Source organism: Nipponia nippon, unplaced genomic scaffold (assembly GCF_047370975.1).
Source record: "Nipponia nippon isolate SJK-2023a ecotype South Korea unplaced genomic scaffold, ASM4737097v1 scaffold_12, whole genome shotgun sequence".
Classification (NCBI taxonomy): Eukaryota; Metazoa; Chordata; class Aves; order Pelecaniformes; family Threskiornithidae; genus Nipponia; species Nipponia nippon.
This window is the reverse complement of record NW_028262313.1, coordinates 10,027,973-10,100,061: the sequence shown is the minus strand read 5'-3', so window position 1 is coordinate 10,100,061 and position 72,089 is coordinate 10,027,973. Positions and strand designations below refer to the sequence as shown.

The following is a 72,089-nucleotide window of genomic DNA, read 5'->3' as shown; positions in this document are numbered from 1 at the left end:
AAGACTAAATATATAAACACAGAAATGCAGATTTCATATCAGCAAGTTATTCTGCAGAGATTAGGAACCATTTGCATGAGCAGGGACAGTTAGCTTGATTGTATCTTAATATTGAACAGTCCCTAAATTGCTGGTTAAATAAAGCCAGACAAGATACAGATAGATTGGGTTTTATTTATATAATGTATATAATTAAGATAATACAGAATCTGAAGGAGCTGTAAGAACGCAAATCTATGTAAATAAAGAAATCAGATCTATGCAAATAATTGACTTAGGGCATGATAAAAGGAGTTTCTGGTTAAATTAAATGAACCGTTTGACCTGACAGATCTTGTTTTGGAGGGTTTTAACACTTCCTTAAACTTTCATGTATGAAACAACTTTTTTAAACAAAATACAAAACCCAAAACTTTATCGATCTGCCAATATTTTCATCCAAAACTCTTTCAAGTTAATTTGAATTCTAATTTTCCTTTTCTTCCTCCTTAAATACCATTTATTTGCTCTGGCACCTAACTTATTTACTGGAAAATAACTTGCTGCAGGAATGAGAGGTGGAATATTGTGAGCTCAGTGCCTCTCACTCTAACCAAAAAGACCGAGGACTTGCACTGTAATATGCACGTGAACCGGGAGTCAGTGCAGAAAGAGCAGGGCAGGGAAGATGTGATTCAGTCCCAAACAGAAGTCTAGCTGACATGGACACACAGTATTTGGAGGATGGCAAGTGTTGTCTTACCTGACCCTCAGTGACAGTTGCAGAACAGCCTTGTGATATCTTCCAGAGTCTAAAACCTGACCAAGTGCAGTTGATGTATGCTGAGCAAAAGAGAATGGTTTCAAAAGTGACACATCGTGCTACACACCTCACCTGGGTCTCAAGAACCTTCTGTTTGCTCAATGCCCAAGAGCAAGCATGAGACTTATTTAGTCAGTTACATGAAAACTTGGACTTTAGGCCTCAGTCTAGCAACACTTCTACAATTGTTGAACTCTATTCCTGTGGCTAATTATCTTGATTGTTTTGGGATTGCTCACGGTTGTAAAGTCAAGGATGTGTTTGCAGAACTGAAGCTCAACAATGCACAAGCTGCATTGGCAGGAAAGGAAGAAATGAAGCCTGATCTTTTTACCTATGAAACTACTCAGAAATCATGTATGCTTGATGGAATATGTGGTACTTAAAATGCAAGTGCTGTATTGAACTCTGTTTCTCTGGAGGAAAATAACTTCTCAGTCAGAGAGACTTGCCATGTGAATAGCTGCTACTTACAGAATCTCTCCTCCTTTTCTACTTTGTCCTTTTGCCGAAGTGGTGACTTACAACAGAGGTAGACAACTCAAATTTCTTGATCTGAGAGTGTTCCAGCTTTGATATATCCACATATACCGGGGATATGAGACAGTCGTCATGAGGAAAGTTAATAAAATTTATTAGTCCATCTTTTAGGAAGCCCTAAGGAACGGTTAGTATGCGAAAGCCTGTCTGCTATTTCTGATTTAACAGTTGATTACCTGCATTTGGAAACTTTCAAAGGTTTGCTGTCATAATAGGCTACATCTAGTTGTTGGTTTTCCATACCCTTAAAAGCAGAACTCATGGTGCAATTATTTGGCTTGAGTTGGTCCGGTAATAAGTAGAAGTGGTAATAACCACTAACCAATACAGCCCACCCCCAGCATTGCACCTCTGCTGTTCTGATGTCTGACTTTGCACTGTGCTACTTGATCTCTCACCAAGGTTGTGGAGCACAATGCCTTGCCCTTAGTGGAAACTCAAACTGGGAAACTGAGCTAACCTTGTCACTGAAACTTTTTGTAGTAGTGCTGCAGTCCTTTAGAAACCTGGAGAATCATGCTAACAAAATCCAGTCTGACTAGTAAATGTTTGGGATGGGACTAGATTTTCATTCTACACAAAGTCTTTTCCTGGTGCTCCAGAAACAGGCTGGTCGCACAGGGAGCCAGAAGCAAGAAACATCCTTCCTCTACCTCCACCATGATAGCTAGATGGCTTATGGGGTAGAGGTCTGCACCTATCATTGCTGAAGGAACAGCAAGAGACTTACTGAATGCAGTATATATCTTAGTATGATTAACACTCTGTTCCTAACAAGCATGTAGAAAGGAATAAAACACTGAACAGCTCATCCTATCTGCCACAGCCCCCCCAGACCAAACGTTTCCACAGGTGAAGGAGTAGTTGCTTATGAGCACGTAGAGCAGCTGAAACAAGTTGTGTGGTTTCTGTTAATGAAAGCTATCTCTGAAGAGAAGCAATGGTTGAAACACTATATACTAAAGAAGTGCAAAATATTTCTCATTCTATACAGGTAGTCCACAAAAAACATGATAGTATTTTTCAGTGAAAGAAGAGATAGTGGATTAAGAAAAAGAATAGAAGATGAGGAATGAAAGAAGTAAATAATAAAATTACAATATTGACCTTTTGTAGACAAAGATAAGCATCTAAAGGTTTTCAGTGATACGTATTTTCTATGGGCTGTTTTAAAAATGCTAAATGCAGAGTCTTTTGTGTTTATTCCAATGTTTGGGAGAAGCACAAGGTATTGTTTTACAATGAATCATGATCAGAAAATAACTGAATCTGAGAGGCTTGTAAACATTGCTGTTTGAGATATAAAGAAACACTGATACATTTTCCCCAGACTATATCAGCTTTATTGCAGAAGTGATGAACTTGCAACGGAGCAAAGGGAGATATTTCATTCCTAGAAAATAAAGCATCTTTAATTTATAGCAGTGTTTCTCAAAAAAGGTCACAGATTTTTCCCAGGGTAAAATCCACGTGCTTCCATGGCAATTCTTCAGCGCTTCTGTGGGTCTTGTATGTGACTGTTTACAATTATGTTCACACTTCTGCTTTTTTGAGAGGCCAGTAATCATCAACCTAGACTTATTAATACTCGCTTGCATTCATTCTGTTTTCAGGGTATCTTTTTCCTACTTCCACAACCACCCTGTCTGAATTCTGCTATGCAACAATGCTTTTTACTTTGGCAGGAGGATCACTGAGGCCCAAAATGAAAAATCAGAGCGTTGGGTGATATGGATTCCCTTATCTGTCATTCCTGTTCTAACAATCTTGTTTCCTGTGCTATTTAATTGCTTCTCTGTGGTGTTCTGCACCAATCAAACTTCCTATAGAACTAATTTCAAAGTACATGACGCTGATCCCTGAATTGAGCTCCTATTACACCAATGAATCATGCACTACATTGATTTATACAAGCTGACTTAGCTCTGTTTGGGATTGGGGGAGGGAAAAGCAAACAAGCAATGTATCTCATCCTAGCTAGGAGCCTGAATCTAGATTGCTCCATGTATGAAGGCTAATTCCATATAGTGATTTTTCTGAATGTGCCCATTACTAGTTCTTTCACATAACAGAAAAGGAGAGGAAAGATCATATGGTGATGATCATTAGCTCTTCTCAAAGTAAAATGTCTGTATGAAAGGCGTTTGTGGAGGTGTTGCCATCTGTAGCTAAAAAATGCAGGTAGCTAGGGTTCCAGGTAATGTGAAGTTCAGGCATGGCAAAATGCTGTAGTAGACTGAGAAACTGGATTTCAAGCTAGAAACTAATAGTTTCTGTTGTAATGCTTCCTAATGCACAAAGTTATAGTCCAAAGCAGCATGCATTTGAAACCATAAAGGAAATGTCACACTAGAAGCAGTGTCCAACAGAATTATTTGGAGAAAACAAGGACTAGGATCTGGGGTAAAATGAGATATATAGTGTAATGCCTTCAAGGGGACCCAGGCTCAACTGAAGATAGATCATGGAAAAAGATAATTGATTCTTAAAAGCCATGAGTTTGTCTTACAGGAAAGATGCATTTTGTTGCTTTTGCAAGCTGTTTGCCATTCCAGCGGTGTTTGTCTTAATAATACCTTTTTAATAAATCTGATGTTGCATAGTAAAAGTAAAACCCATTGTCAAAAAAAAAAAAAAAAGAAAAAAAAAGGCAGATCTTGCTGGACATTTAACTCCTGAAGCATTTAAAAAAACAAGGAAATTATTTTCTCCCATTAAAGTACATTGCAGAGAGTTACAACAGGCACTCAAAATCCAGAAAGTTTAAAGCCTAAGAAGAACATATGAGTTTGAGAGGTTACAGATAATACCTCCCTAAACAAAACCCGCTTTTCAGCCTAAATGCTGAAACTTTGTTTGACTGCTCAATGTGCCTCTGATTTGCAGGGAGAAGAGCAAACCTGATTTGTATTGTGCTGGCTACCTGAGCTTCTGTTTACACATCAGACCTGCACATAGCAGAAATAATTGGAAGGTTCTTAGTGGGGTTGTATTCGCTTTGTTGCTACTTCTCAGTTCACAGGTAAAGCACTACAGACACTAAGACTTGCGCTTTGATACCCCAGGCTACATCCACATGTACATCAACCACTTCAAGTCCTTGCCCTAACCAAGGCTCTTCTGTACGAGTCTTGTTTAGTCTTGTTCTTATCTTCCAGGTTGCTCGATCAAGGCCTGTTATGATAGTCTATCTTTTTCCCATAGCTTCTCTTAGCTTCCTACCAGCTTTCAAAAGTGGTCATCAAAATGTCACCTGATTGTCAGCCTTTAAAAGCCTCAACTGGGCCGAGGTGGGCAGCCATAGCTGCAGGTTGGGTCATCCTTTCTCTGACAGAAAGGTCTCTCCAAACTCCAGGTGGGCTACTGCATGATTATTTTATTTCCACCCTGTGATCAGTGTTGGTTTTCATCGTACTCTTATTTACTGGGTACATTATCTCTGCTGAGAAAGATGACTCCTTATTTTTAGTGTGAATGTCTGTTTTCATTAAAAATGAAGTGAAAGTGTACTAACATGTATAAAATTTCTCAGTACTATTTTAGTGGTTATGCAAGTAACAAGACTTTTCAGTATGTGCTGATAGCTACACATCATACACTGGAAATGATAAAAGCACAGAGCTAACACAGTGCACGGACTAGCTTGCTCTGTAGTGACGAACCTATAACCTAGGACAGGGAAAAGACAGTTTGAAAGGTTAGGCACTGGTTGCACAACACGGGTTAAATTCTGCTTGTTGCCTCAGAGTTGCTCTTTCACATTCCCCACCTACAGATGCTCTTTAGCTTACCTATGTTGAGAATTTAGATTCAAAACTTGATGGTATCAGGTAGATTCAGATTAATTTAGCTTTTTCTTGACAAACAGTAAATATATTGAAATTGAGCAACCTGATCTCAGGTTTGCCTGGTCTCAGTTTGCCCTGAGCAGCATGGCCTGACCTTACAACTGACCCTGCTTTGAGCAAGAGGTTGGACTAGATGAGTTCCAGAGATCCCTTCCAACCTGAAATACCTTGTGATCCTGTGATACTGGGTTTTGAGGGATCGAAATTATTTATGAATTCCAATTAAACTTGGTAAATAATTCTGCCTGGAAAATAGACAAAAGCATTTTCCAGTTTATGTTAGTATCACATTTTCAAAATTATTTATTTGAACAACTTAAGTTGCTTCACTCTTGCATTTTCTAAATGAAAGTGTTCATTACAAAACATGGTTTTTCATTTAAAACTGAACCTAAATTAGGGGAAGATACTAGGGGAAGAATCTGGAAGTTAAGAAGCCCTGAAGAGCATTGGACAGAACCAAATATAGATATATATATAATGAATTCCCAAGAATATTTGAATTTTCAGAATAATTTTGCCACATTTGTCCTTTTTGTTAGTTTGAATTGTGTAACTATGTATATATAATAAATTTTAACTGCCAGCAAGGCAGACTTATTATTGCGAGTCATAAATAGTGAACTATAAACAAAGGCCTTTGCCACAATTACGGTTCCTGTAAGCTTTGCTGCCAACTTGCTCAGGGCTCCTTCCAGACCCCCAACCTCCTCCTTTAGCCTGGCTGTGCCATGGGAAGCCATCAGCAATTGCCCCTGAGGAACAGGTTCTTCACTGCAGTGGGTCTCTGGACTCTCACTGCTGGAGCCAGGTTTGCAAATTGCTGCAGAAAGAGCTTCAGCAGCTTGATAATGAAAGCTTTGTCTCTGCTAGAGAAAGAAATTTACAGCCAAGGATGAGATTTTCAAAAAATACTAGTGTTTCATCCAAGTTAGATTCCTGAGTGTGTTTTAAGATATCTTGATATTAGTTTTATGTGTGCAGACCTCTGAAGCAGGTGCTGAGAAAGGTAAAGTACCATGCGAACCTGACTTGGAGGTGGACTATCAGTTCACACGTGGCTTTTCTGCTTTCAAGCTGAGACGTTATACCTACCCAGCAATACGCTACATTGCATGGACTAACAAATTCAGGCCAATGCGAGTTTAGGATCTCTGTCCTGTATTCAAAGATTCCCAGATCCTGCTGGTTTTCCTTCTTCCAACTTCAATGTGTCTACTGGTTAGTTCTGACTCTTTTTATTTTAACTTCTTATATGATTTAATAATGCTTTTCAATTGCCAATGTGCATCTTGGTGCACTCTCAGAGCTATAGATTTTTCTTTTTTTCCCTATTTGCATGTTTTTCTTTTTCTCAGTGAAGTTGAGGAATTTCTTCAGGATCTTGCTCTGTTGGTTTGAGTAAGATATTTACTTGTTGCCACAGTAGCAGCCTGTAACCAGCAGCTTTTCTCTCTCAGGCTGCTGAGGAAGAACGTAAAAGAAGCCCTTGTGACATGATAGAAGCAGCAAAATATTATTTTCTGTTTAAAATCTCAGGAAATGTTACTGATCATGCTTTGAACGAAGCATAGATTTCTCTTCCTAACTTCAAAAAGCAATTCTTAACTACATGTAAACCCTGGAACTTCTTTTTCCTCAGTCAGTCTGAGGTTAGCAGCAAATAAAAAAAAAAGAGTGACAGTTGTATAAAGTCTTATATAACCTCATTTCCTTATAACTACAAAACTTGCTTTCCGTTTTGTTGTTCCAAAGTATCTAAATTACTTTTTTGAAGCTTCTAATGAATTCACCCTGGACATTGAAAGTTCAGCCTCAAATGGTAAGATTTTAAGAAAACAAGAAGGATTCAAGTGACAGAATAGACTAAGCCTTTACTGCAGATTTCTTGAAGCAAAAAATATAGTTCCCAATTCGACAGAGCTCTTCAGCTTTGAGCATGAGTACACTCATGACTGGCACATATACAAAAAAAGATAAATATTATCATTGATATATCTACTCAGGGGTTTAATGTCCATAGCTACTTGCATCTTTTCCTTAATAATGGGAGGGAAACCTGTAAGTTATACAGATATTCTTAGATACTTTTTGGTGCTTTGAAGATGTAAAGTGTCATATGAATTGTTACTGTGTCTTACTGCTTATGAATTATCACAAGAACAGAAGACGACTGTAGGTTATTTGGAAAAAGATGGGAAAATACTTCAAATAATGTCCTAAATAGGTACCATCAAAGCTAGCTTTTGGCTTTCTATCTTGTGAAGCTGGATGCTAATCACACAAGCAGGTGTAAATCTTTAGTAACTTCTCTGAAATCTGATAAAACTATTTATCCTGGTATGATTTAGAAAAGACTGTTTCTTGAAGTATGTATTTTTCTTTCTTTCACCTGAGGAAGTTTTTCACCTACACGTAGAAAGGTGCTACTTTATTCTGGAAAGAAAAATCTATTTTTTATTTGAAGATTTCTTTGGCAGAAGAGAAACTCACTTGTAGTTGCTCTGAGGATCCTGTGGGAAATAAAGGAACAGAGTATGCTGAAAGGGGGGGGAAAAAAAAAGGAAAGGAAATGTCTTCCAATATGTGTCACTATATTATTCTGATCTATAGAGGCCTTTCAGAGTGTAATGCAATACAATTTATTTTAGGTGGGATAGCACCCCCATGAGGCCCAATTTTGAACTGAGAGATGTCAAAATTGGGGCGGGGGGGAAGCGTAAAGAGCACAGGCGGGAACCGCTGCTTGCTGCTGCCACGTGTTTATATAAAAATCAATTTGCTGTGAATAACAGTGGCAGAGTAGGGAGAAGTGTGCGATAAAAGACAAAACTGTGCGGTGATTTTGGGTGCTCTCTTCACACATCTATGTGTGTAGTCATGTTAGGAGATTACAACTCATGTAAATAACTGTTGTAATGAATATAAGGATTAATGCTATTAAACTAAGTCTTTCTGAATTCTAGGGGTGTCTGAATACCAAAGCCTACTGGTATTAGAAAGGGAATTAGGAAGAAGTTCTTTTCAATGATCACCTAGCCCTTTACTGAATAATCAGTAAGAAGCAATACAGTGTTTAAAATTAATAGCTTTAGCTCTCTTTCCTTGGAGAAGACTAAAACCAGCAGGAAATTCAGGAGGATATGCAATTTGTATGCATAAAGCCATGGACATAAAGGCTGGATAAATGTCCTTAGCTTGGATCACCCTGAAGTCCACAATGCCCCTACTGCCTTGGAAAACAGAGCTGCATGGTTGTTACACGTGGCGTGGAAGTCAGTGTCGTGGTTTAACCCCAGTCAGCAACTGAGCACCACACAGCCGTTGGCTCACCCTCCCCAGCCCCTGGTGGGATGGGGGAGAGAACTGGGAAAAAAAAAGTAAAACCCATGGGTTGAGATAACGACAGTTTAATAGGACAGCAGAGGAAGAGGGAAAAAAAAAAAGTAATAATAGCAACAACAACAACAATAAGAAAAATGATAAAAGAATATACAAAAGAAGTGATGCACAATGAAATTGCTCACCGCCCGCTGACTGATGCCCAGCCCATCCCCAAGCAGCAATCACTGCCCCCCAGCCAACTCCCCCCAGTTTCCATACTGGGCATGATGCCATACGGTATGGAATAGCCCTGTGGCCAGTCTGGGGCAGCCCCCCTGGCTGTGTCCTCTCCCGGCTTCTTGTGCACCTGGCAGAGCATGGGAAGCTGAAAAGTCCTTGGCTGGTGTAAGCACTACTTAGCAACAACTAAAACATCAGTGTGTTACCAACATTATTGTCATACTAAATCCAAAACACAGCACTATACCAGCTACTAGGAAGAAAATTAACCTTATCCCAGCTGGAACTGGGACAGTCAGTCAGTAAGATCTATTTAACTTTATACTTCTGAATACATTGTTACTTTCTACCTTCTAGGACACGCTCAACGTTTCATGCAGTAGAAGATATTTTGGATTTGCAGATAAGCAAGCCATTTAGTGCCTGAAACGTCTCTGCATTATAGGTCAATAGGAGCTCTTTAGTCAGCTTTTTCCCTTCTCTGTGTACAGATAAAATTTAAAAACATGTCACTCAGCCCAAGAAACAAGCTGATGCTCTGACTAGTTATTTTTAAATTTGGGTCTTCAGAAACAGAATATCTAAGACTTCTTAATTTGTTATGCCACTCACTGGCTTCAAATCTATAGCACCATTTAGCAAAAAGGCCAGTTTTGCTGTCACTCTTGCTACCTGCTATGTTGTACTACTCCACTACCTGCAACCTGCAGTACTTGATGACAGCCTGTATGTTTTAACTAGAACCAGCTTCAATTATAGTTTAAGCAAACTCAGTGGTATAGTGGATTAGCATGTTTTCAGTGCATGCATTTTGCTACCTACTGCATATGAGCTGAGGAGTTCTTAGTTTTTATATCGCTCTAATTTGATGCCACACAAACATGAAGTCCTACATCTCTAATATGGGGGGAAAGGTCTTACATCTACATGGTGCAATGGTAACAGTAGACGAGTTCTAGCCCTCACTTTCCAGTATATTTCTTGGGTTACCTGTGAGAAATTCTCTATTATGCTCAAAAGGGGCTCCTTCAATCTTGGACTGCTCAAATTAACATGCCTGTACTGTAATCTTTGAGACACTGCCAATAATTATCTGAAGTTGGAGCCTGAGGCTTTGAAAGCACCTTAAAACTTTGACTCCACGTGCCTCAAACTTGGCTTCAGTGTTGGTTGCAAACTTCAAGACACAGATGTTAGCCTACCAATGCTTCTGTCTGCCTATGTCCTTCTGTTCGGAAAACACTGAATACTGTCTTAATGAATGCTGACAACCATGTGGAAAGCATTAAGGTGGTTTGTAGTTTTTGTTGCTTTTCATTTGTCTTTTCTGTTGAAATACCCTGCTTCTACTCAATGATTTTCACAGGTACCATACTCAGCCTCAAGGTCTCTTCACGCATGCCTTGCTGTGTAAAAGACACTATATTCTACAACTGTGAAAAGTGATAAATAAGTTTTCTATTATCTGCCTCCTTTAGCAGCTCTTTTTTTCCACTTTCTATTTAATTTAACAGTCTTACTCAGACCCAGAACTCCTTCTTTTCAAGTTATGGCATAAACTTGATAAATGTTGAAATCATGGAGCTTACATTGCTTATGCCTTATGCCTTTTCTCTAAAACCATTTTGCCTACTCATTTTGTCAATGGTTTGGAGCAAGGACAAACCTGCTACTCTAACTGTACCATGCCAACCAAGTGAGCTCTTACTCTAGGTTGTATCCAATGCAGTAATGCAGCAAATGTAGAAGAGGAAACTGCAGTGAAATTCAGTGAGAAGTTGGTTGCTAGACAACTGAAAGAACAAAAGAGAAAATAAAAGCAATACATTTGCAGGTAAAGTTAAAGAAGTCTGAAATAGATTTCTTTAGAAAAGTAAAAATGGGATGGTAGACCAAAGACAGCAGGAGAAATCAAGAACCTGACAAAGAGATCAAGGGAAGTCAGTATTCTAAACTTGATGCATTTGCTGAAAATTTCATATTCTCGCAGATATTCTAGACTCAGTCCAGTACTGATTATTTCTATTTCTTGGATTCTTTTGATTACTTTATTTATTTGGCTCTTACATTCTTCCTACCAAGCAGGGCTTGTTGTTTTATCATGAGGTCATCTCTCTCTTTTCTAAGCCACTACCTCAACCACGCACTCAGAAAATCAAGTTGGTATCTGGTGCAATAAAATAGATTTTGGCATTACTAGCACAGCAAAGGACCACCACCCATACCATATAATTCTTTTCCAACTCAGTCTCCTGTGTACTTCCCAGGAATGATAGCAGACTCAAGCCTTCAGGTAGGATCAAACAGATCAACCAATACTGCGCTTAAAATAAAAGGATCTCGGATATGGATGCAGTCTGCAAAGTGAAATCTCAAACTTCATGGCACTCAAAAGTACCTGCAATGCAAACTTAGGATAAAAAGGAAGGAATCTTGATTATTTTTTTAATGGCAAAATCTAACCACAAGTAGCCTACAAAAGTTGGACTTTTTCAGTGTACATTAAACCCCAACAATACAGGCTGACTGCAACAATGCTATTAATATAACCATTACTATTAGCACATTTTTACCACAGGAAACAAGATGTTATTGTTTCTAATCTCTAACATATTGAATAATATTTTCAATAAGATAATTCCAAATACATTTCCTCTTGTAGCTATTTTATTACATTTCCTACAGATAATGCTTATAAAATTATCTCACTTATTGTTATTACTATTGCCTCTGGTTCACGAGCCAAACTCTAATAAAAAGAAAAACTGTTTTACATTTTTTAGTCCTAACAGGGATAAAACCTTCCTGTGTTTAGCCTTTATTATCAGCACTCACAGTGGAAAGTGACCAAAAATCCGTAAATTAATCCAACTTCTAAAAAAATCCCCAAACCTCCAAGCATCAATCACCTCTAGCCTATCAAAGGGGACAAAATACCTTCAGCATTGCTTCTAAAGAAGTTATAATTATTCTGTTTCATGTGAGTGAAAGATTAGAAGGCTCATGCCATATTTTAGGGAAAAAAGGAAAAATAAATTGAATAATCACTTGTTAATGACAGGCTTTCACACCAAGATAGGAAAATCAATGTTTTTGCACTATGGTGCATCTGAAACTATGGTATGATAAGGGAAAAAAGGAACTAATGTAAGCTGTTCTGGTTTACAGTATTGAACAAAAAGGAAATTTTCTAGCTGAAAAAGCTTTTCTTTTTAGCTTTTTAGCTTTGTACAAGAATAGCTGGTCAAGTAAGCAGTTCTAGGAGATGGCAAACAACTGTAACAAAATACAAATTTCCCAGAAAACCATTTGATAGTCTTCTGTATAGTAACTAGAGTTAAAAATTAGTACCTATTATTCTTTCATTAAGACTGTCATCTGATAAGCACTCATTTTTCAAGAGACCAAGAATACTGGTTAGGAACCAAGGCTTCCTGTTTTGACAGACACACTGCTGTATTTACTCAGCTTGGATCAAGTCTTAATAGTGATTCATTTGACATGGATCAAGTAAAGTTTTCTGAGAGCTCAGATTTTTATTAACATATATCTTACTAACAATAGCTATTGAAGAACACCATATTGATTTTCTTCTATCTGTATAGATTCAGATCCTAAAAAAAAAAAATTTCCAAAAAAAACCCAACAGGCTAAGTCTTGTTCTTTTATGTGGTAAAGTTTGAGTATTTTTCTGCCTGTTTTCTCGGAGTCTTTCTAGTTTCCATCTAAATCATTGGGAAATTTGCCTTCACGTCTGTGGAAACCAAATAAGATCTTTAATTGCTGAGAGCCTTCAATGGCTTGCATAGCATGTGCTTCAGGCTCTAAGAGAGCTGGGAAATGTCTCTTACTGGTGGACGGACCAAGAAGGATGCTACTCCCCTCACTGTTTACTTAATTTAGACTGGAAACAGACTTGAAAAGAGATACCTCAGTTGTAGTTCCTTATTTGCCTTCCTAAAGCACTAAATAATTTTTATTGAACAGAGATCCTCACTTTTCCCCTCGGAGAATTCTTGCTCTGTTCTGATGTACGGTTTTGTTATCCACAGGGCACATACAGCCTCTGAATCACCTTTTTATCATTAAATAGTATCTCTGAATGACTTATTTTAATCACTCTCTTTCATGTTGGGAAGCTGTCAAAGCTGAAATCAAATCAAGTGAGCACACCAGCAACAGCTAATTACTATATATCCAAGCATTGCTGAGATTTGATAGACCTGTTTCATGCACAGAACATTGTTGGGTCTACTCTGCTCCTATTCAGGTAACAAACAAAACTGTTCTTGACTTTAATAGGAATCATTCTTACTTGATATTTGTCTTACTGGAGTGCTTAATTAACATTGCTGGCCTGTTATGATAGACCTCAGAGATAAAGGAGAAAGATGCTGTGCCACACAGCCTGTCCTCCATCAGGACCACACTCGGTGGCTTTTCCTCCTGTCCTTCCCGACACTCTTGCAGGGCAGAGGGCAGGGAAAGGGTGGAAACAGGCTTTAGGCCGTTACTCTTTTCAGTATGTATCTATCTTAGCTTTTTCAGTTCATACAGCTTCACCACCTGTTGGCTCATAAAGCCGCTTGCTCACCAGTAACAATTGTCTTCATATCCAGGATCATATTTTCATCTGCTTCAGTGACATCTCCTCCTTGGCCATTCATCCGCCTTTCAACTGCACCATTCAGAGCAGGAGTTCTTAATTTTTCTTCCTGTCTTCTCTACAAAACTCTCTTATTATCATTTTGATAATAGAGTCATCTTCCCTAACACTTTAACCCAGAGGCTGAGATTTATTTATACTTTGTCCAATCAATAATAAATAGTTGAGAAATTACCTGATGAGCAATATTGTTTCGTATCCTCTCCTCAAGTAACCACAGTCCTGCTGTTCTTCCTCGGGCTGTTGTAAAAAGCATAATGGGTTTCCAATGGGCCTAAAGCTTTGACTGGCTTTATTTTCTTCTCTTTCATGAGTGACACGAATAAAGCCATTGATAGCCTTTACAGTTTTCTATAGAAACATTTCCATTCATATGAATTGGTACAACAAATTGTGTTTATACCATTTGGAAGCTGCTTTACATGAAACTGCCACACTACTTCATTAAGACAAATTCCTCCAGGGTTTAAGATGCCTATCATCATAATGTCATATAAGAACAATAGGTCTCTTGTGATTCTGACTGATAATGCTTGTCTCTTCCTGGGAAATGTTAGACAGTCACGTCAGAGACATCTTCCTTCTGTTCAGAGATGCTTTTTCTCAGCTGTTGCTTAACTGTGTCTTCTGTTATTTTATCTCTCCGTGTTCACCAGCTACCTTTTGGCAATACCTGACATACCTATAAAGCCTGTGTGGTAGAACCTGTGTCCACATCACAACCTTTCTGTGGTATAGTTTCTAACTCAGAGATCTGCCGCAATGTACTCATAGGAGGTGAGCTTTGACAAGGCACTGAAAGAGTCAATAAAGAAGAAAAATATTGCCTCCTAAGCTTCATTTTTAACAACAGATGTGGCATTTTAATATTTAATGAAAACTGGCCACACGGACATCACTTCTTGTTCCATCAAATAGCATAAATATCTGAATATGCTTGAAATGCAGAATTACTTCACCATGACAGAATCATAGAATAATTTAGGTTGGAAGGCATGTCTGAAGGTCATGCAGTGCAACTTTGTTCGTAGCTGGGCAACTTAGATCCTGAAGACTGAAGTGGTAGATGCCAGGAGGAATCTTGGCCTCACTGAAACCAGTAGCAAAGCTCCTGTACTTCTGTTCAGCAGAGCAGTTCACCAAAACGAGTCTTATCACAGGACCTCAATATTTGTGGTGTGGTTTAGTTTGTGACACAGAGTGAGAAAATAACTTGCAATTCCTAGTGATGACTTTTTGCACGTCACCAACCCAAGCTGTTGTTTTTCATGCAGACTAGGCGATGCCAAGTAGCCTGTGCTTTCAGGCAACCAACAGAAACACAGCCACCTGCAACTGGTGCAGAGGCACAACATCTTTGCAAGAATAACCATGTCTTTCACTGACTGAAATCTGTAACTTTCCTTCCACAGTTGAAATATTTCTTCCACCAACTCCCAGATTCAGCAATGTCTGTTGTTCCAAGAGATTCAGAGAGCACACATAAAATAAATTTACACTTCTTTTTTCCATCTCTTCTGAAAAATGTTACAAGTACAAAAGGAAAAATGATGCACTGAGTGAATGACACCTCTTTAAAATGCAAATCAGTAATCATGTCTGACATCAAAACACTGGAGTTCTGCCAAATCTTTTATAAAGGTATGAATTGCTAATCTAACTTGGTATGGGACTAGATGTTTTGACAATATTGTTAACAAAAGCAGAAGATGTATAAAGTGGGGAGACAAGTGAGTTTTGCTAACACATGTGGTAATCACAAGCTAAAAGACCACAAAATCATTTACTTAAGCTCATGATCTTTTTTTTTTCTTTTTAGGGCAGAGGGTGGTTGGGGGAACAGACACCATGTTGGGTCCATGGCGTTGAATCCCTGTCACACAAGTTGTGATGCAAGAGCCTTTCAAACTGTATTTTCAAAAACAGAACATACACTCGCAGGCTTTTGCCTACAGTAGAATATGTAAATACAGGAACAAATTAGCAAATGAAGTTAATTTATATTTTCTTATTGGTGAATATACCATATAAATTAGGGGCTGAATTCCCTTCAGGTACAATACCATCATTTATAAGGGAAATAATTTTAATTTTATTAAATTATTCTGCTTGTTGTCTGGTATTTTCCACAGTGACAGAGAAAAGATCGGTCAATGGAGTCAAATACTTCATTGATATTTACGCATACAAGAACCTGGCTTCCTACTAACATGATGATACATCTGTGTGAAATTTATGTTAGTCTTTCAGGTGCTTTACTATTGAGGAAGTACTGATTAATAGAGGATAATCTATCTAGATGTATCTTTGTGAAGAAAAGCAGACTGATTATTGTAGTAATGATTTATACAAACTCAAGCTTATTCAAGTCTAAACTCAAAGACATGTCAGCAATATTTTCGTACCCAGATTAAGAGATCTGAGGAAAATGTCCTCTATGACACTTCAGTAAAACTAGTTCATACTGGTTTTAAGAACATCTAAGTGTTGCTTGTGTTGAACATGGGCCTTTGATTGTTACATGAGCTGAAGTGATCATATAACTTGATAGAGAATGGTAGGAATATTCATGATAATTAATTGCCATTTAGCTTGATTATCATTGTAAGTAGAATACCACCTTCTTTTATAGTATCAAAATGTGTCTTACTTTCTGTGGAACTATATTAGGTTGAACCCTCATAAACTATTTGCACTTCTTGTTTTTTCTAGAAAGTAATGGGAAAATGTCCTGGGTTTGTCTGTCTATAAAGCCAGGGCCTTGGCTTTATACCATATACTTTTATAATTGAGATTCACCTCTTCTGTAGTCAAAATTAGACCATTCTAATGGATTACTGAAGCTAATTTTTACACATACATTTATTCAGCTAAGTGTCCTGATTTAAAATTTTCTGAACACTAAGTAGACTATCTTTCTAAAGTTATGACCTTAATTTTTCAGTTGTTTTGTAAAGATAGACTTTTCTAACTTGCCATTAAAAGGTAGTTTAAAGGTTTTGAATAAGTTTCCATTCCTTGTTTGATACTCCCGTATTTTTTTTGAGATTAAATTAGAGGGGATGTTCCTTTAGCAGCCTTCCATTTAATATCATGATGTTTTTGCTGAAAATCTCATTTGATTTGGTTCAGCAATACATCATTGAAGTGGAGGTTTTTAAAGAGTAAAGAGTACAGCACCAAAGTCCTTCCTGTAGAATAAGAACATTTTAGTTGACTTTTCATTACAATCCAAGAGAGCACAACCTCACTCTCCACTTTCAGTACATATGATCTTCTTTGAAAGCCTGTGAAAATGAAAACGAACTCTAAGCTGGAAAGGACAGGACCATTAAAATAGAATAAGTGTAGTCTAGTTAAAGGGTTTATAAGGGGACTGCAGGATTCAACATATGTACTGCATAAGTGTTTCATAGTCTTCTGAGTGGATGAAAGTAATGGAAGAACAATCTAGATCATGGTATACAAGCCAGTTCTCAAAATTAAAATACATTTAGAAATAATAAAAAATAATCCTTTATAAGTGTTTAAATTTACTACTAACAAAAATAATAAGAAAAGGCATTATATGTTCTTAGTGTTTAATTTGGTTCAAATATGGTTCCTGGGTTTCTGTGAAATATTATTAGTCATAACGTAGTCCGTAGTCAGTATTTAAGGAGCTAATATCATGTCTTCTTTCAAAATTACAGTGAAATGTATAAGCTGTCTTAAAGCATAATTAAATATATGGCACACGTCAGTATTCTGAAGACAAATTTCGATCATCTCGTTTTCCACACTACAGGACAAATTGTCTTTGGGGGTCCTCTTGTGGTAAGACTTAATTATTGCACTTAAAATTTTCCAGGCATTCAGGAAATCTTTAAACTGATCTGTCTTCAAACATTATTTTCTGCAGTTTGTGAAGGTATAGAAAATGCAAGTTAATATTAAGCGATTTTTGAAACCCACAGGAAAAAAAAGGTAGAAGTATAGCTATGCCAAATATGTCCAGGATATAAACCTATAAATAGTGTGTCAAAGACTGTTTTTCAAACTAGTAAAGGATAAAATGTTAGCTATTGAGACAAAAATGTCAGCTATGTTAGCTGGAAAACACCAGAAAGCAGGACTAAAAGACTATTATTACAGGCTGATTGCTTCCTTTGCTTTTTATTTTTTTCACGCTATTCACCTGTTGCCACAGCGTAAGATTACAGCATTGTTTTCTGTAACAATTTAGTGGAAAAATACAAATCTTTTAAGTTATATATGCTTGTAATAGGAAGTTAAATATCACAGTCTGTCAGGATTATGACATTTGATATAGTACTTCCATAGCACTCCCCATCAAGGTCAATACAAATAATGTTAAAGCCATATAAATGTACTAGTATATATAGCCTTTGAAATACAGACCTATTGCTGCCCGACATCACTGAGAATTCTGCTATGGATTGGGAAGAGTCATGTGATCTTTTCAGATTAATCTCAGCGAAAACTGCAGTATGTTCAAAAGAGGCAGTAATCAACCTTCATAAATCTCTGTACTAGCTTCAGTATTGACGCATCCTGCTCATATGCACAACAGAATGAATGCACTGCTAAAATCACTACCTGCTGATGGCTCAATTGATTTACCACAAGCACTAGAAAAACATGCTTGCATTCTGTGTTATAGAATTAGATGTGAGCTATTCTAGAAATGTCTATGTATTGTACAAATAACCTTATGTTCTAGGTTGACTAGAAATGTAGACCCTATAAGCTCACGAGTTCCATCTTTGACATTGATGCTGATGAATACTGCCCTTTCACAAATATACAGGAGCTGGTTGAAAACTCAGTAAAGGCTTATAATGTGGGATTCATCTAACTAAGTGTAGATGTCTACAGTGTATCTGTCTTCATCTGAATTGTTATCTAAGGTCCTGCTTATGGCCACTGAAATGTAGGGCTGTACTTGCCTCACTCTCAAGATGGTCAAGTGAATCACAGTCATTTTGACACCAGTAACTTTTGGATATGATTCTTAATTCTATGAACGAAAGCCATCCCTGCTGAGTTAACTCCTAATGCACCAATCTTTTCCTTTCTAAATGGCAACATTAATGCCTAACTCATAAGGATCATAGAAGATCAAGGCTCATAGCTTCCAGAGACATAAACTATTATTTAAGAGCTATATGTTCATACTAAAACTCACTTAACTGAAATGAGGACTACTGTATGGATTGCCATACAGTGTTCATACATAGCCATCCAGCATGCGTATTGTAGGGGAGCATCTGTATCCTTATGGTTACGAATGCTGTCCGACCACATGAAAAGAATAGAATATTTCTCTTGCATTGCATTCTAACCAGCTGTACTCCAAGTTTACTGTAATTTTTTCCTGGTTTAATTCATTCATTTTCAAGTCCCACACAATTCAGGGAATCTTTTCACTTTCATCTCAAATGTGATTTTGTTAATGATTAATAAAAAAAAAAATAGCTGAATAAACTAACATGCAGTTTTATAATATGAATGCAAGTGTCGTCTATTAACATGGACTGTTTACAATACCAATATACTTCTGCAGATGAGATAACACACAGGCTTAATGTACTAATAAATGCATTTGTGGGGTTACAAGAGAAATGGATAGAAACTCATGAGTGGGGAAATAAAACTGAGTAATTAAGCAGCAAAACGCTACATGGTATGTTTTCAAATTCACTACTGATATTCAAAAAGAAGAAAGGAACTGAGAGTTGTAGACCAACAACAGGATATACAGATATTGTTCTGGAAGAATGCAGAAATTACTATTCATTTTAAATGAGACCCATTATTCCAACAAATAACATAACATGGAGCAAATAAGAAAGCGATTACCCACCAAGACAATTATTTCACAGGGGAGCTGAATGACAATGACAGTTGTTTTTTGGATGACCAAACTGAGCTCGAGCTTGATAGTTACTAGGTAGTACTTTAAAAATACATATTTTTAGAAGATTATATTTTTATAAGTTATGAAGTTTAATGACGTTCTGAAGTTTAGGTTCCAGCGTTTACTTCTCTGACTCTTCTCTGTGAAACTGGGAAGCTTCTGCACTGTAGGCACAAAGTAGACTTAAATCCCTCAGGCTTCCTTCCATAATCAGGTCAGGAAGATACACTATACTGTAGAAACTGAAAACCACTAGTGGAAAAATAAAGCTACACTAAAGTAGAATCTGTGAGAAAATGAACCTTAGATGCCTATCTGTTCCGAAATGTACAGAAAACTGTACATTTGGAGGAGGAGAAGGTGGAGTAATGACTTAGAAAAGAAACAGAAACAGTAAAGTTTAATCAAAGGTCAGCTTAAGTCATTATGATAGAAAATCAACAGAGATTAGTTGGCTCTTCTCACTAATATATTTTTACAAGATCAAAGAATATGACCCACCAGTCTAATACATGTCATGATGGATTTTTGGTTTTAATCATTTTACAATATTCAGTTTTGTCCTTTTCTAATGGTTATACTTTCATTGCCTCTCGATGTGAACACTATCTTTTAGAGTATTTTATTGGGACTCCCAGATAAAGTTCACATTACCTATTCAAAGAACTGAATGAACAGGCATAGCATAATCTGATTTCTTGTACACACACAGTAATATTTGCAAATCTTCCCTGGTTTAGTTCACCTTCTCTTCACAAGTTCTGGGAATACCCACTGTTCTACACTCTGATTTGGATATATGTCATTTCTGTGTATCACTTTAGTCAAGGACAATAAAACTGCAACACTTTGATTATATTTTGGCTTGTATCGGGAATAGCGTGGCCAGTAGTACCAGGGAAATGATCATCCCTTTGCACTTGGCACTGGGGAGGCCGCACCTCGAGTACTGTGTTCAGTTTTGGGCCCCTCACCACAAGAAGGACATCGAGGTGCTGGAGGGCAACAAAGGTGGTGAAGGGTTTGGAGCACAAGGCTTATGAGGAGCGGCTGAGGGAGCTGGGGTTGTTTAGCCTGGAGAAGAGGAGGCTGAGGGGAGACCTTATTGCTCTTTACAACTACCTGAAAGGAGGCTGTAGCGAGGTGGGGGTCGGTCTCTTTTCCCCAGTAACAAGTGATAGGATGAGAGGAAATGTCCTCAAGTTGCACCAGGGGAGGTTTAGATTGGGCATTAGGAAAAATTTCTTCACCGAAAGGGTAGTCAGGCACTGGAAGAGGCTGCCCAGGGAAATGGTTGAGTCCCCATCCCTGGAGGTATTTAAAAGACACGTAGATGTGGTGCTTAGGGACATGGTTTAGTGGTGGACTTGGCAGTGATAGGTTAACGGTTGGACTTGATGATCTTAAAGGTCTTTTCCAGCCTAAACAATTCTATGATTCTGTGATATTCAACCTTCAGCTATTATTGATTAATCATAAAGCAACCTTGTCTGAGAAGTTTTTCATCTTTATATCTCTATTGATTGTAACTGCATCTTCCAACTGCTGACCGGGTTATTATAACATCACCATTTCAGTTAGATTACTGGAAAGCACTTTACTGAGACTACATTGTAAACCAAGAAGAAAAGAGCATCTGACCATCTTTAAACTAGTGTGATAGTCTCCTGTCCTCTGAAACTTTTGGCTACAGCTATAAACTGACAAGACAAGAGTCTGAAATGTTTGGTCTAATTGAAATAACTTAAAATCCTATGTATCTCAGATGAATGCAAAGTCTTTTTTTCTCAGTATCAATCAACTACAGTGTCAGAAATAAGATACATATATTGTGTCTACCAGGCTTAGATGGAAATACAGAAGTCTAAATATCACTTGTATGACATGCTGAAAGCCATAATGTAGGGGAAAAAAAAGTCATCCAGGAGAGGCTCCTGTCTGAAGTGATGCACAAGGAAAACCAGCAGATAAAAATCTGAAAGGTTGAATTAAAATCTCTATGAACCTCGGCAAGACTAAGCTGAAGCCCCAAATGGGTGTGTAAATAAGGAGAATTGTATAAAATTCCATTAAGAGACTTTGATAGTTAACTGGATTACCATCTTTTAAAAAGAATGTTTCGTGAGTAACTCTTAATTTGTAGTCCCTGACTGAGCCTTAAGGTAAATAGCACAAGGTGGGAAAAATACTCAGTTGTTCCTGTCACTCGTATCCCAGGGTCTATATGAAGGGTCTGTCACAAATCAATTCATGAGCAATGCATGATGCTGGGAAAGGCTCTGATTACCACTATTGTGCTGAAAGGCTGCATGTTAAATGCTTAACTCCTTCAATGTGCTGGATCAAAGCTAGTGAAGATCAGTAGACAAAGAACTGGAACACCTAAGATACAAATCCTAGGGTAACAGTATTAGCTAAACTGGTACCGATGATGAAGGGTACAGGACTCCGATATGCCCTGAGGAGTGCCATTTACCTTAGCCTTCTGTCCTTCAACTTTCCTAAGGAGGACAAGATGGGAAGACACCTTTTTCTTATATTCTCTACAAACATTTAGTGAAGTATTTGAGTAAATCCATTGGTGAATAAAACACAAAGTTAGGGTTTTTTTAAATTATTTTGATGATGAAAAGAGGTATTCCAAATGCAGAGTACCTGAAATACCTTCCAGTTAGCAGATCAGCCTGCAAACACCAAATAGTGTAGATCTGAGCAAGAAATAGAAGCACTGAGCATCTGTAGGACCAAACCTAAGACTTGAAACAGGTGAGTTGAGATTGTTGGGGACTGTGAAAGAATTTGGGGGGATAGAGGGGCGGGGAATTTTGGTTGAATTATAATCCCATAGCCACAGTATAGTGTAACTGAACACTAGGATTATATAGAAGAAGTGAAGTCTAACATTTGAATGAAATAACATTTTACCTTTAATATAATAATATAATAAAAGACTTTAATGGAGTTACTGAGATGTGTTTTTATAGTGTCACTGCGTTTGAAATACATACACATTTAAAAGGATCTAGTTTACTCTAAGTCTACATAAGAATTAGTTAATTTGTGAACACATTTCAGAAACGATGGACAGATAGGTCTGAAGACAGTTCAAAGTAAGATAGCAAAAACAGTAATTTGGAAAATAAGGGGAAAGGTTAAGAGTCAATCGGCAGAAAAACTAGAGAGTGTGCTCTGGAAATATGTAAATTGTCTCATTAAGGAGACAAGGATTAGAACATTCACTAGTTAGGACAAAATAAAAAATGTTGAATTTAAGCAACGGCAAGGAAAATTTAAGTTAAGCATTAGGGAGGATTATATACAGTACAGCACCTTTCAGCTTAGGGAAAGTGGTGAAATCATCATGGAAGTCAGAGCTAAATTAGACACCTTTATATTCTGTCTGCTCAAAGATAATATGTCTGCGTGACAGCAACCTATTTTATTAACAAGAAAGTAATTATGACAAATAATAAATGCAAAAAAACCTTCAGCTAACTTTGTTTTAGAGCTGGGCATAATCTCTCCTGGCAGACTGTTGAAATTTTGAGTTGAACCATTTATACAGTTTCATTTTTAAAAAAGTCTTTCTAACATGAACAAGTCACAGGAGAAGAGTTTTTTACCTAAATTTCTTTATGGAGACTCTGTAACATCTAATCGCCGATGTGTTTTTGTTCATACACAAATCTTGTGTCATTGCTCCTCATCTTTAAATTTTTCTTCCTTCAGTCCTCTTGGACTCTCTGCCACCCCCAAGCAAGTCAGTCCTGTGGTTGCCTGTTCAATAAGCACAGCAGGCTGTCAAACTGAATCATTAGATTGAACCGACCCTTCATCGTACTCAAGAATTTGTTGAGAAGAGTATCCAAACCTGATGAAAAGAGAATCAAACACCTTCCCTTCAAGGTACATTGCATAGCAACCATACTATTAAATTTACTTCAGTATTGTGGATACATACAATAAACATCACAACAAGCAGGTGAACACATACAGGGATTGCTACAGGCAACTCTCAATCTCTCACACATTAAAAAAATAAAGGGAAAGTTTTAGTGGCTAACAAGAAATACCGTACACCTTTTCATAGCTTAAATGTAAAATGCAGCATACCGAGAAACACTCATTTGCAAGGTTTGAAACACAAAAATGTAAAAAACAAGAGGAAAGATGAAATCACAGGCTTACTGATTTCAAGAGTTTTGAAAACTCATCAGTAGGTGCAGAATTTTACCCCATGACTTATATAAGGAGAGCATCACACACTTGTTCAGAGAAATCACAGCCATGGTAATACACTGTAATCGTGATTTTTGAGGGTAATGGTAGAACTATTTTTTTTCTTCTCTTATTCTTTGTAGTTAGCAGAAAAAACAAACACATAGGAATACCATGTTGATGTTTGTGCGGGTCTAATGAAAGGCTGAACAAGCAGCTTTTGTGCCAGTATACTGTCAGTTGTAAATGCTCCATCACAACTACAGCAGCTCTTTAAAATATTCACCATGAGGTTCTATGGCGAACTGTATGCACAGTTACACTTTGCTGTAAGTTTAGGAGTTGAAATGTCCGTGAGTGTTTAAATGAAGCTAAAATAATGGTGTTACATGGTGAACTTCCTGGTTTGTTGAACAAAGCTTAACTCCCACATGGAGAGATAGAGGGACTACTAGCACATCAGCCTTCCAGGCCGACTGGTCTGTTCATCTTGTATTATACCCCTTGTGAGGTGTTTAGGTCTCCAGCACAACCACAACAGCCAGACCATTCCTTAGTGCCAAACTCATTAAAAACTGCCTCAAGGATTCGCATTTTATTCTTCACTCTTGACCATAACCAGTGAGGCAGAGACGACTGCATAGCTGAACCTACATCCCCTGCCTTGGCAGCCATCTCCCGCAGCCTCCCTCAGGGGTTTCAGCCCAGTCCCCACAGGCCCGGGCATCCTCCTCCTCCTCCTCCTCCTCCTCCTCCTCCTCCTCCTCCTCCTCCTCCTCCTCCTCCTCCTCCTCCTCCTCCTCCTCCTCCTTCCCCTCCCATCCCCATCCCAGCAGCCCCCACGCTCTCTCGGCCCCATCATTCCCATCGCCTCTCCCTGGGCCCCTGCACCATCACCGCTCCCAAGAGCGCTTGCTCGGCCCCGTTTGCCCACGCCGGAGGCCCCGGCACTGCCCCCCGTCCCTCCCTCAGCCCAGGCCGCCCTGAAGACACGAGGGCCCCGCCCCGCCCCCCCCCGGGCCTGGCGGAGCAGGCCGCGCGCCCCGCCCCCCTCCGGTCAGGACGCGCGGTGCAGCACGCCATCCGATTGGCCAGCGGGGCAGTCACTCGGGCGCGCGCCAGGAGGGGAGGCGGGATCTCCATCACCACTGCCGGGTTCGGTCGCCCCTTGCGGCTGCGCGCGCGCGGGTCGGCCGTTAGGCGGTGGGCGAGCGGCGCGTGCTGGCTGGGGCCAGCTCCCCGCCCCGCTGCGGCCCGTCACGTGACGCGGATTTAGCGTTTACATTCGAAACGGGCGCTCCCCCTCCCCTCCCCCCCCACCCCCGCCGCGCGCGCCGCCCGGCGGTGACCGTTTCGCTTTCATTTCCGGGCGGCCGAGGGCGAGGAGCGGCGGCGCGGAGCGTCCCCGCAGCGCCCCCCCGCAGTGCCCCCCCGCGGCCCCACCCCCTCGGGCTCGGCGTGAACCGAGATTCCCCTTCCCCTCCCCCGCCCCGGCACACACACCCCTCCTCCTCCTCCTCCTCCTCTTCCCCCTCCTGCGCCGACAGAGAGAGAAAGGGAAGGGAAGGGAGGAGGCGCCGCCGCCGGGCCTGGGTCTCCGGCACCGAACCGCCGCGGCACAACATGGAGGAGCTGGTGGTGGAGGTGCGGGGCTCCAACGGGGCCTTCTACAAGGTACCGGGTGCTCGCGGCTGGATCGGGCTGGGCCTCAGGGGAGGGAGTGGGGCCTGGGACGGGAGGAGGAGGAGGAGGCGGTGGCGGCTCCTCCTCCCCGCTCTGAGGGAAAGCGGGGGCCCCGTGGCAGGAAGGAGAGGAGGAGGAGGAGTGGGGCAGGAGTGGGGGCCTCGGCGGGGCCCTCTCGGTGTCTGGGGAGAGGGAGCCGGGCCTCTGGGGTGAGAGGAGCCGGGGGCCGCCGCCGCCCCGGGGCTGAGGGAGCTCGAGGCCTGATGAGGAGGGAGAGAGGGCCCCGGCGTCCGAGGAGGCCTTGGGCCTTCCCCCTATTGTGGGAAGGGGAGGCCCTCGCCCTGCCGGTGTGTGAGAGGAGGCGAGGAGAGCCCTGGGCCACCTTCTCCTTGGCGCCGAGGCGAGGATCAGGGCTGGGGATGGGGCATTAATTGCTAAATCCTCAGCTTTTGTCGCTACTTAAGGAAAGTCTTTCTCGCTCTCTAGGTTTCCAGGAGAGCTGCGCTGCTAGTGCACGGCGTTTAAGGCGGGGGAGGAGGGGGAGCCCTTGTTAAATACACGTTCATGATAAAATGCTGTCGTGGATTCCTGTTCTTAATGCCATGGCAGGGGACGCTGCCTACTGATATTAAAGAGAGCATTGCTTGACCAAATATATGTGCTGAGTTGCTAAATACATTTAATTATCAAACGTGCTTCTTACTGAAACTACTTAATGGCATTCCGTGTTTGTTTCCACGGCCTTGTGCTGAATAAAGCCATCACTGAGCCTTGAACATATATGCTGAGTACTTAATATTTTTATTAATACTGTGTAGTATTGCTGTGGCTTTGCATGAGTTGGGGTGTATTAATCAGCATATTAATAGGGTATAATTTGTGGGTTTACCCTATTCACACAAAAATAATTTGGACACAGTGCGTTTGGGCCTACTATGATTGACATGTTATCAACATACCAGAAACAGTCGTGGATTGTTTTCTGCAAGTTTACCATCATTTAAATGCTACTAGTACTTTAAAAATTGGGCCTAGTTATTGTGCAGCATCCAATATTTATGTCAGCAATGAAGGAACAGGTAGAATTTCACACTCTGATGTTAGTGTGGTAGGGCAGGTTGGTATCCAAATGATACAGTTCCAATATCTCTGAGTGTTTCTAACAAAAAAAGACCTCTTCAAAGCATATTTTTAAAATACGTGTGCTAATCTCTTATTCTGAAAATAATATTTTAAAAAAATGTATGAAACAAGTCTGTAAATATGGTAAATAAGCATCCTGTGGGTTTGCAGTGTTGTAACCAAAGTCCTATATCTGTATATTGCTTCCTGGAATTAAATTATTTAGCACTTTCAAAAATCAGTTTTACATTTTTGAAGATACAGTAGTTGCTCAGAAAGAAGCAGAAGGCATAAATACGTTGCATGAGAGAACTTTTAATGAGGCTTTTATCAAATTATATGAGAGTGTTTACACAATCATGCAAAATAAATGATGATAAAAATGATATTGTGCATTCTTTAGTGACAAATATTATCAGAGAAACCTGGGAGAATTGAAAGCTTCTGTAACTTTTCTTTCGTTTACATTCAGTTTTGACACTGTGGGGTCCTGTACCCCTTTTGTCCATAAGATACCGACGTTTCTGGTTGTAGTTTAGGTGAAAATTTAATTTCAGCATATGTTCATGGGAGCTTATTCATTAAACATTATTTAGTGTATCCAAGTTATAACACAGGCATTGCCTCCAAGTTGCATATTATGTTTTGCTTTTAACTTTTAGAAATTTAAACATAGGAATTTTTTTGTCTCTTAATCTCTAACCAAGAGGACTTGGTTAAATTATCTAGGGGACAAATGGGGCACACAGATTTATTGGTCTTCACCTGTGTTAGGTGGAGCATCACACTTAAGATAAATACAGCAACTTTTTTTTTTAACTAAAAAAAGTTTAAAAAAAAAAAAAAACAACCCACCCTCATTCAATAATGTTCAGTGTAAATCAGCAATTTTCCTCTAGCCTGAATTACTTGAATTTTAGGTACAATTTTTTCTTTCATCATAATGTCTGAGTATCACTCTGTTATTAAGTAATTTATCTAAATGTTTTCTTGTGATTTTTATGCCCATCTTGCAGATGGGGAATTTGATTATAAAATGAATTGGTTGACCCAGCATAACAAGAAGTGTGTGATGATGTCAAGTGTGGGTTTAATTGCAAGATGATTTTATTTTTTTCATTTAAAAAGTTTCTTTAAGCAGCTTCTTGAGAAATGTAACACTGCAAACAAATCAAAAGCAAAACAATTCTTTTATTCAATCTCATGGTTTACTGATAACTTGTGATAATGTCTTTGGCTTTGAATCATTCTGAAGATCTTCATCAGAATGCATAAATGTTTTGGAAGAATACACCTCTATCTTGATATTAAGACATGGAGGGGAGGAATATGAGGCTTCTAGAGTCTTGAAGGGCCTGAGTGGCACAAGTAGGCACCTAATTGCCACTTCAGGTTTTTGTATCCTCCTTGTATCTTTCTTTGAGGACCTTATAAATTCAAGTCCCTAAGCACTTAGTTTCATTCATTTTTGAGTGTACCCAGCAGCATCTTGACCTCGACAGTACAAAGCTGATGCCTAATTGTCACCTAAGCCCTACTGAGAGTAATAAACCAGTCTTTTCTCTGCTTGTATTACCTGTGGGACTCGATCCAGAATGCATTCTGAGATACATCTAGAGGGATCATGTTCCACAGAAAACATAGGAGATGGTTTGAGGATGCGTTCATACTCAAATGGAAGATTTGAATTAAAATTTCATACTGTTCAGGTGCACTATGTGTCACAGTCAACACTGGAGTGTGTTGGTGTGATCGCTGTAGTGGAGACTAGTTCTTTCTGAATGGAATTAAAATATTGCTTGGTGAATGCTTCATACTTTCATGAATTTTTTTTTTTCCTTGGCTAAGATGAATTATTCCATGGAAAGTGCAGTGCAATCAATGAGCATGATTCAGGGATAATTGACAATCTAGTACCTAGAGATGCTTAGTCATGACTTGGTATGTTGCTGGGCCCAGAATCCTTGGAAAGAAAAGACTAGATTCCCTTATTTATTTTAAGAAGACTGGTCCAACAAACCACCAGGACTGTGAGTCCTAAGGAGAGGGAACTGCCTTTTTACAGCTCACAGCTAAGTAACTGACTCTTGAAGATGTGTGCTATTAGGGCGTATCTTTTCACGTCTTCTCTTGTACAGGTGTAGCAAATTGGGTTTTGAAGTTCTTATCTCATTCTCAGAGGACTAATAGACAGTCCTTTGTCTAATCTTTTTGGGACTAGCTTTAGATATTATTTCCCTCTAAAAGAGGACATGCTGGATGCCTTTCCAGCATGGAATTGATTTTTCTTTTCCAGTTTGGGAGTGATTCTCTCTTGTATCCTCTGCTAAAAATGGAAAGCATCCTATTTATGAGGCAGATCATTTTGGAATGATGTTTGCTGTTAACATCTGTATGTCGTCTGTAACCAATTTTTGCCACTTCTTGCTCTATAACCTTGTTAAAAACCTTCCACTTTTTATCCCAGTAGTTTCAGTGCTTTGCCATTGTTTCCTTGCTTTTATAGGTACTTCACATTTTTTCATTCAAGCTACAATTGACAAAATCATTCATTTTTTAGTTCTTTACTACTTCAGGTCTTGCTATTAACAACTGTTCCCTTGGCCTTCTGTTGCAGTCCATATCAATTTTTTTTTCCTTTCACTGTTCTACACAGACATACCTTCAGCAATTATCTCCAGTCTCTTTGTATGTTCACAAGCCTGTCTACTCAGTCCTTTTAAGGATGATAGCCTGTACCCTTTTCCCTCGTTTGGTTACCATTTCTGTGACTATTCTTTCCCTATTCTGTTTCTTTCTATGGCCTGCCTTTCTCAGATTTGATTAGCCATGTGATTTCCCTTATGACTTTCTCCTTCCAACAGGTATGAAATGTTACAGAGCTGTTATGCAGATAGTAGATGCACGTTTGTATCAACATAGCATTTTTTAAATCTTAAAAAGTGTATTTTCCCTATTTTCACTCCTTACAGTTAATTATCCTCCTTTATTAAAATGGTTGACATTGCTCGCATCCGATGATGTGAGCAGACTTTAAAAAAGGCAACAAAACTTCATGGCAGCTGGAGCCTTTATTTGTTCCTTTGAAGTGTCTGTCATTCCGTTTAGCACAAAAATAACAAATATACTGGTGTTTCCAATAATTCTTATTTTATATCAAATACTTTGTAAAATTTAGACCATATCTTCAGCGTATAATCCTTCTTAGAATGTGAATGCTCGTGTGTTTGTGAAATGCCTTGACCAATGTTGGATTGTAAACTTTTTAACTTAATTATGTCTGAAGCATGGAGAGAAATGTTAATGGTTTATGTGACTGAAAGTCAAATACAGTATAGAAAACTTCGCACGTTTGATATTTTTTTCCACATTAGAGAAGAAGAATCAACCTTAGCCGTTTTAAAATGTGCTTCTGTTCACAGAAGTAAAAGCAAACCTTTTTCACTGATTCTTGTTTCTTTTTGTGTGCACTTAGTTGGTATCTCTGATATTAGTGACAGTGATTTCCCAGCTGCTGTAGTCTTTCGCTGTCCTGTTCCCTCATTTTATTTCCATCTAGTTTCGCTATGTTTTTAATGCTTTTCATCTATGTGTTCACAGTCATCATAGCCAATGTTCTGTCCCTTCTTGGGTGTGCATTTCAAGCTCACATATATGCACTTTTATGTTTGAATTTCTGTGCCCAACTTATACTCTTTATTTAAAAAAAAAAAAAAGACGACTGATGAATGCTTGTTGCACTTGTCATAATACTTTGTGTGAAATCAGTACCTCTTCTCTGCCTTTACTGACATCTGGGGCTGGCTTGTCCTGTGTCTCGGAATTTGACTTACGGTGTGAAAGGTCTCATTTCTTTTTAGCATTGTATATAATTTTACACATGTCACAAAATAAAGAAAATCAAAGAGTTCTGATAACCTTTAATTTTGGTTTTCCAAAGGCATTAATGGTTAAGTATTAATTTTTTTTATGAAAACTTAGAAATGTTTCAAAACATTTCTATTTGTCTTTAGAAGTGTTCAAATATATAGTGCTGTAGAGTCCAAATACATTTTACTTACTACAGATCTGTTTAAATATTTATACCAGAGGAAAATTGACATAATGCTATGATACAGATTATGAAAAACTGATGTGATCAAGTATCTTCGACATTTGTCTGTGTCACAAGAAACTGAAGAACAAGGAAAACCACTTTTCTATGGGTAGATGGGATTAGACAACCAAATATTTAGGCTATTAATATATTTTGTCTGGCTGATTGTTTTTTAAGCATAAATCTCACATTAAGGCAGGCAGAAGTGTTGCATATATTGCATATTTGAAATCAGGTATTTGGTAAGGCATCATTAATTTTGTAATTGATTGAAAATTCATTACACTGAATTTTTGTAATTTTGCAAGGCTAGAAATTAAAAGGCAAACAACAGTGTTACAACATCAACTTTTTTTGGCCAGTCTGGAGTGAAAACCAGGTATTCTACCTGTTTCTGTGGTCGAGTCTTCTGAACTTGATATAAACTGAAGAAATTATGTCAGTTTTATAACTTTCATTATAGTTCAATAGTCTTTCAACTAGCTATGTGCCCCCAGTTTTACTTTTTCCAGATAACATAAGTACTAGGCTGTTTAAAGGTCTTAGGCTAGTCTTCAACTTGATAACTTACGTTTGTGTCACCATCTGGTTTACTTATTAATGGTAGGTTTTAGCGTTATTGCCACTAGTTACGTATGTTGCTGTAGTCACTAGGATTCTACTCAAGATGACTTGGATGTTATGAGCTATCAGATCTGAATATGAGATGTAGTCTTGCATTTTGCTGCTGTATTGTGTATTTTTCTGTCGTTTCCTGTAATTTTTAGAGAGTGCTATTTAGAGCATCTTCTGGTGTGTTTGTCACCATAGAGGGGATGACTTCTTTTCCAAAAGTGTCCTTCGTAGCAGAAGAAGTGATTCTTTTGCTATTTTATGAATATGAGAAAATTAAGTATCAACAAATTCTTTCTCAGGGCATTGTCTTGTGTTACTCTTACCTGTTTTCCTCGAGGCTATTAAGCGTTCTTGGTGTCATTTCTGTTGGATTTGCTTTCTAGAATAATCTCTGCCTTTGCATACTCAAGTGTTACTAATAATACTAAGTCCTATCCCTTTTCCAGTCTGTGGCATGAAGGAGTTATACCAAATACTTGGTAGCGATTACAGTATTTTTCAGGTATTAAAGGCATCCATTTCTGCTGCATCTATAAGAATAGGTGCTTCAGAGCTGCACATGATAAACATCGGAAGAAATGTGGATGCAGCCTTTGAAGCTGATGTGTGTAATGTTGCAAAATGAGTCAGGACTACCATAGTATTTGTCAAGTGCATATCCAGTTCTGGAATTTTCTTACAGAAGACAGAGCAATATGAAGCATTAGATAAATGTTCAGTACCCATAATGATCAACTGGGAGTTCTGTTGCTTCTTTATGTAAATAGCATTTCTGTACTACTTTCAACATGATCCTGTGATGTGGTCTTAAATCTGTTTTGTATCATGCCATTAAAAAATATCAACTATGCTTGTAATCCCCTTGGAAGGAATATCTTGGAATTTTGAAATAAGTAATTATGTAAATACTATTAGAGACTGTTTTAAATCTCTTTTGGATGCTAGCAATAATAAACTTTCCGGTAACCTTATTCTTATAGTATTGAGAGGTGAGCAAGGTATAAAACCATTTTTTGTGGTTGTCATTGTGGCTTTGCTTTAGCTTCTATTCAAGGTGGCATTAGTTATTTTCAGATTATTAACTAGCATTGCACTTCTTTCTTGTACTGAATGTCTCTGACTAATGACACTTGTGTGCATGTACTGCTTAATTTTAGTATAACCAGTTCTTGGAGCTCTGTATCAGTTCTCAGGTATTGCTCTTGTTTGATAGCGAGATACTGCTGCAACTCAGGAAATACTTCGGGATACTTTATAAAGGAAGAAATCAGAATAATTTTTTAAAACCATTTAGATTGCTTATGAGAAAGAAACTCTTAACTTCTTGTAAGAGATAAGAGCTGTTCATGTCTTGGAAGCTTGAAATGCAAGGAGAATAAAATGTTCCACAGTTCATTAACTAACTCTTCTTCAGAAGCGGTAGTTACTGCTAAATTATTCTCAATTTACTGAGAGTTTTTTGATCTACTAAGATGGATCTCCATTGGTAGAGCAAACTTACATACTCAGTCTTGCTTGTGGCTTTTATCTACCTACCTTGCAAGGATATACTGTATGTGGACAAATACTAGTGGAATACTCAGCACTTCAGCAATGTCTATCTGTTTCAGAAGTTCATAGAGATATTTTTAAAATGAAATAACCAACCAAACAAACAAAAAAAGAATAGTCTTTCCATCCCTAGTTGCCCTGTGACCTCTGTCATTTGAGGCTATGAAAAATATTTTCATTGGTAAATCCCAAAGTTCTTTGAGTATTGGTCTTGCTGTTCTGTAGGTGGGGAGACATTGGGGCTTGAAGCTGAAAATTGATCAAAGGTCAGTCAGTTGAGTAGCATAAGGCAGGAAAAGCCCTCTTGGTGCTGAATCTTAGTTCTGTACTCTGCTTTGTGGTTGCATGCGAGACTTAGCACAACTGCTTTCCATCTCCCAGAAGAAAACTGAAGGAAGGCTGCAGGGCATTTGTCTTAAGTTTGTACACTACGGAGGTTAAGTGTGATGAAGTAAATAAGGGGGAAACTGTGTTGAAATGGATATAGATGAGTTTTGCTAGTGCAATATTCAAACTTACCTTGAGGTAAAAGAGAAAAGAGACAGGATTTTTTTTTTCTTAGGAGTATTGATGTGGCTTAATTTCTACACTTGTCAAAATACACAAAATGTGATTATAAAACCAAACATTTTAAACTTTAGTTATAAAACTAATCAGAGTGATCTTGTTGTTTGTTAGTAACCTCTCACACTACTTCTAAAAAGTAGGAAGAATGCATGTACAGCTTGGGCATTCTGTCCGTGTATCAGTACTCTGGCAGTCATGAACCCAAAGAGATTATCAGCTTTCAGTACGTGTTTTCCGTAAGTCTATTGCAAAATTAAAAAGGCTGACTTCAAAGTATACTTAAATTTTGAGTTTCATCAGTATCTGTGAAAGGAAGATGTTGTACGAGTTCAAAATTATTTTTACAAGTATCTATAAGCAGACCGTAATTATACCTTTTTTCTACACAGGCATTTGTAAAGGATGTACATGAAGATTCTATAACAGTTGCATTTGAAAACAAGTAAGTGTACTGCAGATGTTATACCTGTAAATGATAGAGTATCAGCCTTGCATTTGATTAACCTAAATATAACTTAATAGAGTAGTATATTTTAGATACTCTAAGCTTGCTGGTAGCATGTTTTAGAATTATGTTTGATATTTAGTATGTTGAGACATTTCTGTATAAATGCTTTTAATTGTTTAAATATTTTAAAGTACAAAACTATAGTAACATGGGTTTTGTTGGGAAGATAAGCTTGTTGTTATTGAATTTACATGGTGACAACCCATGTTTTTATAAGTCAGCAGTGGTACCATGTCTGCCTCTTTCTCATGTCTTATTTTAGATTTAGTAGATTACGTATCTATAAAATAAGTTTTGTAATAAAGTGATAAATACCAGTTTTCTAAGCTAGAAATGAAATTATGTTCCTTTTCCATCATTTAAGGGCATAAAAAGTTAACCTTCCATTATACCATTTAGTTCAGGTTTCATTTCCTTCATTTCCACACTGCTATATACTTTTTCCTGTGAATCTTTGTTATGGCACTATCTGTTGTATTTTGGAAATTGTTTTCTAGTTTCTTTTAAAATTATCTTTTCTTGTCATGCTCCTTTTATCCAGTCTCTGTTAAAGAAACTGAAAATTAAAACTGTTCAGACTGAATTCTGATTAAGTTTTCATAATCTATAGTAGTACCAAAGAAAAGGAAGAAACAGGCTTGTTTTGAAGGAAGTTTCCAAAAGTGTTATATAATGTTTTTTAAACTGTATTTCTAATGTTGAGGTTAAAACCTTTAACTGTAAATAGAGTAAAAACTGCTGCTGGAAAATTTCAGACAAGTGCAGGTAGCATCAGGGATTCATTTCTGCAGAGAGGCCCTGCAGAGAGATCTAGAGAAATTAGAGAGCTGGGCAATCACCAACCATATGAAGTTTAACAAGGGCAAGTGCCAGATTTTGCACCTGGGACATGGCAACCCTGGATGTACAGACAGACTGGGGAACGAGAGGCTGGAGAGCAGCCCCATGGAGAGGGATCTGGGGGTTCTGGTCGATGGCAAGTTGAACATGAGCCAACAGTGTGCCCTGGCAGCCAGGAGGGCCAACTGTGTCCTGGAGTGCATCAAGCACTGTTCTGCTAGACAGTCGAGAGAGGCGATTGTCCCGCTCTGCTCTGCACTGGTGCGGCCTCATCTTGAGTACTGTGTGCAGTTTTGGGCGCCACAGTACAAAAAGGATACAAAGCTACTGGAGAGTGTCCAGAGGAGAGCCACAAAGTTGGTGAAGGGTTTAGAGGGGAAGCCGTACAAGGAGCGGCTGAAGTCACTTGGTCTGTTCAGCCTGGAGAAGAGGAGGCTGAGGGGAGACCTCATTGCGGTCTACAGCTTCCTCACGAGGGAAGAGGAGGGGCAGCTGCTGATCTCTTCGCCCTGGTGACGAATGATAGGACCCAAGGGAATGGCAGGAAGATATGCCAGGGGAGGTTTAGGTTGGATGTTAGGAAAATGTTCTTCACGCAGAGGGTGGTGGAGCAGTGGAACAGGCTCCCCCGGGAGGTGGTCACGGCGCCAAGCCTGACAACATTAAAGAAGCATTTGGGCAATGCCCTCAGATGTATGGTGTGAATTTGGGGGTTGTCCTGTGCAGGGACAGGAGTTGGACTCGATGATCCTTGTGGGTCCTTCTAACTCAGAACATTCTATGATCCCATGATTTAAGATGCTTAATGGTCACTTAGGTGTGTTTCTTCTTATATATACGTTGGATCACATTACCTTTAATACATCCATGCACAAAAGATCCACAAAATTTAAAAATGTAATATTAACTGATTGGAAATATTTCTGATTTCTGTTTATAAAGAAGGTAAAAATGTTTAGGCCATTCACTGTATTTTTATTTCTAGCTGGCAACCAGAGAGACAAATACCATTCCATGATGTGAGGTTTCCACCACCTGCAGGCTATAATAAAGATATAAATGAAAGCGATGAAGTAGAGGTATGTATGCTCCATTAACAACATTTGTGTTGAGAAGTGAGAGAACTCAGGATGAAAAATGTCAGCCAAGCCAGTGGAAAGCTCGCTTCCATGTTATATGCTGTCACCTTTTTTGATTCCAAGTACTACATAAAACACAATGTCAAGCATGTCATCAAAAAGAGATTTTGACAGATGTAAACGGCTGTTTTGGAATTCCACGTACCGTAACCTCCGTGCTGATTTACAGACATGATCAGTGTTTCTTTGATTACAGATCAGTTCTTTATCAGAACTGAATTAATCTAGAAATATATGTTGGACTGTAGTTCTTCAACTATAAGTTAATAATGTCTATATTACCAAAACTTAAGGCTGAATGAGATCATTTGCATTATATGTGTGTGTACATAAAATATAAAAATATATGTGTATATCTAATTACTTATGTATACGTAGACAGAGACTGGCTTTAATATAACACATTCCTAAAACTTCTTTACTTTATAAAATTATAAAATTGATTTTTATAATGACTTTAAAAAAAAGAGAACTTTCAAGATTTACCTTTTGCTTGCATGTGATTTGAGTTTATTTTGATTTGAAAGATCAGAAAATGGCAAAACTTCTTTGGTATGGATGTGGCCAATATCATATGTGTGCTAAAGAAGTGCAGATACGTGTCCTCTCCCTTCCACCCCCTGGTAGGACCTCATCAGACCTACGGACAATTAGAAATATTGTTGATTAAATATTAACGGGTATAAAAGGCTGAATTATCTCTCTTCTGGCTGAAGACTGAAGCAACTAATGCCAGTAGGTTTGGTACAACATTATTTATGTGTACAATCTTATATACATAATTTTATATCCTACCTGTATTTGCCATAGACGTTTCAGCTGTTACATGCTTGCTATGTAGTGCTTAGATTAGAGACTTTATGTACCAATATATTTTGCTGGATTTTGTTCCTATAGCAGAGCTCCTGATCATATTACTTAGTGTCAGCTTCTGTGATGTCTTTTAAGAATGCTACATATATATAATGTATGTATTTTGTTTAGGTTTATTCCAGGGCAAATGAAAAAGAACCCTGCTGTTGGTGGTTGGCTAAAGTGAGAATGATAAAGGGTGAGGTAGGAATATGCATATATACATATATATATTTTTTTATATTTAGTTATACTTTATTTTTCTTATGTTGTTCTTTTATATTGGTGTGCACGGTGTTTTTAACTTGTCCCCCTTAATTTTCAAAGAGTTTCTTGATTAGGACTATTGCAATTACCATTAACCTCAACCCAAAACGTTCAAATTTGACTTGTACAGTTAACAGAAGTGCCTTTCACTTAATAGTGTAATGTTCACTCTTGTCGTAAAATGTGTGGCTTGGATGATTTTATTATTTTTATATCAGTTCTACGTAATAGAATATGCAGCCTGTGATGCTACATACAACGAAATTGTCACAATTGAGCGTTTGAGATCTGTGAACCCCAATAAACCCGCAACAAAAGATACTTTTCATAAAATCAAACTGGCAGTTCCAGAAGATTTAAGGCAAATGTAAGTACAAGCATTTCTTTATAACTTGTTTCAAAATGTGGGTAACTTCTTGAGCCTGAGACAAGAAGGAATAATGCTTTTTACTGCTCTAAATTAACTTTTAAAATTTTCATATAAGAATGTAGAAAATAGAAATGTGGACATGTTCATATTTCAGAAATAGAAAAGATGGTTTTTGAAACGCATTTTAGTCCTGGAGGAAGAAATACTTCTTTCAAGGTTTTAAGGCTTGTGTACAGTGTAGATTAAGCATAGATTAAGATTTTTATTCTGACAGCTGTTCAGTAACCTGTGCATGGGTTAATCTGAATCCATTCTTTGTCAACTTTCTTGATAATTTCAAGTGGTCACTCTTTCATAGATAATCTGACAATCTATGCAAGTTGGTATTTAGTGACAAAAGAAAACGCTGCCTTACATTGTAGGGCATAAGGCTTTGGGTATAGTTGTGCAATAATCAAACTTCCCATAGTATGATACAGAAACAGCTAGTTTTCTCCTAGAACACAGACACGTTCTCATGTTAAATATAGCTCTCAAACTCAGATTAATGCTGACTCCTCTTTTTTAGCTTCAGATCACTTTCTGCTTTTTTGAGGTACATGTTATTGCCTCAATGTGGAATAAGCTATAAATTCAGGTTAAACTAAGAATTTCTGAAGTTAATGTTACAGTACACAAGTTTATTAAGTAGAGAGTAGACAGAATAAGCCTGGAGAAGCAGAATATAGCAAGAGATGAGCGTACAGTCGTTAGAATGCTGCAGTGGTGACAGGGAAGTCACATCATACTGGTTCATGGTGTGTTTGAAATTTTGGACTTGCCGATTGTAACGATTATAGCGTTTTAATGTAGTTTTACTTAACTGGTTTGTCATTTCATAGATGTACATACAGAAAATTTCTAAAATATTTCTAATTCTACTCATGTGAAAACAAATGAAAGAAAAATGAGAAAAATAAATGGTAACAACAGAATAAAATAACACCTGCATTAAAAGGGAGAACTTGGATATATTTATTTAGATTCTTTGTATTAAGAAATTAATCTTTATGCTGTGAACCATAAATGAGCAGTTCATAGTTTTTAACTTTGTAGCATGTTTATTCCTAGGTGTGCCAAAGAATCTGCACATAAGGACTTCAAAAAGGCTGTTGGAGCTTTTTCTGTAACATATGATTCTGAAAACCACCAGCTTATTATTTTGGTAAGTACAAACATCTAACCATACCATTGCCAGTGGTTTGTTTCAAAAGTTCATGTGTAAACCACTGTTTTCTTTATTAACAATTTAGTCAATCAATGATGTAACAACGAAGCGGGCAAATATGCTGATTGATATGCACTTTCGAAGTCTTCGTACCAAGTTATCCCTGATTCTGAGAAATGAAGAAGCTAGCAAACAGCTGGAGGTATGTTGTTTGTTTTCCCTGAAGTAATTTGAGTTTAAAAAAAAAAAAATACTTGTGCATTTGTTAGCTGGTAGGACTTGCATTGGTGTGAAAGTAATTATTACTGGTGTTAAAAAGAGGCAGATATAACCCAAAAAAGAATTTTACAGTTAAAGGGCCTGTTCTTGCAAAGACTCATTTTTATCCAATCCCATTTTATTCAGCAGGATTTTGTGTGGGATTAAATACAAATATATATATACACACACATACATATATACTTCTTTCATAGTCTGAAGCATAAAATAACTAGCCACTGTTGCACAAATAGTGCCACGTATTCGATAGCTTTGAATTGCTGTTTTTAAAAATAGATGGGAGTGACTATGACATGATACCAAGATGGACTACAACTGGATCTTGCAAAACAACACAGTGAAAATGAGATGGAAGGGCTGAGACTGATGTTGGTAGGATGTACGAAGGAATGGGTTTCTCTGTAGATAAAATGTTAGGAAATCATCTTCCAGCAGATACAGCTTCTGATATTCCTGTGACTGGCGAGTGGGTGTTGACTGGCAAGAAGCTTGACTCGTACTTGTCCATGGGAAGAAAAAAAAAAGGAAAAGTAGGCTAGGAAATAAGGGGATCTTTATACAGTGGAATTAACATGTCTTCATGGCTTTTCTCCTATCTACAAATCAGAAAAAATAGCAACATTTCTGAAAACTTCTTTTTAGATTCACTGTCAAGAACTAGAAGTACCACTTGAACTATTGTAATTCAGTTTTACATGGATGTATACCAGCTTTGTTACTTGAGAGCCGGGTTTCGTTCTCCCCCACCCCAAGGGTTACATCTATTTGGTTTGAGCTTGAAGTGGGATGTTGCGTAGTAGTTCAGGCCTCTTGTATCCAGTAGGTATGCTCACTATTGCAAGAAGTTCTTTCTTCTGTTGTTCTCATTGTAGTGTCTTGATTTCTCTATTTCAGAGCTGTAATCCAAGTTTGTTTGGGTCTTGATTTTCTCAAGACCAAGAAAGGATCAGTTTCTTCTCATTGGTGTTCCATCTTGAGCACCCCATTGTAGCTCTTCAGGAGTCTATTCTCTGTCTTCCTCCAGAACTGACAATTGTGTGGGCAGTTTACCTCTTGAAGTGCAAAGTATTATTTTGGAGGTGGGAAGAACAACAGCCTCTTTAGAGCTAATTCTCTTTACATGCCCCCACAAATGCATGCACCAACAGCTGTTGTAATTGATTCCTTTCCCAAACTAATCTTGGATTCTTGCTGTCATTGTAAGGCTGAACCTTTTTGCTGCTGTGAAGGACTTGAGAACTTGGTTTTCTAGTGAGAACCACACCATTATTGGGCTTTAGTTTCCACCTGAACACTACTTAAGTGACAATGGTTGTGAGATAAATATATACGGTTATAATTTGCATGACAAAATTTGGCTGGTATTTTTCATGTTGGCATTTGTGTTTCCTGTACTTAAATATAAAGTCAATTTCAACCAAACCTGAAAAGAAAAGCTTCAGATAGTAAAAATCATACTTATGATTGCTGTTGAGACACTGACATACAAACAGACTGCAAATGTCCATCTGCAGAAGAAATATTTAGTGAACACTTTGGGCTTCACTGCATTATTAATAATAGTTCATTGTTTCCATCAAATAAACTCTTTGCTGTGTCTTATACTCTCTGAACTTTAAATGCCTGCCACTTGGTTTCTTCTAGCAGTTTTACCTTTCCTGCTTTCTGAGCCATAATCACTAGACCAGCTTCTTTTTGCTTGGTTTTTCTTTCCATTTGTTGCATTTTGTACCTTCTTTCTTTTCTGCATATTAGCTCCTTGACTTGCATGGCTCTACTTCTCAAACATGGCTTTTAGAGCATCAGGTAAAATAACCAATTTTTTTTTTGTTTGCATTCTTTCCCAGTAGGTGTGGCTTAGTGGTTATTTTGACATACTAAAAAGCCTGAATTTACAAGTTTACTTTTGCACTGTGGTTCGTATTTTATTCTGTCTAAATGCAATTCAGTCATGGCCTCTGAGTAGGGATTAATGCATTATTTGCATAGTTGTTTCTTACTAATTTTTTGGAGGGAAGTAGAATACAGGATTATGCTTAAATAAAATACATCTCGTAATACATAATTTACAGAAAAGCTAATGATATTTTAGTACAAGCAATATAACTACAGTTTTGACTGTCATAGCCAAAGTCCCCAGTGATGATGTAGCTTCACCTTTTTCTATGTATTGTAGATAGTTGTGTTAACAACTGATCATTGACTTCAACATCCTGTTCTCTATTCTCATGTGGCAGTCTATGACAGATGTCAACTAGTAAATCAGCATTTGGATGATCTGTTAGAATGTAGATCTGTTAGTATTTAAAATAATGTTTGCTTTCTGAGTTGTCTGTAATCTGGTTAATAAAATGCTTGATAGAATTCCTGAGTATATGAAGTATTTCATGACACTTGGATACTTACACCACTATCTACTGTAGCCAATTCTCTGTGACTGATTTAGCACAAGCTATTTATCAACAGCTTTAAGCAGGAGCAGGTCAGATAACAGTAGCAGTTTAGCTGGGACAGAGTAGGGCTTACTGTGCGCACTTTCTTGGTGTTTTCTCAAGCTCTGTAGGGTTTCATGTTGCTGATGTTAAACTGCTAATTTAAAGTGTGCTTGTATATGTCTTCACAGTAGTTACAGCTTTGATTGCGATGCGGAAACATATAGGATTATATATCTTGGCTCTGAAAAGATAATATACAGCTTGCAAAACACTCTTTCCATTTTACTTAATAGATTATCACAGTTAGAAATTATCTTCCCTCGATGCCTTTAAACTATTGTTACTTTCCTTTGTTCTGTTCTGCTAAGATGCTTGTGGATAGTGTCCACATTTTTATATAGGGATTTTACTCACTATGGTAAATAATGACTTCTTTACATGTTTTATATTTGCTCTTCTCTGTAGATTTAAGTACTATAAATTTCTTTAACTGTATGACAATTTCATTATCATAAACAATATATGGTTTGTTCTGTATGTTTATATCTTACTGATTTCTCTCCGTATGTTTCTTTTAGTTCTCAGGGTGACCAAACTTAGTGATCTTCCTGCTTCACATAGCACAAGCATCCTATAAGAAAACTAACTGTTTTTTGAAAGTATGAAGAGGCTGTGTAGGAGAAACTTATTAGTCATTGTTTTAGTCTTTTTAAACATGTGGTTTTGTTTTTGAAAAAAATGTGTCCACTTATCTTTTTTCCCCACTTGCTTGACAGGTTCTGAACTGCATGCAATTCAGCATTTCCTACGTGTTTTTCCTTGCACTCATGAGGTCTGTTCATGCTAATAATCTAAGCCACCTGGGATTGACAGAGGCTGTTCATATCAATGCAGGATTGTATGGGTGTTGACGAAATCTAGGGTTCCTGCATGTTTGAGTATTTTCAGCACCATCCAACTCCATGGTGTGCTACAAGATATTTCTCAAAAGCTTCCCTCTGTTCCCAGCTCTCTTCTGCATGCTGGCTGTGTGGTGGAAGCTTTACACAATTAAGAAAATATTGAAACTGTATTTTACGTGGGCATGCGTATGCATACTTATGCATCAAATCAGAGCTGGCTAATATAGTTCTCTTGGAAGCTCAGGACTGCTTTAGGAAATTGTTTGCTATGGTCATTGGAGTTATAGTTCGGGTTTTTTCCCCATTTTGTATATCTTTTGCAAGTTTTATCCAGGTTTCTAGTGATACTTTTTCAGTTACTTTGAAAATCCTCTTCCAGATCCAAAAGTTGCTTAATCTTTTGTTGTTTTTTCTCTTTCTTTCTTGGTATGTTATATAGGAGATCCTCATTAAGATTCTGTAAGCCATTTTGTATTGTTTGGTTACACCATAGCAGTTGCATGCAAAGGTGATGAGAGTTGCAAAACAGTAACCAGGTGTTTAATTCGAGAGTAACTGAGCCTCAAACATGTGATTGAAAGTCATTTTAATAGTATATTCTTTATTCATTGTTACTGTCCTGCTGAAGCAAGGAATTCCATTTTGATAGCATGTGACAATCTCAAGTTCTCAGACTGACCCTTCTGCCTTGGTAGAAATGTGATTCCTGGATGAAATTCGTAACATACTTGTTCTCTGAATTCAGGCAATGTATTGCAGTTATACCGTAATTTTGTGTTGTCTCGCATAGGCATGGATTCTTCATTTTATTTTTTTAAGTGCAGTAGACAGACATAGTTACTCTGTTTTCTATATAATTTTTGTGTTCGGTGATTGAGTTATTGCTGTTTCCCCCTGCCTGTTGAAATGGGTGCATTTTTTTTCTCGGAGATCGTAGGGTTTGCGTTAATAACGAACACAGCTCCTATTTTACTAACCTACACAAATGCTGTCTTACCTAGTAACACTTGATAGCTGTAGATATTCTGTGGTAATTCAAAATATAGAGGTATCAACACAACTGGAGGCTAGCCTTATGGTAATATTTAAAAGGTGGTATTAGGACTTCTGAAGAAGACTCTTCAGTGTTTTTGAAGTGAAAATAAGTGCATTAAAAAGATTGATTAAAATAAAATGTAGGCTAAGTACCTGATTAAAGAATCTGCTCTAAAATTGTATTGATTTCTCTCTCTAGTGTACTAAAAATCAAAGTAAGCTAACTTTTTTTTTTTTCTTCAGAGTTCTAGACAACTTGCATCACGATTTCACGAACAGTTTGTTGTACGTGAAGACCTAATGGGTTTGGCCATTGGCACTCACGGTGCTAATATTCAGCAAGCCAGAAAAGTCCCTGGAGTGACTGCTATTGATCTTGATGAAGACACTTGCACATTCCATATTTATGGAGAGGTAAGTGCCCTTTAACGTTTAAAAAAAAAAAAAACAAAAATAAAAACCACACCTGGGAAAACAGATCTCGTTTCTCTCATACATCTGTTTATTTTAGGATCAAGATGCAGTGAAAAAGGCAAGAAGTTACCTTGAATTTGCTGAAGATGTCATACAAGTCCCAAGAAATTTAGTAGGTATGTCAATTCTGGAGGTTAACTGTGATAGTAAGGAAAAATGCCTTCTGAGAACTGTTTTTTACTTTCAGAAGGGTGGCAGGGTAAAAGTTTGAAGAAGTCCTCTTTGTGAAAGGGTTCTAGGTCGTACGAAGTTTTGGGGTTTGGGGCTTTTTTGTTTTGTTTTCCAGCTCCATGCAGAATTTCTATGGACAAGTTTACTTTCAGTACATTGTAGGAAATTATCTCCTGGTTTGCAGTTCAGGGATATCTTAAACTAGAAGCAATGTGCTCATGTTTAAATACAAAATAGAATAGCTTCTGGATTGAGCCAAAGAATTAAATTACTTCCTCCAAAGATGTCCAGAGATTAGTTCAGCTACACAACAGATGAATCTGCAGTCTCATATTTTCCTAGCACATTTTGAATCCATTTTGAATCATTTCTTTGACTTGTATTTGTCTTTTTTCCTGTCCTTTTACATCTGAAAGACAGTTTGTTTAGAAGCAGCACTGTGGGATGAACTGAAAGCCTAGTTAAGGTACCCAATGATCAAGAAAATACCCCAAAGACAATCTAATAGATTTCCATTATCCAACACCCTGAAAAAAGTCCTCAAGAATGCATGCAACCCTTCGGGGGTGAGGAGAAATCTTTTAATGAGCTTTTGATGCTACAAAGCAACATGCCTTAATTCAGTAGATAAGAAAAGAAGAGGGAAGATACTATATGGTATAACATACCTCTAAAAGCAAATACTTTAACAGGTTATCAAGCAGTGGATTAAAACTGGTGTTGAAGCAGTGTGAAATTCTGCAATGGGACAAGTACAAATGTGGTATCTCAGCTCTGGAATTGACTTAAAAATAGTAGTTTTCCCTTCCCCACTCCCTCCTAATTCTACTGGTGATAAGTAAAAATGATAAGCTGCCATCATTATTTTAACTTGAGGTTTTAATTTCTTTGTTTCTGTTTTCTATTTAAAACTTTGCAATTATTTCTGTTTTGACAGTTTTTCATTTCTACTCAGCTTCTTGGCCTGGATCCTTTAGAATATAAAATTGGCTGAACCATATGTTATATCCAAAATAATCTGTTTGATAATTTGCTTTTTTATATTTCTAATAATTTGCCAGAAAACGAAATAATTTGCTTTAAAAAGGCAGGAGGCTTTTTTCCTTTTACTACATTATTGATAAAATGCAAACATCTGGCTTTTTCTACTTAATTACCCTTAAAAAAATTTCAAACCGAACAAAAACAAAACAACAACAACAACAAAAAAACACCCACCCAAGATGTTGCTTATTAAAGGCTGTACGGAAATTTATAACCTGAAACATAGGTTAAAAAGATATGCATACAGTCCTTAATGATTTTTAAAGATTTTTGTGTATGTTGCTGAGTTCTAAGTAAAAAGAAATATTTAAAAAGATACATTTATTTCATTGGGACAACCAACGTAAGGTTCTTTCTTTTTCTTTTTTCTTGTTTACTTGACTTTTTTAAATCACTACCAAGGCTTTTTTACATTTATTAGTAAGCTGCTGTTGCATTTTCCAGTGATGTGTATGCAATAAAGTACTCAGAAGAAGCTTTTGACTCCGAGCAGCCTTTGTCATCAAGGAAGAACTTATTGGCCATCTTTTGTCATGTTTTCTACAAATATGTAGGATTTAAAAATTCATGGTAGAAAAATTGAAAGAGAAAAATGAAAATTTATTTAGCTTTGAACAATAGGAACAATGTCCTATGTGATTAGAAGTGGGTTTTAATTTGCTCTTCATGGATTAATTGTATCAGCAAAATGATAGCTGTCATGCACTCAGTATTTTTTGCCTGTATTACAGTGATATGCCTATGAAAAAGGTTATGTTGCAAGTTTTCCAGCAGTTCTGTTAAAAAGTTACGTGCAGAAAACATCTTTTACATCACTCTTCTAAGCTTTTCTTCAATGCTGTGATTGAAGGGTATGGCCATTCCTCATTACCTCCCAAGCAGCTCAGTTTTCCTGTCAATTTTCAGACAGCAAGTTATTTTGCTTAGGTTGGAGAGAACTGAAGTTTTCATTTTCATTGTCTCTAATTAGAATGTCTGGTTCTTAAGATAAATGTATGCGTTACAGGCATTAGAGTTTAATTTATTTCATTTTTATCTTTGACTTTTTAAAGAATTATAAACTATTGTCAAATGTCTCTAAAAAAGCTCGGTTTCAGAGAAGAGAATTTTACGTCTGGCTCAAACAGTATCTTTGGTAGTATCAGAAAACTTCATCAACTACAATTTTTGTGAACAAACTAAGAGCTTTGCTTTGTTCTCTACGTAAAAGGTAGTTACAGCAAATGTTAGGGCATTGTAACAGGGTTTTTTGGGTGGTGGCGTTTGTTTTTATTTTGGGGGGTTTTTTTAAATGCAACCAGCAATGTTTATTTGTAAATCACTGAAGTTATTTTAAACCAAAGCAGAGCCAGATAAGTGTACAAGATACTGAATATTTCTGTAATTGAGATGTGTCATTTCAAATAATCTTATACAAAGGTAAGGCATTTGTGATTGGATTTCCTTTGTTCTCTTATAGGAGCTTTGAAAAAGAAAGAAACTATGCTCAGTAACAAACTTTGATAAAGTACCTCTCTTCCTGTATGCTGCAGTGCTTGCTTTGGAACATACCAAAGTTAACGCCCCAAGCTTACTTAGACATTTTAGTTCATGGCTCGTTAACTAAATCTTTGTGGAGTATTAAGTAATTTTTGAGAAGTTCTTGCACTGATACGAAATACTGTTGTTTAATTAGAGTATAGTAATACTCTTAGGTTTGGGGGAAAACCCTAAAGATGGAATGTTCTGTATGTTCTTTCTGTAGGAAAAGTAATAGGAAAGAATGGAAAACTGATTCAGGAGATAGTGGACAAATCTGGTGTTGTAAGAGTGAGAATTGAGGCTGAAAATGATAAAAATATTCCACAAGAAGAGGTATGTTTTCAGTTAATGTGATGTCTATATGTGTTAATTGGTGGTTATATTCTACCCAGTGATAAAATGAATTCTTCCTTTTATCTTCATAGTGGTAAGATAAAGTTTTGATTAATGTGTGTTTTTCTGATGGAATCGATATTTACCTATTAATGGTGAGGGGCATTTTTATATAAATTTGGCTTGTTATCTGTGTTTGAAAAATGCTTTGTGAAATTTTTTGGTGATGCACCTTCTTACGGATTTCATTTTATTCCTGTTAGAAGCAGTGACACTGTTACCCAGCACTTGCTAAGCTGTAAATCAGTATATGTGAAACTCACTGTTTTCATTCATTAATTTGCTTTGGGTTTGATCTCTTAGGTTTTTACCTGGTTTAAATTTTTATTAGCAATTTCTTATATTGTAATGGAAAGCTTGTGCTTTATGTATAAACTTCTGGTTTTTAAATATTACTTAAATTCACAATAGCCTGTAAATTGTAACCTAAAGCAAAACACGCATGAACAATGTGATACTCCAGGTTTGCACAGGAAGGCTCTCAGCTTTGTAAAGGGCCTTAATGAAGTCTTGAACTTTGTAATTTGAGGCACTTTTTTGTGTGGGGCTGTGTGGAGGGGAAAAGTTGTGGGTTTGCAAGGAAAGCTTCAGGCATGAAGCTTTTAACATCTCAATGCAAAAAGATTCCCTGTAATTTCAAATGTGAAATGTGCTTAAAGAAAACTGAACTGTCTTTAATTTACCTGAAAATCCAAATATGTACCAGGTAAGGAGTTTTTGCTACTTTGAATATGAAATACATGTCTGGAATGCTTACATTCTTGCTTCAGTAGTTATTTCATCTTTTGTATTATCACTGTAAAACTATTACTGAAGACCCACAAACCAATTTCCATCTTTCTGTAAATGGTGGCTAAGCAAATAAGTAAGGTGTTTTACTACTTTACTAGTTTCACATCTCTGAAAAGGTAAAATAGTCAATGTTTAAATTTAAAGGATTCACTGCTATGTCATATTTCATTTCTAATGATAAGTTCTTGCAGCATAAAGTTCTTGAACTAGCTTAATAAGCAAGAGGGTGTTGCAGGCTAAAACTTTGAATATTTGTAATGTGTCAGCCTACAGAATAATAAAAGGCTAAAAGAGCAAGTAGTCATGGCTGCAATTAGTATGTCAGGTTTTCTTTTTTTCTTCTGGCTTGAAAAAGCTTATTTGTTGATGTTCTTCAATCCAAAATGCAGCTTTTAAAGATTAACTTGAAAATTTTTCTTACCTGCTAAGCTCTGCATTCATACTTCTGTTTTACCTGTTAATGACATTGCTAACACTGGCATTGCGTACACTGCTTCACATGTTAGCTGTGTCATACCAGGAGCAACACAGAAACCTGAGATCAAATCTTGGCAGCTAAGATTTAGTTCTTCTAAGTTTATTGGAATTTCATATTTGAAATAAATGTGCATTAATCTTCCCATGTGTGAACTTGGATATTACAGCCCTTTTTGTAAAGAACAGTAGGTCAGTTTTAAGTTTTAATACAGCATTGGGTTCTCTTTCTTATGACTGAGATGTTAGAATACTGCCCATAAATTTCAGGTGCAATTCCATAACTCCCATATTTTTATAATAGGATCTTAAGGCTTTTGATCTTTTTAAAATGAGATACATACTGTTTGTTACGGTAGTATATATTATTTTTGTCTCTAGATTTCTTATGCACATAAGGTCTGCTCAGTATTCACCACTGAAACTAAGTTGAAGATTGGTACTTTTGCTTTGAAGACAGAAATAAGGTTCAATAAATAAGCACTTTGATGCTTTTGTATGGCTAAAATTGCTTGACATTGTTACCAGCTCATATTCTTAATAGTTGGCATTGCTATACCTAGAATTTGCTGCTAAAAGCAACAACAAGCTGTTTCCTTAAATGCCTTTTTAAGTCAGTTGTCTTGTGATCTTTTAATAATTGATACTATGTGCTAGTTAATGCCAGTTTAGTAGAAATTTCATTATTCTTTATCAGGTTATTTATGAAACTTTTAAGTTACCCGAGATAATAAAACATTTCAGTCAACAATGCCTGTGGCTAAAGGATTGCTAATGCTCATGAAAGTTAGTGTTAGTGTTGAGGTTTCTTAGGTTTAGAGGATTGTGTCTTTTTTTTTTTTTTTGCCTTGTTATTTAATGCAAATATGTAAGATCTAACAGAAGTTAGATCTGGGGGAAAAAAAAAGTAAAAAAAAAAAAAAAAAAACAAACCACAACCAAAAGAAACAAAAAAAAAAAAACCAAACAAACCAAAGAAAACCAAAAAGCAGAGACAAATTATAAACTTGCCACTCTTAGGGAACCTCAGCACGCTGTGCGTCTACTATTTTTTTAAGACATTTGTGTCTCTAAGCACTTCACTTGCAAAAAAACCCTTCTTTGGAATGCAGCCCTGTGAAGGGGATGTGTACAGTGAAAATTCAAGGTGTCTTTAGAGGACATGATGAGATACCAAAACAAAATTTAAATTAATTCAGTAGGTGTAGCTGGGCTCTAGGTCTGCAATGGCATAGGTTTCAGCAGCTGAGTGTTTATGAGACTTTCAGGTTGACTTCTGCAGTCCATGGTGAAGCTTATACTGCCATGGTGAGGCTGCAGCTAGTTCAAGAGTCAAGTAGTTTAAAGCTAGCTCATAGGTTCTGTGTGGGCTGCAATCACACTTCTGAAATGCTGCATAGACCTATTTTAGCATCAGGAATTTTGGTATGGAAATTACCCTTGTATCTGCTAAAGTTTAGTTGTTTTCAGCACTCAGAGGGGCCATTTTAGGTAGATTTCTTAGCCTGCTTTGGCCACTTAAGTTAGTCTTTAGATATTTCGTCTCCAAGTGTCATAATTTCAGGCATTAGAATTTCCAGCTTTACATTTTCCAGGTATTTGTCAAATCACTTAAATGCTTGAAAGGTAAAAGAAATGTAAATGAGCAATCATTTCCTGAAGTACTAAACTCTATTTCTTGAATATTTTTTTTGTTTGCCTTTTACAAATTGAGAGATCCTCAGGAAGGATCAAGTTTTTTTTTATGACATGGTGTTAATTTGATGTACTTTTTTTTAAAAGATCAAAGGTTTCTTTACTGATGTGTAACCTAAAAGAACCTGGTGTGAGAGAGTAGACGTGATCAGCAAAGGTAGTATTAATTTTGCAGGGAGGAAACCTGAAGTGTTTTGAATTTACTTTTTTTTTTTTTTAACTTGGTCGGGAAAATAAACGTTATCATTGTGATGCATACAATCTAAATTTTCCTATTAAAAAAAAAGGCTCTCTGCATAAAGGGAATTAGTCTGCATGATGTAGTCAACATCAGAATTTAAATATACTGTTGTCTCATTTATTTTTTAATTTGTCCTTATCCATGTTGTAAAAATTGTTTTCAAGTTTCACAATACTATGTTTGGTTCTCTTCAGTGTTTGATGCCTAATCAATAACCATAAGACTACTGTTACTGTGTTTTAGGGAATGGTACCATTTGTGTTTGTGGGAACCAAGGATAGCATCACTAATGCAACTGTTCTTCTGGATTATCATCTTAATTATTTAAAGGTGAGGAAAATTATGCTGCTTTACCACTGAAATTTTTCTATCAATACTTAAGATGGTAACAGTAGGATGATGATGAAAATCTGTTCAGGCCCCAAAGGCTGCTGAAAAATTGGTGTTATAACAGTCTACGAAAGGCTTCTTGTAAAAACTGTTTTATTAAAAGAATCACTTCTGCGAAGGATGGGGTGAAAAACAATTTTTTTCAGAATGCAAAATACAAAGGAATAAGAAAAATAAAAAAAGTCTATCTCGCAAAATGCTGACAACTTTACATACAAGGAATAGCCAGTCCCTTATAGGACTGCAAAGCAAGCAGCGTTCTATGTAGAGATCTTGATACAGTGGGCATTTCATTCTGTTCAGTTTTCTGTAGTTAATTGACATTTCGTACTTGAGGATGTTTTGTAGGCAATTCAGCTTTAGATGTTGTGTTTGCCTCTTGGCCCCGTAACTTCTCCAGTAGTCTGCAGTGCTTGTTGTCTTTTGTATAGGGAGCAAAAAATATCCCACGTTATTGCTTATAGTTACTTTTGCTTATAGTTGTTATGGCCAGATGCTCAATCTTTGATGGCAGTGTCAGATGCTAACAGTAGGGACTGCTTTGAGTTCATTTAATTAAATATATTCTTGCATCTCTCTTGAAACCTCCAGACCTTTCGTAATTTGATACATGTCCAGTCTGTGCAGTATTTATCATTTGAATCTTCTAGAATGCTAAAATTTCTGTACGTAGTTAAAAGAAACTTCTCAGTACAGGTATCAGAGGAGTTAGAAGAAGAAATGACTTCTCTTCCCTTACTTACCTACTCAACAACTCTATCTTTTAATCCTGCTTGTGGAGCACTTGGATTTATTGGTGTTTTGGAGCAGAGATACAGCAGCTGTGTAGCTATCAGGTAGTAGAGGCAGAGGAGGACCACATGAAAACTAGTACTAAAAAACAAGCTCCTTTTTTGAACAGAAGGGTACGTACAACAGTGTTCATCCATCTGTATAACAAGTAGATGATAGATTCTTATCTTGGAGGTTTTGATCTCGTCCTTCTCATCCCATTTAACATTCACGCGCACATACACACACACAAAAAACATGATCATCTTCATGGCCTCTTGCTTTGTGGTTCCGTTTCAGAATAATGTCCTCCAGTTCACTGACAAGAAGTGGAAGTGACTTGTTCCTTTAAGATTTTCTGTCTTTCTGTGCCTCCAGGCAAAGTTTATTAAGGAAACTTTTTGTAAAAGATACAGTAGGTTTAATGTTGATGCCCTATTGTGTATCAACTCAAAGCAGTGAATTTCTCTATATAAGAAGAAAGCGGACTTGGCTGGAGTGACTATTACATAGTGAAGTTTCAGGATCTTGAGAGGAAGGAGAAAGACTAATACCAGGATCATAGCTCCAGACTTCAGGAGAGTGGACTTTGGTCTGTTCAGGGATCTGCTTGCAAGAATCCCATGGGGATGTATTCCTGGAAAGAAAACAGGTCCAGGAGAGCTGGGTGATATTTAAAGAATAACTTTCTCCAAGCTCAAGAATAGTCCATCTCAATATGCAGGCAGTCACACAAAAGTGACAGGAGGCCTGCATGGATGAACAAGGAGCTTCTGGCAAAATTCAAATATAAAAGGGAAGCATACAAGGAGTAGAAGTAAGGACAGGTGACCCAAGAGGAATATAAAGGCACAATCTGAGTGTACAAGGATGAGTTTGGGAAAGCCGAAGTCCATCTGGAGTCGAATATGGCAAGGGATGTGAAAGGCAGCAAGAAGGGCTTCTACAGGCATATTGGCAGCAAATGGAATAATACAGAAAATGCAGGCCTGCTGCTGAATGGAGTAGGGAACTTGGTCACAAAGGAAAAGGATAAGGTACTGAATATTATCTTCACTTCGTTTTTTTTATTGACAAGACTGTCCTAAGGAATACCAGGCCCCTGAAGCCAATGGGAGAGTCTGGAGCAATGAAGACTTGCCCTTCCTAAAGGAAGATTGAGTTAGGGAACATCTGGAGGAAAAAAAAAAAGATATACACAAGTCAGTGGGATGTGATGGGATGCATCCCTGAGTGCTGAGGGATCTCGTCTTAAGTCCTAGCTGAACTAGAAACCTCCAGAGATCCCTTCCAGTATCACACTGAAACTTTCATAAATAGCTTTCTCCCTGGTTTAAAAAAAAAAAAAAGTGTTTGCCACTTTTTGATGTTAGCTAGAGAACATCTCAAACTGACAAAAGTACTCTCTGAATATGTGTTGCTGTAGATAATTATTGTTTGTGTTTATCTCTTTTAGTAGTTACGTGTGGTAAGAATTCTGTGTGCTGTCTGTCTTTCTGTGCCTGAGTTACAGCACTTTGCTCTCTATGCTTTAATGCCTTCTCACTTCCCTGGTGTTAGTCATTATAATTAAGTAGAATTTAACAGCAGTGTAGCCTGTAGCCCTTTTTATGAAACAATACTATTACATCATAATTGTTTAACTTTGATATTTGTTATGTGCAACAGTGTAAGAAGCTTGTGTTGGAATCTAAGAAATTTAAATTATGCCACTGTTGGAATGCTATAAATGGATGATGTTATTGTGTTCAAAAATAAAGGAATGTTAATTTCTCTGTTTAAAGAATGTTTAACTTCCTTAAGGGTAAAGATCTCATAAATTTAATACTGAAGTATACTTAATTATATCCTGAAAACAGTTGATCTGAGTGCTTCTTCTTTATATATCTATTTTAAACAAACGTAAACTTGCCAACTCTGTCGCAGGGCGAGTTGTACTGGTAAGAGATTTGAACATTTGGAAGTGTTGCGTTTTGGTTGGTTGTTTGGGTTTTTTTACTAAATAAATTATTCTCAAAGCTGAGTTACTATTTAAGTATTAAATAGATTATTAGTTGCAATACTTAAGTGCTCTTTCTTTCTGAGAACTGTGTGTCTGTACATTCAGATGGTTAAATAGCGGTTACATATGACTTACTATGCTTGTGTTTGTGTAGGAAGTGGACCAGCTGCGTTTGGAAAGATTGCAAATTGATGAGCAGCTTCGACAGATTGGAGCTACTTCTAGGCCACCACCAAATCGTACAGATAAGGAAAAAGGGTACATGACTGATGATGGTCCAGGACTTGGACGTGGTAGTCGACCTTACAGAAACAGAGGGCATAGCAGACGTGGTCCAGGCTATGCTTCAGGTAGGTAACTAGAAGTACACTTGCAGTTTTAAGAATAGCCTGTTGGTCTTTTGATTTCTTGAAAAAGACTCAACTTGGAAACAGAGCTGTTAAAACAGAAATTCAGTTAATATTGCGTATTAATATTTGAAGATTATCTAGAGCTTTAAGCTGTAGAAAATATTCTGAAGTAAAATGTAGTGCTTATATGTAATCTAAACTTACTTCCATGCAGTTCCTGTCTCTTACAGCATGCTTATGTCGTCTACATTATGAATTCTTTAGGGCAAGGATTGTTATTTTATCTATATTTTGAACAATTCCTAATAATAAAGCCTCAGTTTTCATTTGAACCTGTAAGAGGCTATCTAAACGTAAATATTTATAAGTGAAAATACTGTGTATCTCAATTTGCAGAGAAGCTATTTTCCTCATAATAAGTTGAACTTCTGTGTTTTTACTAGAAGAGCATAGTCACCAAAATATAGTGTTCCTCTTTAAAACCTTGTATAATTCATTAATGAATAGGTTTCAGGATTGTGCCTCTTCAGAGCAATCTATTACTTCATTATCTGTAATGTAGGTCAGCTGGTATTTGTCCTGACTGAAAGGCCTGTAGTATGAGCTTGATAAGACAGTCTTAGCTTATGTTCTACATAATACAAAATTAATATGTTTGTGCTGAAGCTCTTTTAATATTTTTAGAAGATGTGAGCTCACCTAGCTAATGGGTAGTAGGGGGAAAAAAGTGGTGAAAAAAACCAGCTTTTATCAGCAAAGGTGATCTGTTAACTGGAAAAATTGTAATGGCCAGTTATTTTGGATTTGATACATTTCTAGCATTGTAACTTTGTTCTCTGCTTTTTAGTGTGTGTTACAGGCTGTTTCATGATGGAATTTTTTTTCTTTTCGTAGAGGAGTTGCAGTGATGAGGGGAGACAGGACAGGTTATATTCAGAACTTTCAGTTTTAGAACTATGAAAGCATAGTCTGTTAGACTTCTTACATTTTACTAGACTTATACATTTGCATAGTAGATTCAATAATATATTGACAGGCTGATAACACCAAGTAACTCTAAACATGTGGCACACTTAATTATTTAACCTTAAACACACTTAAAAAACTTCCATTTATGTCTGTCTTGACTTTTTGAAGTAGTAATATATTTTATACACATTTCTGTATTACGTATGTTGTAGAGGTTGAGAGGCAAAAAATCCTAGAACTGTTTATTTAAAAAAAAAAAAAAAGAAAATCTTTAAATATATACTTTTTTCATTCTACTATAGTATTTTCATGCTAAGCTACACTGGCATGTTTGGATTTTTTTTTATCCTCTTGATAGGAACTAATTCTGAAGCATCAAATGCTTCTGAAACAGAATCTGATCACAGAGATGAACTTAGCGATTGGTCAGCAGCCCCAGCAGAAGAGGAGCGAGACAACTACCTTCGTAGAGGAGATGGACGAAGACGTGGAGGTGGTGGAAGAGGGCAAGGAGGGAGGGGTCGTGGAGGATTCAAAGGTAAATGTAGACTTAATTTTGAAAAAGGTCCGTGTTGGAATCCTTAAGCAAACTCATTTCTGTCAGCCTCTTGTTTTGTCATCTGCTCCAGCCTCCTAGCCATCCTGGTGGCCCTCTCCTGAATTCTTTCCACTTCCTCAATCTCTTAAATTGAATATTTTATTTCAGATGTGCTGAATGTTGAGCAGAGAGGAATAATCTGTTCTTTTGACCCGCTGGCCACATTTCTGCTAACACAACCCATTATTCAGTCAGCTGTCATTGTTGCAAGAGCATGCTCATGTCTTATTCAAGTTGTTGTCCACCAGGATAGCTCCTTTTGTGTGGAGCTGCTGCATACTCTGTCAGTCCCCAGTGTGTGCTATTGCATGGGGTTATCCTGTTGAAGCTGTGGGACTTGGGATTCATCTTTAAAGCTAATGAGTTTTCTGTCAGCCCATTCCTTCAGCTTGTTGAGGTCCTTGTGATTAGCAGCCCTGACCTCCGCTGTATCAAACCACTTCTCACAGTTTGGTGTCATCTGCAGAATTGCTGAGGAGACATTCCATCCCAGTGTGTCTTCATACATTATATAAAGCCTGTCTTCCCTGTATAAATAAATTGGGATAGCATTCTAAATCATTTGCTTTCCTAATATGCATCTTGACTCAAGTTTGCGGGCTGTGCCATCACACGTGGAGGTCAAGGAATCAAGTTCTAGTTTGTCAATGGATATAGAAAAATCTTTCACAATCTTACTCATTCAGTTATCCATATTCCCGTCTTCTTGGATTTGATTTTCATGCAACAGGATTATATAAGGTTGTAATTTGTGTTCAATGGAAAGGACAAGGCAAAAGTAAGATGGGAGAACTAGAAGTTAAATACATATGTTTCATAATGTGATATGTCATTATATTTATTTGTTTACATATTTTGTCTACAACTCTGTTTATTTCTTGAAATGTTTTTTTCAAAGTATGAGTATTGCTTAATTCAATAAGATTTTTTGAAAAAGGGTAATGCAGAATTTAGAAAGCTCATAAGCCGTTAGAAAAAATGTGAACATGTTAAACCTTACTAAAGTCGACTGTGTACTTATCTCCTATGATTAATCATTTTGAGAGGTGTTTTTTCTTCAGTCAGTAGACAGTCTCTTTTAAACTGTGGTGGTTTTAAACAGTGGTTTTGTCTACTTTGATTAACACCTGAGAAGACTTTCTTTAGTGATTCTTGGCCCGTAGTTTAAGAACTGTTGTTATACGTTATTAAGAATATTTGTTTAATGTTCTTTAGCATGAAAATTTTGAACTGATTCCCTATTATGCTTGCATAAATTTAAAGAAGATCATATATCCTTGTCGAATAACTTAGTTGATTAATTCTTCTTACAGGAAATGATGAACAGTCACGAACAGATAACCGTCAGCGTAACTCAAGAGATGCAAAAGGGAGAACAGCAGATGGATCTCTTGAGGTAATTTTTCTCTTACTGGAACTCTGCACTGTTTAAAATTGCGTAAGTGTCATATACTGACTTTAGAGTCTTCAAAGCCGCAAGCGACACAGTAGCCTTGTGGTTCCTTATTCCCTAGTTCCCTAATCAGATCTACAAGAGTTCTGTGTCATTTTGTAACATATATACAGGAGTCTCAATATATCAAGTTGTGTAAAGATGCAACTTCATAATGTTAGCTTAGCTCTCCCTTTGGTTAGCACTCTGATCACGAGTCCCAAGGATTTACTAACCAGCTTGATTTCAGTCTTTGTTCTTACTAGCTTTTTGTTTTTAGCTTTTCTTTCTTGCTGCGTTGTGTATTGTTGTCTGTCGCCTATATACCTGAGGGAGGAGAATCCTTAACGCTTTATATAAAAAGAGAGAGTGTTGTAGCCAGAATCTTCAGAGTAAGAAAGATTAAACTTCAGAAACTACCTTCACTACTAAATGAAACATTTGCAATTGAAGGCTATGCAATCTAGAAAGTAAGTTAAAAATGCACATCAAGAAACTGTTCAAGTCATAGACTGAAATATTTTGTAACCTTAAATATTTTATAGCCTTTTATAAGGATATTTCTACAATTTTTTCAAATATGTTCTGTTGCATAAAGTTATCCAGGCTGATATTTTATGTATATATGTTTAGTTTCCCCACATGGAAACTGTTCTTGCTTCAAATGATAACATGCAGACTTCTACCACCTCTTACCGCATAGGATGAGTTATGTTGGGAGGAAGAAGTAATGAGCAGCTGCAAGCTGCTGCCTTCTGTGTGGTGTTACCAGGAGTCATGGTTCTGATGGGAGATTGAGATGACTCTTGGTTTGGTTTTAGAAAGCCTGCTTAAGAAAGGGGGGGCGGGAAGCGCAACAAGTGACCAAATGCTTAGCTTTCCAAGTGGGAGTGCTGAACTTGAAGGTGTAGTACCGGAATACGCATCTGAAATGCAAGCAACTAACATGCCAAAAAAATTTTTTATGGCCACACAACTTTTATAGTTAATCAGTAATTAACTTACAAGGCTTGAAGCAGACAGTGGAGAATTGTGGTGCTGAAAAAGAAACTAAGGCACATATCAGCAAGTCATGATTTTTTTTTTTCCTGTTGCTCTGAGATTTGGATGAGATGTTACTCTATATGAAAATAAGTACTTGCATATTGTTGAAACCTGACTGATCAAGTCGTAAAAATTTTGTAATATTTCAAGGAATAAGGGCTTACCCCCTTTATAAGCATAAAAATTTTGCTTTCAGCATGCTTTTTTTGATTTCTTTTTTTTTTTTTTATGACCACTTAAAAAGGCTACAGAAGCCTCTTCGGTGGATTAAATGAAACTTTTTTTCAGATTCAAAAGGTGGCTGAGTAGATGTGGGTTTTTTGAGCGTTAGTATCATTTCATGGCAGCTTTTGTATGTTCATTTTTTTTTCCAAAAAATGTTTGTATATAACAAGCAGAAAGTTGAATTACTGAAAGTGAAATGATGTTTCAAAGTTCCATCTGCTATTAGTTCTTCAACTTTCTCTTGCACAAACACACTGGAAAAAAATTTTTTTAGCTTCCCAGGCCAGGTATACAGGAGGTTTTTTTTAGTTGTTTTAGGTCACAAGTATGTGGCATTTTTGAACAGAAAAGAATTTACACACTCTCCATTTCAGTTGGACGCATTTAACAAAGCCATATGAGTGTGGTACTATTTGTGTCTTCTGACTATTTAATAAATAGTGCTCCTCCCAGGCTGCTAAGGTAGCAAATGCATAAGGGGTGGATGAAAGGAAGAGAATGCTTTATATAACTCTGACTTGTTCCAGATCAGAATTGACTGCAATAATGAAAGGAGTGTCCACACTAAAACATTACAGAATACCTCCAATGAAGGTAGTCGGCTGCGCACGGGTAAAGAACGTAATCAGAAGAAAGAGAAAACGGACAGCGCAGATGGTCAACAGCCGCTGGTGAATGGAGTACCCTAAACTGCATAATTCTAAAGTCATATTTCCTATACTGTTTCAGTAATTCCTATTCCATGTTAGAGAAACTTGTTAGGCCAAAGACAAATAGTAGGCAAGATGGCGCAGGGCATGAAATGAACATATGTTCTCTGTTAGCCTTTTTTAACATCAACAGTATGCAGTTGTTTTCAGAATAAGAAGTTATTCAAATATTTGCATAAAAGTACCTGAATTTCCAAAAATCGCTTTCAAGTACATATTGCAGTTCAAACAATGAAAAGATTCTTTTTTTGTTTGTTTTAAAAATACTGAGCTGTGCATTGGTAAACTTTCTGTTCAGTTGTACCATTTTAACACATCGGGTCAAATTCACTGCTCAATTTCAATTTTCAGAATAAATAGTGTTTGCAGTAATCAAATTGGCTTCTGTTTTCAATCTAACTTACAAGTTCTTCATGAAATGCTATGTCGTTTTATGTCCTGTGTCAGTTCATATTCTGGTCCACCTTTTTCAATATTTTAGTGGACCCTGAAATATGTGTGATGTAACAATTGTCATTTTCATTAGCAAAAAAGTTGTATGATCTGTGCCTTTTTTATATCTTGGCAGGTAGGAATATTATATTTGGATGCAGAAATCAGGGAAGATGAGTTGGTAACACTAAATGTAAAATATATGTAGCAATCCTTGTCAGACGTTAGTACTTTATAGACAAGTGCATGCTTTCCATAATTTTTTCCTTACATAAACATTGAGTTAGGCAGTCATAAGAATAGGAAATTTATTTTGCACTGAAGATTTGGCAAATAGTGTTATTGAAAAAGGGGTGTAATTTTTTTCTTTGTAGGCAGTACAGAAGCTTTTTTTTAAAAAAAAAAAATGAAAAAAAAAACAACTTTCCATTGTGGAAAACTAAAAAACTCATTGTTACTGAGGGAACAAGTGTAATGTGTTCACGAGCTAGTAATGTGTGCCTGCTATTTGGCCAGATGACCAGTTTAAAGCGCTGATGTTTTTCATCCTCCCAAAATTTTTTGAATTGCTTATTTTAATTCGGGGACTATCTCAGGAGAGGTAGGAAGAAAATCACCATGTGTAATGCCCTGGAAAGTGCAGATATAGTAGTCGGAGATATTGGAGGTAGAAGAAAAATTCATCATATTTTGAGATACAAAGTCTGAATTACCAGCCAATTTGAAGGTGTCATAGAATTTGATCCAAAGTACAGTCGTACACCAGGGAAGGGCGGGAAGTGGTGGGAGGAGCTGTTCTTTCTTTTATGTCTGATCACACATTAAACTTACTGGGCAAAACTGTATAAGAACCTTCATTTTAATCCATTTTTATTGAGATTACTCCAGAAGGAGAGCCACTGTTTATGTACAGAATTGTACAAACTTGACCTTGCCTCTGATGTATTTTGTGAGTTTTGTTTCTTTGCTTTTTTCATTCTTTTTTTTTCCTTGCATACAGGTGAGCATACTAAAAATGGCAACGAACTGCACATGAGTTAACAAATATAAAAATGTCTTAAAAAGTATTGCCAAACATTAATGTTGATTTCTAGTTATTTATTTTGGGAATGTATAGTATTTGAAAACAGAAATTGGTACCTTGCACACATCATCTGTAAGCTGTTTGGTTTAAAATACTGTAGATAATTAACCAAGGTAGACTGACCTTGTAATGTAACTGCTCTTGGGCAATATTCTCTGTACATATTAGCTACAACAGATTGGATTTTATGTTGACATTTGTTTGGTTATAGTGCAATATATTTTGTATGCAAGCAGTTTCAATAAAGTTTGATCTTCCTCTGCTAACTGATGTTGATGCAATCCTTATAAATGATTGCTTTTAAAAATCTCAACTTAAAAATAGTAGAGAAAGTATTTCTTTGTTTAGACTTTAACTGTAGCCATTGTTTATTTACACATTTTAGAAGACTTCTAAAATACTACCAGTTTTCAAAAATATGGCACATAATGCTCAAGAAAACGCAATCTAATTATGAAATGGTACAGTACCTGTTGAGTTGTCACACTACACGCACTGTATTTCTCACATTCAGTGGTTGAGTTCACTAAGGTGCTGACTAGGTTAAATGTGAAATTACTAAACTACAGTCTAATTAGCTGCATTCCATTTTCAACTGCATTTTGGGGTTATGACCTTTTTCAGTATTTGTGTGCTTAACATGTATCCCTTTCAATTCAAATTCCAGTGTTTTTAAATGTTATTAAATTTCAACAAATTAAACTGTGAATCTAAATGTACAATTTTATTTTGAAAAGTCATGTTGTTACCAAACTTAAAAGTGCAACAAATGTCTGATGCTTGAGTTCAGGTCCGTCCTATTGGTAACTTATAAAGTATGGTCTAATGAATTAAAGTTATTTTTAAAATAAAGTTCTTTAAAAAGAGTGAGAGGTATTTGTGAATGATGCCAAAGTCTAAATTCAGTAGGGTTAAGCTTAAAGCCTATGAATTAACAAATGCTTATGAAAATAGAAAGTTTGTGTTTCCTTTCTTTACTAAATGCATTTTTGTTAATGGTGGTGGGAAGTTAAGATTTTTGGAGTTGGTATAAAAACTTATCAAGGAAAAAAAAATTTTTTATACAGCTTTTTTGAAACAGATAAATATCTCTCTTCTTTATGAGCATTCATGAGTTCAAGAAGTAAATAGGTTTAGTATCTTCAATACAGAAATTACTTAAATTAGTTAGTTATAGATGAGCTTTTTAAGGCCTTTCTGTCTCTAATATCAAATACTGTGTACCATGCTTGCTTTCATCAACCCAGAAATGAAATTAAGTACTGCAGGTATTGATACCGAGTGTAGACTCTGCGTTCTTCGTAGGAGCACTTCCTGTGAAAGATAACTTCTTTTCCTAAACTGCAGTATGCTTCTCTGCAAAACCCTTCAGTATGGAATATTCAAAGAGAATAGATTAATTAGCTTCCAATGAGTATTCTTCAGTCACTTCAGGAACCCTGCTGTGTGGTTCTGGTAAGTGGCATTCTGTATTGATCTGCAAGAGGAAAGGTGGGTCTCAAATTTTTTTATCCTGTGTATTGTTAAAGGTTTTGTCTGTTTCCAGAAACAGTAGGACTGGTAGTGGAATACCTGTATTGAGGGGTGAGGGGAGATGTTGATATTGTCTCTGGTGGCTACTTTTAAAGAATTTTCTTTTGAAAAGTGACAAGGCTTAGCTTGATGTAGTTTCCACAGTAGTGTGTAATAAGCTTGTTCGGCATCCACTTGAACTTAACAGTACTTAAGTTTTGGTCCTGAAAGACAGTAGTCAAAGAGTCTTTTCCAGCCGTATTCACATCCATGAAAGTCAGGGTGACTGGAAGAACCTTTAATACCTTAACAGTGTAAGACAGCTTTATATGTTATGAAAAGTGAGGTTAGTTCTGAGTGAAGTGTTCTGAATACATTCTAGTTTGATCTGCGAGGTTCTCCTTGCCAGAGTTTCACTGGGCTTAAGTGCAGTGTCGTTTTCAGATCAGTTTTATGCTGTTTTCATCATTGAAAGGGTTAGATTTACTACAGCAGCTCTTTACTCTCTAAGAGTCTCTCACAGCAGCCTGTGGATCTTCTGCCTGCATGAGGGGATGAATCTTTTTTTCTTACTCTTAACAATTTTTTTTAGATGTATCCCACATCTGTCACTCCTGCTTTCACGGTTATGAAGGTCATCCATCCTGAGCAATTTGTGATGGAGAGAAATAATTGCTGCTAAACCATGAATATGAATTAGTTGCCACTACTACTGTTTTACATAGTTTAAAAATTTATTTACAATAGGCTTTAAAGTAGTAATTTTTGGGTGCTGTATGGAAGTGGATAATAAAAAAGAGCAACAATTATAGATGATTGTTTTGTGTTTCTATTGAGGGTTCAATAGGGCAAGACTTTCTTAGATTTTTGCACTGAATAAAAGAGATTATTTCCAATAAAAGCAGTTAATTTAAAGCAAAAATAAAAATTCCCATGGCTGTAGTCTGTATAAATGACTAGGAACTTGACTGTTACAGAAATGGTAAAACAAAGAATTGTTTGGGGTATTGGATGTGCTTTTTTGGCTACTGGGCTCAGGTTGAGCCTTAGGCATAGACTACAGTTACAACAAGGAGAGTCAACAGTCCTAAACTTGATAGAAAGAAAATCACATGGTCAACATAAAATGTGGGGTCAGTTTTCTTGGATTCTTAGCAATCTGGAAAGTCCCATATTTGGGCATCAGAAATGCATCGCACTATATGCAGTGTTCCATGAGAGAGATCAACGTGGAAAATCTGAATTGCATGTGAAACCATGCTTCAGAAAATGAAGAGGGTTTGTTGCGTCTTGGGCATTTCTAAGTATCTCCTCATTGGCGCTATTGAGAGGGGCTGTGTCTAGTCTGTGTATAGAATAAAACAGTGAAATTGAGGATACTGTATGTTGTTGCTTATATTAGCAAGCTAATACTGCATACAAATTAGGTTAAAAAGAGTCACCCTTTCAACATTACTCAATTAACTGAAACGAATAAAACCCCACAACATTTTCATGTGAATACATTACTTTCTTCGAGATCACTTATCTGTTCAGATGGCTGTCGTAGCATATGTTTTTTCCCTAAAATATAACGAACTGCTTTAGGCAGCTCAGCTGTTTGGGGAACTGCTGATTTTGGGGCATCTGCATTTACTTAGGGTCCTGTATTTTTTAAAACACTGTTCCTAGTCTATTCAAAGAGCCTTTCCTTAATAGAAGGAATGGAAACGTCTAAGATAAAGATTTCTGTCAGACTGTGCTTTTGCTTCAAACGTGCAGGTAGTTGGTGAACCTACAGGATGATCCTGTTACCTAATTAATTCACATTTAATGGATTATTGGGAAGCTCTAACTTAAGCACTCTGACCAAACTTGGTCTGTTTTGAGAGGAGTGTATTTTGGTGTCCTGAAATTACCTGGTCTGCACAATTAGGTGGTGTTTCTGTGGTGCACGCTGAAGTGTGATGGGTAATAGCATAAACTTGGTTTTAACTTAGTGAATTAGGAGGCTAAGAGGCTTTGGGGGAGCTGATTTTCTTCAAACTGCGTGTGCAGCTTTTTCCTGGCCCCTCTGTTGATGCGTTTATCACATCTGTACTGTTCATTCTGAGCTGCATCACAGTAACGGGGAGCCCATTGTGATGGGCTTTGATTCCGCGTCGTCGTGCGTACCGAGTCCGTAGTTGCTGTACTCCGGACAGCTGTAGCCTTCCTCTTCTGACGGTAGCGGAGAAGACAGCAGCAGAAGTATGTAATGGGGAAAACTGGAATTGTCTCTTTCTCTCCTTTATTTTCCTTCTCCCAGGAAGTGTTTTCCTCTTCCCAATTTGTCCTGGATGGCATTAGATTTTAACAGGTATCTTGGAAAACATGATTCCTGTCCTCTTAAGAAATAATTTCACATGTAACTACCGAAGCAAAGTTTCTCCGTGGGGCAGAATGTGGTTGTATATTACTGTACAGAACAGGTACGTTCTAACGGCAGGAAAGCTTTCCTCATTTAGCAGCAGGAGTGCAGAGAGAACAGACCTTTCAAAGGCCAATACCTGTGTAAAATGCAATCTTTCTTTTCCCTGTATAGCACTTCAGAAAATGGGGTTCTCCTCCCTTACCAATACTAACAAAATCTCTAGGTTTAAGCTGCCTTAACAACTAAATATATGTGATAATAATTGAAAAAGACCTTTTTAGGTAACAACAGGAGCAGCAGGCAAAGTGAAATACAGCATCTGGCAAAGCAATCTTCAGGGGTTGGTTGGAGGTAAAAAACCCAGCTTAAACCTGCTGTTAAATTACTATAAATGACTTGGGGATTTCTAAAAGTATTTTTATTCATAATACATTTTGAACAACCTTTTAAATGTTTTTATCCAAAGCATCTCATACCCTCTGATTTTGAAAAGACTGAAGAATTCAATGAGCTATACTAGGATTCAATTGTAAGCTTCCAATAATTTTTAGTTCTTCGGTCCTGATCCCTGTTCATTAAACCTGGATTAAAATGTTTAGCTAAAAGTGATCTTTTTAAGGTGTCAAGTGTCCAGCTCTGGGGCACTTCAGAGAGATCATTTTTGGCTCGTGTCTGTTAACAGGATGCCTCCCTTTAACATCTTTAAATGAGTAATTTCTTCAAAATCACTTACTGCAAAAAGAGTTTTTACTGGGTTTGGCCTTCTCCTTATTGCAAAAAAAAAGGCAGTCCTGCTCTGTGCAGCAAGCAGTCTGCTATTGTGTTTGTTCTAATCCATAAATATGAAGTTAAGATCAATCCATTTTGAATGCATAACCACATACCTGTTATTACTGTTGGTTTTATTGTAGTAATGCTGCTAATTGGCACCCATCTAGCGTGGAACTATGTGGTACTGATACTGCTTCATAGCATCAATTCAAGTGAGTATTGCAAGGAGAAAAGCATTTTCATAGAAGCAGCAAGTATTTGTACTAGCAAGAAGTTTACAATTTTGTTGTCTTGGTAATGATTGAAAAATACTGAAAAATATTACAAACTGTTAATTACTCCAGATGGGATTGATGAGTCTTAATACTTAAATACAGCAAAATATGGGGTTTTTTTCCCCCAACTATAGTTCCCATTTCCCTCTTTGTGCATCTGTATGAGAAACACGTGCTGCTTCTTTCATCCCTGGCAATCTATCTTGCTTTTATTTTACCTTTGATTATAGATTCTTCTATTTTTTTCCCCATTTGACTGTTTTTTCCAGCATACAGTTAAAGGTGTTTTATCTGTTGAGATTTGATGTATTTGCTTACTACAGCAGGTGGCTCAAAAGAGTTCGCAAAGATTTTTGGCTGATAACTTGCACTCGCACCAGAAGTTGAAGTTGGTCACCTGACGTGTGTAAAGGATCAGCCCACACATTAAGCTTGCATTTGATCCTTTATGCATTGAGAAACCAGACTTCAGAGACTACCGTTTCAGGGCTTGTCGGTTGCTGCAAGTGTCATTGTAAAATGCTTCTGCAAAATCTAGATGGGGAAATTGTTCTGTCTCAAAAAAAAAAACCCACCAAACCCACATTTTTCCAGAGTGTGTGTGTGCGAGCTCTAACATACATAAATGTGATTTGTAAGTACGTAATGCAGCTTATATCGGTAGTGCTCATTAAGCCTATGTATATGGCTTGTGCCTTTTTAAACTCTCATATGAGAGAGTAATGTATAGGACAACCATGGTTGTATTTTCAGATCATTCTTACCAAACTGATTGTCAGATACCTCATCTCATGAAATTCCTGTGAAATTATTACAAAATCTTTAGAATTTTCTGTTCTTCTGCCTTGGTTACTGCTGGGGAGGGGCACCATGCCATGACCATTGGTGTGAACTTTGCTGGTCACGTTTCTGTTATATGCTAGTTTCAGATTCTCTATTTTGACATATGTTCAGTTCTCCCTACTCGGATGCTTCTTTTTCCCAAGGGAGTTTTGTATGGCACAGAAGAGGCAAGTTGTGCCCCAGGACAAATAGAGAATTTATGCTCCTGGTCCTGCTAGCTGAAGAATCATCCGAAAGACTCAAGTTGTTCAATACCTTAGTTTTTGGCTAGGCCATGATCTCGCTTCTGTTCATAATAAACTATAAAACCATGAAATGGCTTTCAATAAACTCCATCACTGAAAGCTATTAAAGTTGTGATGGTGTAAGTTTCTCATATGGAGAGAAAAAAGGCAAGCAAGTAGGAATACTGGTTTTCTTCCCCCACCCCCCCACCCCCACCCCCGTGGAGTGGTTGATTGCCAGTGGAGTCCCACTGTGATTTGCACTTTTGGTTTAATCTTTTGATGTAGTGAGGCAGGAAGGTTTACTGATGCCACATTTTTCAGAGTAGTATACGTGAAAGCTGATCGAGAAGTCCCAGAGCCATCAATCACTAGGGTTTGGGAAAATACTCCAGTACCTCTATATTCAGGGATGTTTTGCTCTTTTCTACACAACTGCTGTAGGTCACTGTCTGAAACAAGATGTTGGGATAGATGCATGTTTGGTTGTATCTGATAAAGCTGCCTTTCACCACGCTTCTGTGTTTCAGTTGGGGTCTGAACTTTATCTAAAACAAAGGCCAAAAGTTCTGCTTGCATACATAAGAGAAATTCATCTATAGATACAGGGTTTTCATGTAACCTGCACCTTATAGGTGAACAGTAGGGCTTTTTATCTTGACAATTTCCACCTGAATGGATTCTTTAATTTAAATGTTACAGCTTTAGTTCTTTACTCATTGTGGTTCATGAAGCAATTTGAATATAAGTGAATGCAACAGAAAGACATCTATGCTTAACCTTGCTAGCCATCAGTAGTCACAATTCACAATGACTATAAATGCCTTCATAATGAAAGATAATCAGTATGAAAATGTCATTGCGTTTAATGAATTACGGATATTTTGATGGTAATGAGCTAATCATTATGAGCTTTCAGGTTTTGCACAACCAACTCGGCATGCTTTAGAAAAAAGTGAAGTGGCACCCAGCAAACTGAACGTGAAACTGAAAGAGGCATATGAACATCTCGTAAGCTTCTTCAGGCCAGTGAGTAAGTGTCATTTCATCACTGCAGCATTGTTTCTCTCCTCCCTTTCCCCTTCTTCTGCCAGTCCACCCTCCCACCCCTACCTGTCAGCATTTAGTGTATTTGAAACCCTCAGCCTGATACTGTAATACTCATTAGGTCTCTTTGAAACGGTATTGTTAAATGCCCCTTTGGAACAATCAGAAATTTCCTTCCACCGTGTTACTACCCTCCTACCTACAAAACCCTTCATTGCCAGTGATGTGATTGTGCTAGAAATTCTGAGCAGTTCGGCGCAGGATCCACCTTGCCTAGCTTTGTTGTGTCTGTCTGAACTAGTTTTCTAGTCTTCCCATGTATGCTTAGGAAGAAAAGAGCAATTTGGTACATCCTAAGTGAGAGAAGGATTTTGCCCCATAGTAGTGTGTCTCCTACTTCTGCTGGCCAGGGAAGGCTCCAGGGCCTTTAGCTTAGACTGAACCACTCGCCTTTTGGACTGCTGAAGTTAAATGAGAAGACCTACCTTATTTCATAAAATTACTGAGAAGGAAATAGCAATGCTAATTTGCTAATATCAATAAGAAAGATAATATCTATGAATACAGAAAGGGCTTGGCATATACAAAAATCACAAGCCTGGTTCCGTAATTGGATCACAGACAAAGAAAGGAGAAACAGAAATAGCACTTTTCACTTAGTATGTTTCTGCATTACCTTAATATCAGTGTACGTCCACAGCTATTACTACCACCCAGCCCTAGGTAAACACAGAGGTCTCCTGAAGTGCCTGATCCCCCATTTAATAAACTGAATTTGGCTACCAGTAATGTCTCTGATAAACACAAGACGGACAACGCAGCCAGTCTTGGGAGTGTTGCTGGAACCAAAGGATGCTTTGCAGCTGCCATGAATGTGTCACGCAAGGGATGCGATACCAAGTGTCACAGGAATTAAATATATAGAGACCTGTACTATTTATAACTATCTTATACATTTAAGCCCTTCCCACAGAGGACCTCATGATTATCATTAAATCTGTTATTAAATAGCAATTTTTTTTAATTGCTTAAATATTTTGTTCAATAACTGGATTGGATATCTTGGGGTTTTGTTCCTATCAGCTGATTTTCATCTGCTTGTAGAAAAATGCAATTAGTGCCAAACAGAGAGATGGTTGGTTGCAATATATTCTTTGCTGGTCCCTTCAAAAAAGAAAAAAAAAAAGTCTTAAATTTCTGTTTTCTTTTTTTAATTAGAAAGTCTAATCAGAAAATTTAGTTTGTCTTTCCCACTTACTTTACAAACCTAAGTACAAAACAGTGGCACAATGGTGTTTAGATTCGCTTTTGTAAATCTTACCAAAACAAAGCAAATTACTTAAGATTTTGTATGACATGATTTTAGCTTTTCTGTTAATTTTAATATAAAGATTGATTAGTTTTGAGGAAAGAATATACATGAAAGTCAATGATACTGTTTTCTGGCAGACTTACCCTATCAAAACATCCTAGGGACACCAAAATGATAACTTCCTTCTACTTGAGCATTGCTCCTAGAATAGAGATCTTACATATTATTTCTTTTTTTTTTTTTAAAGCATGCAGTCACAAAGACGAACAAACCTTAACTCCTTGTCATGTAGGAGAGGGCCTTAACACAACTGAATGCTTGGAAAATAAATGTTGTCCTTCCCAAACCAGCCATGAACTGAAATGTTACATGCCATTTAAAGACAGTAAGTATACTGCTGTAGATGACTGCCTCATAGCCAAATGCTGCTTCTGCTCAGACAATGCGATTTTCATTTCTGTTTCTTCCTTCAGTTTTTCAGGTCACCACTCTTTTCAAAGTAAGTGTAAGCTTGCATTTATTTCTGCATATATATATATATATTAATACAGAAAACAATTCAATGATAAAGAATTGTCTGGATATCTTGGTCAACCCCAGCACAAGCAAAGAACAAGTGATGTGATACAAATAAACATAGTCATATATGTTAGTACAAAGAATGGACTGAAGGCTTTATTTGTGGAAAGGGGGATTTAATCCAAAGTAGTAGTGACCCTGTGAAAGTGCTATGAAAAAAAGGTAAAGGAACTGGATGTATTTAATCTGGTGAAGAGGAGGCTGATTGGTTCTTTAATAGCTCCTGAAGCCTGTTTAGAAGGGCAGTTACTAAGATGAGGGAGCCACAAATTCTTCTTGGTAGAACCAGATGATGTAACAAGTGGGAATTGCAACTAATTGATGCCTGGGAAATTTAACTCAGACATTAGGGGAAAAATATTCATTAGGAAAGTAGTGCAACTCTAGAACAAGTCATCAGAAAGGTGGTGGAGTCACCATCCTTGGAGGTTTTCAAGACTCGGCTAGACAAAGACAGAACTTACTTGACCTCATGTTGGTGGTAGCCTTGCTTCAGGAAGAAGGTTGGTCTACATTATGTGCAGAAGTCTCTTACAACCAAAATTTCTGTGGTTCTGTGTTCTCAAATTCTAACCTTAACGTAATATTTAACCTTTTTTTTTTTTGAGCATAGCCTTGGTGTGCACGATTTTTATTTTCTGTCACATATGAAAGAATGCAGAAAATTATTTTTGTACATCCTACCTTTGCACATAACTCTGTGGTAATCTCCCCTTTACTGAAAGGGTTGAATCAAATCTTAATTTTAGTCATAACTTATTTCCTGTTTGTCCAGCTTTGTAGAAACAGTTGTTGCTTTTCATGGAGAAGCTGCTTCAACAAACAGAAAAATGAAAAAAAGTTAAAGGCTTTTTATTAGACACAGAATTATTGGGTTTGGAAGAGAGCTCTCAAGAACGTATAGTCCAATCCTCCCTGCTCAAGCAGGGTCAGCTACAACAGGTTTCCCAGGGCTGTGTCCAGTCAAGTTTTGAATATGTCCAAGGACAGAGACTCCACAACCTCTCTGGGAAACCTGCTCCAGTGTTTATGGTTTGAACCCTCACAGGAAAAAACAAAACAAAACAAACCATCAAAAATTCTTATGTTCAGATGGAATTTTGCATCTTAATTTGTGTCCTTTGCCTCATGCCCTGACACTAGACACATATCTCACCATTTTCTGTCAAGAACTATGTCAAGATATTAGAGCGATGTTTGGAGACTCATAGACTTAAATAGGAACAGAGCCAAATATTACCATGTTTTTTCTAACACAGCAATTCCTGTTATATTGTATCCTTTTTTTCACCAACAATTAAGCAGGAAGAGTTCTCAGACACAGGCAACCTTGCCAAACATGGATGTTAAGTTAGTAAAAAGAAACCATAATCTAGAACTTAATGGTTTAGGTCTTCCTGATATAATTCAGCATACCTCCATTGATTTCAGAGATGATATCCAATTTTGAGGAAGAGCTGACTTAATACAGATACCTCCAGGGAATACTTGTAAGCTAACATGAATTCACTTTCTGCTTGTTTGTGCTTGCTCAGAAGCAAGCAGAGGTCAGGATCAAACCTTGAATTTTTTCCGATAGTTGAGCAGCTCCACATTCCAGCACTAGGGCAGCTGTAACTACTACAAGCTAGATAACTTCTGATAGAAGAAAGTGCCATTCCGCGTGAGGCCGTCAGAATCTGTTTGTTAGTTAGGGACAGACTGCTGAAATAAAATGTTTTAGTAATATTCATTCCCCACTTGGGCCTTTATATTATGTATAAAAGACACTTCACTATAGCGAGAAGAAAAGCTGTACAGTGAATATTATAGCTCTTCTGCTCATTTTTAGGACACACACTCAAGCAAATGTTAAAATTAAATATGCTTATTCAGCTGTGACTGCTTGATTCCTCATTCCAGTTAAGCTTTTATTGTTTGGACATAAATATCAAGGGCTGACTATTTTACAGAATTATTTGTTCATAGATTAATTAGCTACTTGAATGCTACTGGATGTACAACATATGTCCGAAGAAAATACACTTACTGCCCTGGGAGCACATGCTGTTTGCCTCGTAGCAATCTGTTGACAAAATAGAAGCACTTAGCAGATATTAGACTCATGGCACTTGCATTTCTGTAAGATGGTCACAGGTTGCATACTTGAATGGTTCTTATCTGGGAGTTCTGTGTTGAATTTCACTAGGAATAAAATGAGGCTTTAAGAAAATGCTGCAGAAGTTATGAACTGAAATAGATAAACAGCATTCATTTGCGTGAGTTTGCCTCTATTCTTAAAGAAGCTTCTAAAGGAGTTTGATTTTTTTTTTTTTTCTCCTTTTTTTTCCCATGCCCTGGGCTCACTCAAACCCCAGTTGCTTCTGAAACTAACCAACCAAGCACTTGGAGTATTCAAACCCAGGTCAAATTTGAGACTTGATCTTTCTTATCTGAGCTCATTTCTAACACCTACTTTTTTCCATTGCGTTGCTGGCTGAGATACATACATGTCTCAGAGGCTGATCTCTGTCATCTGTATCCCAATATATACCTCAGAATGATTCATAACTAATGCAAACTTTTGCTGACTCTACAGATATGCAACTGACATTTCGACTGCTTGTGGTTGTGGCAGGAGGATTTTTGATTTTGGGGTGTCTGCCATTCTGTTGCTGTGCCTGTTTGCAGAGAAGGTAAGCATTAGAGCATGACCAGATCAAATTTATGATGTACTGCTACTAAACATAGAAAATATGGACAACTGACATATTTGAAGTCAGTGAGAGGAGAAAAGATTGGAAAAAAAGGCAAGAAACTAATGTGCAAACATTAAAAAAATGAGTCCTTCTATTTTGAAGCTGCATAAAACAGTCAATTTGGCTTAAGGAAAAAAAGTTTGTTAATGCCCCAGTACTCTTTCTAAAGACCCAGTTATAAAGGACTTTAATCTTACTTCCCTTGCTTGGGAAGGTGCATGTAAAACATGAAGGCCCACGGCCTGCAGGTTAGAAAATGAGTCTGCACATAAAGCCCTGAATGGAGCTTGAGCAGTTGTGCCTGAACTTGAGTTCAGCTCTGCAGGAAGCAGGGATCCTCTCCTGGGCCAATATGCTGAGGTATGGAAGACCCAGCTTCTGCTCCCTTGGCTCTCAGTTATCTTCCCCCACTTTCTGCCCCTGCTCCCCACCAAAGGCTAATATATCCCTATGTGTTAAAGCCACTTGATTTCCATTCTTCTCCGCTTTGGCAGGAAGGCAACACTAACAACTGCCAGTTGTGAGCAAATGAGACCTAAGAGCAAATCAAGCTATCAG

General features: G+C 37.3%; 1 protein-coding gene and 1 long non-coding RNA gene across 5 annotated transcripts in view; both read left to right on the top strand.

The window, feature by feature from the left end:
* Window positions 1-24,915: 24,915 nt before the first annotated feature.
* Window positions 24,916-60,705, top strand: FMR1 (fragile X messenger ribonucleoprotein 1). Of its 3 annotated transcripts, none has more exons than XM_087748706.1 (15): window positions 24,916-25,232; window positions 33,582-33,634; window positions 35,526-35,619; window positions 36,664-36,735; window positions 37,017-37,165; window positions 38,279-38,372; window positions 38,461-38,577; window positions 43,270-43,440; window positions 43,538-43,616; window positions 46,460-46,569; window positions 50,075-50,161; window positions 53,149-53,344; window positions 54,672-54,851; window positions 56,225-56,307; window positions 58,191-60,705. In XM_087748706.1, exons 1-15 carry the CDS (start codon window positions 25,182-25,184, stop codon window positions 58,299-58,301), a joined length of 1,647 nt encoding a protein of 548 aa, XP_087604832.1. In that variant the 5' UTR covers window positions 24,916-25,181; the 3' UTR covers window positions 58,302-60,705. The 3 variants fall into 3 exon arrangements, with proteins under 3 accessions (XP_087604832.1, XP_087604834.1, XP_087604831.1); XM_087748708.1 differs by having other exon boundaries at window positions 24,918-25,232; window positions 58,145-58,282; XM_087748705.1 differs by having other exon boundaries at window positions 24,921-25,232; window positions 58,140-60,705.
* A 5,580-nt stretch (window positions 60,706-66,285) lies between these two features.
* Window positions 66,286-72,089, top strand: part of LOC148056693 (uncharacterized) — a 9,347-nt gene continuing 3,543 nt past the window's right edge. For both annotated transcript variants that reach the window (XR_015702701.1, XR_015702700.1), the window contains exons 1-3: window positions 66,286-66,888; window positions 68,462-68,599; window positions 71,372-71,468. This is a non-coding gene — a long non-coding RNA (uncharacterized LOC148056693). The remainder of the gene's footprint in view (window positions 66,889-68,461; window positions 68,600-71,371; window positions 71,469-72,089) is intronic.

Excerpts from the sequence above, each read along its gene's own strand:
- FMR1 (XM_087748705.1), top strand. The coding sequence starts at position 25,182 with ATGGAGGAGCTGGTGGTGGAGGTGCGGGGCTCCAACGGGGCCTTCTAC. Across the intron at positions 43,617-46,459 it reads AGTCCCAAGAAATTTAGTAG|GAAAAGTAATAGGAAAGAAT; the intron begins GTATGTCAATTC and ends TTCTTTCTGTAG. Across the intron at positions 56,308-58,139 it reads CAGCAGATGGATCTCTTGAG|ATCAGAATTGACTGCAATAA; the intron begins GTAATTTTTCTC and ends GACTTGTTCCAG.